This window comes from Rhinopithecus roxellana, chromosome 17 (assembly GCF_007565055.1).
Source record: "Rhinopithecus roxellana isolate Shanxi Qingling chromosome 17, ASM756505v1, whole genome shotgun sequence".
NCBI lineage: Eukaryota > Metazoa > Chordata > Mammalia > Primates > Cercopithecidae > Rhinopithecus > Rhinopithecus roxellana.
The window spans coordinates 60,341,619-60,413,707 of NC_044565.1; positions in this window are offsets into that span (position 1 = coordinate 60,341,619).

Sequence of the window (72,089 nt, forward strand, 5' to 3'; positions counted from 1 at the left end):
ATCCTCTAAAAAATTGCAAAGGACGTTTATAATTAAAAAAAAATAAAAATATTGTTTATCTGAAATTCAAATGTGATTGGACATACTGTATTTTATCTGGCAACCCTAATCATGAATAATTAAAATTTGATATTGCTGTGTTGTTCAGAGGCAATAATTTGATTACTAATTAGGTTCACTGAAATCAATAGATATATTAGTTATTTGTCCTCATTTTTTAGGAGAATTGCATCAATAGAATAAAATATGTATTTTATCTTTTATATTGTGGAAAAATCAGAATATTCATATAGACATAGATATTTGTTATCTGTATGATAATTTCCTATTCATGTTTAGAACATTTGTTTTTATTTAATGCATGATTGAAGACTGAAGCCTAAATATGAAATTCTTTATTTTATTAAACTAGTATACATAATAAACATAGTAGATTAAGTAAGCGTGGGAATTTTATAAATAAAACTATTTCCTGATTATATAAATGATATATGTTTTTTATAGAACATTTAGAAAATACATAATGATATTTTAAAAATAAGCCTATAATGTTTTTTATCTATTTTTTTTTTGTGGAAAACCTTTTAAAAATATGTTGGGATTATGTCATAATATAATTTTGTTGCCATTAGAAATTTATCATTACAACATGTATCCATTTTATTTCATTAAAAGCATTTATGAAACATTTTAATAAAGATGTAATATTCTTTTTCCTTTTTGTTTTGTTTTGTTTTTTCCTGTTTCAATGTTAAAATGAGGATATTGGTACATAATTGTTTGAATCACTGGGTATTTTCTTTGGATTTATTTCTGGAAGTGCAGTTACTTGATCTAAAGATCAAAGTATCTCTAAGACATGAGCTGCTTGTTGCCAGTCTTGTGGAAGCCTATATACTCTATGCTTTATGTTTCCGTCTTCTGGCCAGAGGGACCCCCCTGGTCTTTTTTGCCCTCCCTGCCTCTACTCACTTCTTCCCCTTGGGATAGATGTGACTTATCTGATGGATAAGATTGAAAGCAGGAAGTATGAGTCAATTCCTTCTAAATTCTGTTTCTTTCAGATCTAACTATCCAACAGGAGGCACTTTTGCCGTGTGATTAGATTACCAGGGTAGACTCTGCCTGGCTGCGCATGCCTGCAGTTGTTCATTCTGCTAATGAGGAAGTTGAAAATTGAAGACAATATTAAGGAGCCCATTGTGACTATTCATTTAATTTACACCCTCCTATCTAGTGATTTTAAGTACTACCTCTGACATCTGGTCTTTACCTTTCTGACATTCATGTTTAATTCTTAACTAGTTCCAAACTCAAACTGGGGGGAAAGATGTAATTAATTAGCTCAAGGTAAAACCCCCAGTACAAGCTCACTGACCAAATAACATGAGGAGAGTGAGATTTGGGTACTACCAGCATGACCTTAAGGCATTACAGCTTTTGTTGTGTAGATCTTGCAGGTTTTGACCTTTCATCTTGGCAGTTTGGATGGTGTGTAATGAGGTTGTGCAGCTGGAATTATTAATTAGCATGGGTCATACAAGTTTTGGTAACTATGAATTGTGTGGTCCTCTATGTCTTACTTTGATCTCATTTACAAAGGTATGGTTTGGATGAGATGAAATTCCATCTTGCTAGGAAAGGAGTCTCTCGGTTCCTGCTAAAAGGTCATTTTAAAATCACTGTATAGGCTTTTAAAGAATTTTCTGATAAAAGCCTTTTTCCTCCTCTCTACAGGGGAATTTTTTAGTTTGGACAGCAGGCCAAGAGCAAACACTTCAAAGATAGCTTCGGTCTGTGAGGAGTAGACAGCACCAGAAGACCAGTTTCATCAGCTCACTCTTGCAAGTCTGGAGACAAAACACATTTTTCCTGATTTTTTCACTTCCCAGCTCTTTCCTTCGACTTCTTAGTAGACACCATTTTTATCACTTCTAACTCTGGTGCTCTTAGATTTATAGACAATTCTAATGTCTGAACTGTGAGAAAGAAATTTATGTGTTTCAACTTCATTCACAGGCCACATTGAGGTTTTGGAGGATTCTGAAGCTTAAGGGAAATGACAGAAAATTATGAATATAAAATTAGGCATGAAAGTGAATATTAAGAATGAGAAACAAAGTCCCAACAGATTTTGAGGAACTTGGACATCCAGATCTCTTTTTCTGAAGCCTCTTTATCAATTTACCAGAAGTGCTTACCTTGAAGTACTTCCTGACTGCTATAGGAAATACTCCAAATTTCAAGCTTTTGCTTCTCCTTCCCTCTCACAACACTCTGTTTCTCCAGAGCTCATGATGTCGGGCCCCGATGCTTACACTTAGTTAATCTCCATCAATCTACCTTTGCCTTCTTTGGAGTCTGTCCTTCCAGGCCCCATTAGTTATCTGAGAGAACACCCCCTCTTCTGAAGGGATGGTAACACTCTTGAGGGAGGTGACTCTCCCCACTCAGAAAATTCTGAAATTCCTCATCAAAAGCAGAAGCTTGGTCTAACACAAAACAAAGGCACTCCATTCTGCAGAACTTATTCTGTCGTTATGGGCTGAGTTGTATCGTCTCAAAATTCATATGTGGAAGCTCTAACCCTCAGTACCCCAGAGCAAGACTGTATTTGGGGATAGGGCCTTTAAAAAGGTAATTAATGTTAATTAAGGTCATTAGGGGTGGGCCCTATTCTAATATGACTTCCATCCTTCGAAGAGATTAGGACACAGGCAGACACAGAGGGAAGACCATGTGGAGATACAACAAGAAGAGGGTTTTCTGCAAGCCAAAGGGAGAGGTCTCAGAGGAAACTAACCCTACTGATACCTTGATCTCTAGCTTCCAGCCCCTAGAATTGTGAGAGAATAAATTTCTGTTGTTTAAGACACCCAGTCTGTGACACTTTGTTATGGCAGCCCTAGCAGATCCATGTATTTGGATAGAGGCCAAAGGAGGGTCATTGCCTTATGATACAATTGCATCCTAAATTGAGCAGCTTCTAAGATTACAAGAATGAGGGAAGCAAGGGTTTGTTCTGAGTGTCAGGAGCCCGTGGCCCCTGTGTCGCAAAGAGCCGTTTTGAAGCACTTGGTCAATTCCATGTGAGCAGCTCCCAGTGGCAGCTCCTTGTCCTCAGTCTTGCACTTCGCTGACTTGCATTCCAGTTGGCTGCAAACTCATTATAACCATACCTCCTGCTGACTTTTCAGATCTCAGCCCTGGTAGGGGTAACCACTGACTACAGGCAGTGACTGTTTTCTAACTGTGCCACCTACTGATCCCTTCTCCGTAAATTCATGCTTAATCACCTGCTACTCAGTGAAATGCTGAATTGTTCAAATAAACATTGCTGGGAAAGCTAAGATCAACAATTTAGGCCTGTGTGTTAGCAGCCACCTCCAAAAGAGAGCAGGGAGGCCCAGGCTTCTGGTCTTAGCTCTGCTGTCGCCGTCCCTGGTTATTCACTGCTTCCCCACACCCTTCACCGCCATTCTCCAGTGGGTTCGGCACTTGCTCTTTGAGATTCCCATAAATTAATTCTAGGCTTCATCCTAACCTGCTGCTTCCCACACTATACTGTGAATGTTTATTCAAAAGTGTCCCTCACTAGACTGCTAGTTTCTTTAACTCATGGGCTGTGTCCAATTCATCTCCACATCACTGGGGGCAATCACAGTGCCTGTCACAATGCAGGTGCCAAAAATTGAGCCTCAAGATAGCTCTTTATGTGAAAAAAAATTATGTTTACATAGCATTGACCAAGAGCATATTGTCATAGGCTTTGCCCTGTGTTTTTCCTTTAGGTCATTTCTATTCAACCAACTTGTGTTGAGTACATACCAGGTGCCAGGTGCTGTGTCAGGTTTCAGGGATAAGTTGATGAAACTGACTCAATCACTGATTGCCCCCAGGAACTTCCAGTCTACCAGAAAGAGAAAACAAGCGTCCGCATAACTGTGACACAGTGGGTGCTGTGTCCGTCATAAGAGGAGTAGGAAGAAAGCAAAGCACTATGCCCTGAGAGTCCAAAAGTGAGAAGGTGAGAATGAGGTTTACAAAGGGTGGCAAGAGAAAGGCTTCCTAGAGAATTTGCCATTGGGATGAATGAGTGGGAGATAAGATACATTAGTTTGCCAGGGTTGTCATGACAAAGTACCACAAATTGAGTATCTAAAAAACCAGAAATTTATTGTCTCATTGTTCTGGAGGCTGGAAGCCTGACATTTAGGTGTCAGAAGGGTTAGCTCCTTTGGGGGCTGGGAGGGATAATCTGTTTTATGCCCTTGCCTGGCTTTTGGTGGTTTGCTGGCAGCCTTCAACATTTCTTGGCTTGTAGAAGCATTATCTCAACCTCTGCTTTTATCTTCACTTGGTGTTTTCTCTGTGTGCATTTCTCTGTGTCTAAATTCCCCTTTACATAAGGATAACAGTCATACTGAACTAGAGGCTTACCTTGCTTCAGTACGACCTTATCTTAACTAATAACATCTGCAATTATGTCCCAAATGAGGTCACATTCTGAGGTAGTGGGGGTTAGAACTTCAGTATATGCATTTTGGGAGGGACACAATTCAACCCCTAACAAGTAGGTTTTCAGGAAGCAAGAACTAGAAGAGGAGCATAAGAAGGAAAAGTCTCCAGGAAGCAAGTACTATGTATACTTTCTGCTTTGAATAAGCAAGCTTCTGAATTACTCAGTCTCTGACCATTCTCTTTACTGCCGCTTTCTCAACATTTTACTTATTTAGTTCCCTTTGTCAAGAATGTTGTCCTTTCTCCTTGCCTCCTCCTCCTTATCCCAGAACTACCTGTTAAACCCTATCTGACTGTGACCCTAAGAGGTACACACTGTGACACTAACAGGTACTATTTTCTGTACAATCCAGTTTCTGTGCTTTGAAGAACTCACTCTATTTCTTAGCTGTGCTTCTCCATACGAGACACAATCTCATTAAAACCAAAAGACATATGTACTTCCTAAGCACACACCCTACTATTTTCTGCACTTTACACCATACTTAATGTACCTAAGGCCCCAGAATTTTCCACCCAAAAGGTTCCATGTCTGCTTCTGATATCTGCTTGGAGAGCCTTCCTAGGCCAGGCATTCGGAGGGCACGGACCATGCTGCCAGAAGCCACATTCCTAGAATGTGGTGGTGGGAAGGGAAGAGAGGGAGCTTTCTTTAATTGTGCTGTTCTCCCATCTGTCAGTGGTAGAGAAGTGGTTGCCTGTAAGAACCAGGTTGAGCACCACTTTCATTTTCTCAGAGAAGCCATTCCTGATCCTCTAGTCTCATTCAAATAATGCTAAGATCCTACCGCCTGCCCCACACATCAGCCTTTGTTTCTACTCTCCTGGCCAAGCATTTCCTTGGAACCTCTCTAAAACCACTTAGTACATTTTATCATAGTCATATTTGTGTTTGCTATATTTCCCCTTTATAATAGTTAATTTATGTATCAACTTGACTGGACTAAATAATGCCCAGATAGATGGTAAAATATTATTTCAGGGTGTGTCTGTGAGAGTGTTTCTGGAAGAGATTAGCATTTGAACTGGTTAGACTGAGTAAAGAAGATCCACCCTCACCAAGATGTATATTGGGGATAATTTCTCGAGGGCCTGAATAGACCAAAAAGGGGGAGGAAGGGTGAAATAGTTCTCTCTGCTTAAGCTGGAACACCCATCTTTTGCCTTTGGACATCCCCTTTCCATAAAGTCATGCTTAATCACCTGCTACTCAGTTAAATGCTGAATTGTTCAAATTGTTCAAATTGTGTGTTAGCAGTTAGCACCTCCCTAAGGTCTTTGACTTTGGTCATCAAGCTCTGGTCTTGGGTCTTGGGACTTGGACTGGGATTTATACCATTGGCTTCCCTGGTTCTCAGGCATTTGAGTTTGGACTGGAACTATGCCATGAATTGAGGGACTTCTCGGCCTCCACAATCACATAAGCCAATCCCTCATATAAATCTCTTTCTGTATATCTATAAATGTCCTATTGGTTCCATTTCTCTGGAGAATCCTAACTAATACATAGTCCTCCTTTTCTGTTCCTATACTCACTGTGATCTTTTTTCCCTGAATTAACCTCTAAGCTACTTAGAAGCAGGGACTGTGCATTCTCATCTTTTTATGTAATGCAGCTAAATATGTAGATACTAAGCAAATATTCTTTAAATACATTCAGAGATTCCTGAATGAAATATGATATTTTGTAGACTCTGGAAGGAAGTTAGTGTAGCGGAAACAGCGTGATTTAGAGTTGGACCATTCTGGATTGTGCTCCATCATTTTGTATGAGGTAATGGGGCAGGGTCACTTATGAATTCTTTTAAAACTTAGTTTTTTCCCCTTTATGGAATGACAGCCTCCAGTAGGAATAGCTTAGTTAATCATGCTCCTAGAAAGACAAAGCACAAAATAAGTGTGAGAAGCATCTTGCCAACCTGCTTAAGATTTACCAGAGGAAAATTTACATGTACAAGTATTCAGACCCAGCTCCAAGATCTGAGTTAGGAAACCTAGGGTGGCTCTTATTAATCTGTCCTTTTGTAAATAGCACTAAGTGATTCTGCTATGCAGGCAAATTTGGGAACTGCTGTTCTTTTTTTTTTTTTTCAATTTTTATTTTAAGTTCTAGAGTACACGTGCAGGATGTGCAGGTTTGTTACATGGGTAAATGTGTGCCATGGTGGTTTGCTGCACTGATCATCCCATCACCTAGGTATTAAGCCCAACATCTGTTAGCTATTCTTCCTGATGCTCTCCTTACCCCATTCCCCTCCCACCACAACTGACAGGCCCTAGTGTGTGTTGTGGAACCACTATTCTTGACTATTCTCGTCGATCTTAGAATCTCTCATTAGATAATGGTCATTGAGGATCTCAGGTAGAGACTTATAGTCTTTAATAAACACAAAAGCCTTTAGTCACAGATTGCTTCATGAGGCTTATGTTTTGTGAAACATGCTTTGGAACTGCTATAGGAAATATTCCAAAATTCAGTAAACTTATATTTGATAACTTTTCCACATTTAACTACTAGGCACAATAAAATAGGTAGATTCTTTACTGGGAACCAACCAGCAACAACAGCAAAAAAAAAAAAAAAAAAAAAAAAAAAAGCCAAGTTACATTAAAAAAAATTTATTGTACAACATAGTGATTATAGTTAATAACAATAACAATGTACTCTATTCTTGAAAATTGCTACGAGAGTAGATTTTAAGTGTTCTCACCACAAAACATGATAAATATGTCAAGCAATCCATATGTTAATTAGCTCATTTTAGACATTCCACAATGTATACATATTTCAAAACATGTTATATATGATAAATATATAAAATTTTTATTTAATTTCAAAAATGAATAACACAAAAGTAAAAAATGGAAAAATCCGTAAGTTTCTCACTCATTTGAATTAAGATTTCTGGTTGTCTAGTAGACACAACTACTTGTCTAGCTTGTTGATTCCTTAATTTCAGCAAAATTTCTTGTCCTACTTCTACCCTAGATAATTCCTTCCAAAACAAAGTACAACACACACTAAGGCATAATGATTTCTTTTGGGTCAGTTACATCTCTTCTGATGGGGCTTCCCAAGACTGAAAACTGCATCAGCTTGAATTCCTCCTTCATCTTCAATATCCAAGTAAGCACTCAGATTTAAATAAGAATTTCAATATCCAAATCAGCAATATCCAAGTAAGCACGCTGACAATTATTCCTTCATACATTGTTCAGGCACTGTCCCTTTTCCTCCTTTTCCACGGCTACCCATTCATACCTCTACCATCCACTTGCATTACCTATTATTTGTGAACTAAATTGTGTCCCCCAAATTCATATTTTGAACTTCTAACCCCCAACGTAATTGTATTTTGAGAGAGAGCCCTTAGGGAGGCAATTAAGATTAGATGAAGTTACAAGGGTAGGGCCACAATTCAACAGAACTTGTGTCCTTATAAGGAGGAAGAAACAACACATCGCTCTCTTTCTGCCTGCACTTTTGCACAGAGGAAAGATGATGTGGGAACAAAGCAAGAAAGTGGTCATCTGCTAGCCAAGGAATGAGGCCTCACTGGACACCCACCTGGCTGGCACTGGGATCATGGACTTCTTGCCTCCAAAATTTGAGAAGATAAATTTCTGTGGTTTAAGCCATCCATACTGGTATTTTGTTATGGCAGCACTAGCTAACTAATATACTATTTGTCACTGTGTGCTTGAAGGAAACAGCTCCCCTCTTTCCAGACCATCCTGCACAGGTTTGCACAATCAGCACAGATATTATGTTAGTTTTCTATTACTACATAACAATTTGCCACAAACCTCGTGGCTTAAGTAATGCCCATTGATTATCTCATAGTTTCATGCATCAAGAAAGCAGGCACAGCTTAGCTATGTCCTTTACCCATAGTCTCACAAGGATGTAATCAAGGTGTTGGCAGGAACTACAGTCACATCGGAGGTACAGAGTCCTTTTCCAAGCTCACATAACTATTGGCAGGATTTATTTCATTGCAGCTGCAGAACTTATGGTGGCTCTTTCAAGCTCAAAAGGAATATCTGAAGCTAGTAGTCTCTTTTAAAGAGTTAATTTGATTAGCTCAGGCCCACCTATATACTATTCCTTTTGATTGACTCAAAGTCAACTGGTTAAGGCCCTTAATTACATATGTAAAAATTCTTACCAAACTCAACAGTAGGACGTTATACAGGATGTATACAACAGGGATCTGTTAAGAATCTTGGAGACCACTCTAGATTTTTGCCTACCATAGACATGATTTCCTTGATTACTGTTTAGCACTAAAGGCTATGCACAAAGTATCAATATGAAGTCCCTGCTGAACTCAAGCTTAAAACAGTATACAAATGAAAATACAGCAATGCATGCCTACCTCAAATGCCAGAGGAGTGGTACAAATAGTCAGGGTGGCAGGAGTACTGAGAAGCTCTCTGTAACCAGACTAAGGTTTCTTGGAGAATGTTAATTATTAGCTGGTCCTTTGAAGATGAACTGAATCTAAACTATGAGAAGGATTACCTGTGTTGTCAGTGTATGATAACATTTATTTTACTTCATACTGTCCACTTTTATTTATAACATTTTTATTCAGTTGAATTAAATGTTGCTAAATGGTCCTTTACCATAATTTTTTTTTTTATTGTTTGCCTACAATTTACCCGTCTCTACAATGCAGTCTTCTTAACCTGTTGTTTTATTTGGAAGGTTCCATTTGGAGATTAAACAGCAAGGCAGAGGGATTAGTATATCAAGTTAGCCATTACTCAGTTAGCCATTAATTCATCAAGCAAGCTGGTCACTTTTTCTTTCTGGCTCAAAATGACTTTATTTGTAAGTTGAGGCTTCAAGATGGAGTAATTTATAATGTCCCTTTTGGTCTTACTCTGTTACCTAGAATTTTTGGCATCCCAGGATAAGATAGATTTCCTTTTAAAATGCATTTCTACGGTATTTGCACTTCTACTTCAGAGCCCTCACCTAACTTATAATTACCTGTCAAAAGTTTATCCTCACTAGATTTTAAAGTGTCTGTTGTCATGGCATGTATCTTGTTTACCACTGTATTTTAGCACCTGGCCCAGTGCTTGATATGTAGTGGGTTCTTAATAATTCTTTATTGACTAAATGAACAACAATTGATGACCCTGTCTCACAAATATGCTCCTATTTTCGTATGTTTAGTCAACATTTTAAATAATCAGGCATTGATGAAGTATTTTCAACATTATGTGATTGAGACCAGTTTATAAACCCTACCTATCAGAATATTATAAAAATATTGATTTTGTTTTTTCTCATGGGCTGAGGACAGCTCCTGGGAGCCCAAACTGTAGAGTACACTGAAGCAGGCAGTCTTGGGGCCAAGTGGAGTCTTCAAGTATGCTAATTCAGGATAGTCAGAGGAATCATATTATAAGAAGAATAGTGCTGTAGAGAGAAACCAAGGTTGAATGCTAAAAGGCGGGATAAGTGACAAATTCAGGAGAAAGGCAAGGATAAAAATAGGGAAATGATAGTGAGTTTCATGGACCGATGGAAGGCAGTAGAGAATCAGCTTCAAGGAAGGGATTCAGGAGAGTGGTTTAGAACTGAAAGAGTGAACAACAAGAATGTGCTAGCTCTCCTGTTTTATATCGTACCAGGTGTGCCTGCAGGTAGAAGGGAGACTGGGTTTTGTGATGGGGAGATTTTATGTTCTAACTGGATTCCTGTTTTTTTGTTTTTTGAGACAGAATCTCGCTCTGTCACCCAGACTGGAGTGCAGTGGCATGATCTCAGCTCACTTCAAGCTCCGCCTCCCAGGTTCATGCCATTCTCCTGCCTCAGCCTCCGGAGTAGCTGGGACTACAGGCACCCACCCGCAGGCCCGGCTAATTTTTTGTATTTTTTTAGTACAGACGGGGTTTCACCATGTTAGCCAGGAGGGTCTCAATCTCCTGACCTCGTGATCTGCCCACCTCGGCCTCCCAAAGTGCTGGGATTACAGGCGTGAGCCACCATGTCCAGCCTCTAAGTGGATTCGTTTTATGGATTTATAGGATAATATTCCCTGATATCTACAATGCTCAACTTAAAAAAAGGGCCATAACCAGATAATCCATTTATAATTCTGTTTTATTAAGAAACTAAAACTTTTCCCCATAGATCCAGTGCTAAGTGAAGATTGATTAGATTTCTCAAAATAATTTAAGAGCACTATCTAATATGTGTTTTTCTGAGAATACTATAGAAATACTTATGTTTTCTGAGAAATCAAGCATATTTTATCTTTTCAAAGTGTTTTATAGGAAATAATTATAATATATGTATTAGGCTTACCAGTTTCTTTGTCATAAATAACTTAATATCTTCTGTAATTCACTTAGCACTGATCTGCTTGAAATTATGATTTTTTAAAATTTCTTCATCTTGTGGGAGTAACTGTTAATTTCTATTTTAAGCCTCTATTTACTATTAAAATTAGGACAACTTGTTCAAGTTTTGTAGTTTTTATCTTGAATAAATATTGCTAAACTTTCATTGAACAACTTGGCTTAACTTCAGTTTTGGAAAGTCATCAAAATCTTTCCCTTCCTCTTTTATTTCATCAGATCCAAATTCATTTTTATTTTCCTCCTTTATGTATTATTTCATTAGATATCTCTTTTCCCAGATATCAAGTTAAATATTTTTAACGGTAGCTAATTTTAAATAGCACAAATACTATGCCTTTTTATTCAGGAGCATTGTATATATGTGTAGTGTAAATTTGGTCCCATATTAAATTATGACCATAGTCTTTCAGTTTTAGGACTGTGAAGGAGCTTTCAAAGTTATTCCAGCCACTTTAACTTACAGATAACGAAAAAGAAGTCCAGAAAGTGTGTCCAACATATCATGACAAGTTAAAGCTGAGACATATGCAGAACTCTAATGTCTTAATTCTCTGATCACTGACTTTTTGATATACTACATTACCTTTTGCCTCCAGCATTTGTTTTCTTTAGATTCTAGGCTGGACTTCTTTCCTATGCCCAAAGAAAAATCTTATGTATAATTTTATACAAATATCATTATTTTAAAAATAGTCAACTAAATACCCCAGAGGGCTTAGCAGGCTTGTTAGATGGAAAGGGACATAAGATCATGTGTTCCCTCTCAAACTTTAAACAAGCTAATTTGTAGTAATATTGTTTTATAAGGATAAGCAGATATTAAGAAGGATTAAATAATTAGTCCAAGAATACTGAGACCATTAGCAGCACAGAACTTGTTTCTATAGCTGCCCACCCTGAACACGTGAAGATTTATAACCACACTGTTGAGTTGTTTATGCTCCTAGAAAAAAATATGAGGCTTAGCCATGTTAACGTGTAGTATATGAGAATGATGGAGCTCGAAAATGTAGCATTGTAGGTTTAGGTACTTCCACATGATGGAGGTTACTTAGATTTTAATTATTCATTCAACAGGCATCCACTGAGTTGCTATGGTCAGGCAGATAAGGATGAACGATATGATCCCCATCCTCTAGATGCTCCTAATGTGAGGTGTTAAAGGAAGAGGTGATAGAAAGGAGGCTGGAGGGGAGAATCAAGAAATAACTGATTCCTTTCTGGAATATTTGAAAGAACCAGCAGCATGGGAGTGATTTTTTCTGTTTGTGTTCCCATCCATCTGAGTTTATTGTTCCTGTGCCATTTCTCCCTTCGCTGCCCACTGTCCTTGTAGTTCCCTGATTACTCTCATCCTTGCCAACCTTGTTGTAGTTCTAAAACTATTTATTATAATTGTTCCTTGGAAGAACTTGAGGTACTGTGCTAAGAACCTTTATGTTTTCCAAGGAAAGTACTGTAAAAATTGCACATAAACAAGAGTTATTGTTTTAGACAAGTTCATCCAAGCCAAATCATCCATGCTACCAATTTCTGGCACAGCCCTATCGCTAACCATCCATCTTATTTCTGTTTGAGGCTCACGCGTATTTCTTACCTTATCCTATTTTCTTCTCTCCTCATTTTCTGACATTTTCGGTTCTTGCCAAATATGTTTTGATTAAAGGTTGCATAGGTTTCTACCTGGTCTGTGATGTTGCCTTCTATACAGCTGTGATTCCTGTTGAGTACTAACGCTTTACAGTGGGAGGTTGGTAACAGTATATTTCCTGGTCTTTTTCTGAAAGGTTTTGCTATTAATGCAACTGCTACTCAGACCTGAATAACTGGTTAAAGCATGTGGGTCAATTTGTCCTCAGTGAATGCAATTTTTTTTTTTTTTTTAAATGATGGCAGTGGGGAATATGAGAGAAAGGCTGTGGGCCTTGGAGTTCAGAGCTAAGTAATGGCTACAGTTTCATGTTCTCTCCCTTAGTTCATTGGGGAGTAAGCATAGTAGCCCACTTTTATGTGTGATCTGGATACTCTTCAAAGCTGTTTACATGGATTAACACATTTAGTCTTCATGGTAATACAAGAAGCAGATACTGTATTCCCACTTCACAGATGTGGTGACTGAGGCTTATTGAATTTAAATTAAATGGCTGACTTAGTCACAACTATTAACTGTCACTATAAAGCCTGTTCAGCCTGTCTTTGAGGCTTGAGCTCCAAATCACTGTGTTAAGTTTGGATCTTCCTTCATTTTAATGGAGTTCACCTTTATTATTATTATTTTAAAATAAATTTCATGATTTTCTCCACTCTTTCCATTCAAACCACAGGAGACTTATATAATGCACATTTCAAATGTATATCCTGTTAAAAGGTACCAGGTTACTTCACAAGAAAGAACACCCACTAACTTAATTTTAGACAGAACATTAAGCTATATGACCTCCAGAACTCCTTCCATCTGTGACAGTCTGTGATTTCAGAGAGGGATCTTGCTCTTTAGAGAAGCATTCTAACCAAAGACTACCGAAAGAATGGGACAACTGTTAGCCTGAAGGGCGTAGGTTGTCTTAGGGTCTCAGAGAGTCTCACTGTATTAACAAAGAGAGAACTATGCTCTGATCCTATAGGAACTAATACATTAGCTCCCACTCTATAGACAATGTCAGAAGATCTGTGTCCAGGTCCCTACTGTGCCCCTTATTAGCTGCATAACCTCAGACAAGAAATTTTACCTCTGAGAGCCTGATTTCCTTTTGTGTAAAATTAAAATAAAGCGACGTATCTCAGAACTGATAATGTGTTAGTGAAAAAGCTCGAGTACGATGTTTGCTGCATACCCTAGGTCTTGTGCTCCCCATCTTTAGAGGCAGGCCGCTCAGTTGGCTGCTTTTCTCAACCATGACTTCATATTTCAAGATGATGCTTATTTCTTAAAATTTCATTAATTTGAAAAGTCATGACCATTGCTGCTAAGATATGGTATATATTTTCACAAAGACAAATCTTTCTCAGTCAATGGACAGCTCATAGAATTTCAAAATGGTGAGTAATCTGAGAGGTGACACAATCAAGTCCCATTATTTTTCAGCACAAAGAGGTTAAATGGCTTTCCCAAGATTACACAGAAAATTGTTGGTCAAGTCAAGGCTAGACTTTCTTTTTTCCTAATCCCAGGCCCAGTGTTTTTGCTGCAAGATTCTAATAAACTCAAGATGAGGGTTAAAGTTAGAGGGAAGGCTATTCAAACTACATTATAAAAGAGACATTTTATGTGTACTTTATTGTTTCCACCTAAATAATTGCTTACACATGAAATATTATTGGTAGCGAGGAATTAGACCAAAAAGCAAAACAAAACAAAACAAAAAAGGTTATACCGTCTGGCAAAGCTGGATTAAAGACATTTATTTGCTATATGACCTTGAAACTCCGTAAGTTTCAGTTTCCTTATCAGCAAAATGGGGATAATGATTATAGCTTTCTAGTTGTTAGGAGGATTAAAGGAGATATTATATATAAATCACTTAGTGGAGTGTCTAGTGCATGGTTGTGATATCATAAATGTTAACTTATAGTGGTAAAATAAACTCAATGTGAACAGTTTCAGCCATTACCACAGCTATCCCTTTCAAGGGTGGATTCATCCCAGTAGAACAAAAATGGCTTGTTTTTTAGTGAAAGTTAATAAATTTTAGGACCAAACAGACATACTAAGTTAGGCAAGATGTCCATTGACTACAACACGTCCACACTACTGACTGATTTAGGGAGCTCTCCTGAAGCACTCAGAGGGTACTCAGTAGTGACCCAGTCCTTGAAGTTATAGTGCATGGGACTTTATTGACTATGACCAGAGAAGAGGTATAATTCTTCACCAGAAGGATCTTTATACTATAAAATATGAGTAGATACACTATGTGGTTAGTCTATGTGCTACGAAAGCTTAAAAGAAGGATTAATGTCAAGTAATAGCAATACTCTAAATGGTTGGATAAACCTAAAACTAGAGACAATTCCTATCTGTCAATTCTCCGACTTAAAGGGCTACTGGCTGGGTGTGATGGTTCATGCCTGTAATCTGAGCACTTTAAGAGGTTGCGATGAGAGGATCACTTGAGTCCATGAGTTCAAGACCAGCCTGGGCAACATAATGAAACCCCATCTCTACAAAAAATACAAAAATTAGCTGGGCATGGTGGCATGCACCTGTAGTCCCAGCTACCTGGGAGGCTGAGGTGGAGAATTACCTGAGCCAGGAAAGGTATAGACTGCAATGAGCCCTGACGGTGACACTGCAGTCTAGCCCTGAGACAGAGTAAGACCCTGTCTCAAAAATACATACGTACATACATACATACATATGAAGGGCTCTTATGCTATCAAGACTAGAGATATGCAAGAATGTCTACTGTTATTTTTAAGAAAGCCCATGGCTGAATGAGCTGAATGATACAATTGGGAAGAAAATTGTCTTGTTTTTTTTCTATATTTTACTCGAATAATTCAATGTAGTAGCACATTTTTTTCTTATTAAGACTTTCTTGAATCAGAACACTGAACGAAATATTTAAAATCATCCATTCCTCTTGAATGCTATTATATCTGGCATCTTAGGAATATAGGTTTTGCTATTTCAATGTGAATATTTTCTTAAAGTTGCAAATTTTATACTTCCTCGTATACCAAAAAAAATCTAGTTATCTTCTGAGCTAGATCTTAGGCAAATAACAGCCTCCTGACATCTGTTTGCAAATGCTTTCCTTTTGTTTACTTATACTAACTGTGTTAGTGAGAATTGGCATTATTATTACAAAACAATGGCCTGATTCTTTTAGTCTAGTGATAATGGAATCTAGAAGGAAGGGAAGATACACTGAAGGGAAAGTGGGGTCACTGTAAATTTTGTAAATTAATGTAGTATGGAATTTTGGAATCAGTTCCCAGAGTGTAAGTTGATCAGACACTGTAAGAATACATTATTGAAATATAATAAAGGATAGGTAGAAATTGGCATATATTTGACCATTTGTTCTTCCTATTTTTTGACAATATTTTAAAACAGGTTTTAAATATCATATGCTAATAATAAAATTTTTCAGCTCTGAGTAAAAAAAAAAACAAACTTAGCAAAATTCTAAAAAGAGAGAAAGGAAGAAGGAGGAGGAGGAGGATTGGGAGAGGAGATGAAAAGAGAAAGAGAGAAATGCGTTAAGTGACACTTGGCCAATGTCCAGAGCAGCTACTCTCACTTTAGCTTTTATCCTAAAATCTCAAACTGAGAACAAAGAGTGTTTGACTGCTAACATCTCAGAAATAGGAAGGGATTTGAATCATTGACTCCTGAAGAAGGCATGCCATTCTGGGAGATGTCCCAGACCCTTTAAGAAGGGCCCATGTATCTGTTCATCTGTCAGCACACATTTCCCATGTCTGTCTTTCTGTTCAGAACAATGCTGTCCCTACTCGCCTGTTGTGTCTTAACTGTTTTTATTGCTGTGGAAATATTTCAGAATTTGGAATATTTCCACTTACAATCGTGTCATCTTTAAGAAATTTGAACACTAAGAGTACATGTTATCTCCAGTTATGATGAGTTGATTCATTGCCGGATGCTAGTTAGCCAAAGATAGAAGCAATTTTTATGCAATTAATCATATTTCCTGCAAACTCTATAGTAGTTTTCAAAAAAGGTACATTATATAAAACATTTCATCCTTTACTGTAAGCTTAATGTTTGAAGAGTGTCTCATGCTTCTTGGAGGAAGACGTGGCATATGTTAAAAAAATATAGATCTGTTAGTCCAAGATTTTTACAAAAGAAGTAGATGTTGCATGTGCAACTGAAGGAAAATCACTTGACATTAGTAGAGAGATCTGTTTAAGATTTGAGTACTTTTTGAATTAGAAAATAATCTCTAGTTATGCATTTTTTCTTATATAATAAGTTTGGAGTTAGGGATAATAGACTGTGTCCTGCATGTTGGAATCTGTGAATACTGTGGTTTGAGTGTGCCCCCTACATTTCATGTGCTGGAAACAAAATCCCCAAGGCAACAGTGTTGAAAGATGGAACCTTTAAGAGGTGAGTAGGTCATCAGGAGTCTGCCTTCATGAATAGATTGATGCTGTTATCATGGGAGTGGGTTCCTGATAAAAGGATGACTTTGGCCCCCTTCCTCTTTTGCTCACAGTGTGTGTAAGACACACTACCACCATGGGATGACACAGGAAGAAGGCCCTCACAAGCTATGGTCCTAGATTTCGGTCTTCCAGTCTCCAGAACCATGAGTCAAATACACTTCTATTGTTTATAAATCACCCAATCTGTGGTCTTCTGCTATAGCAACAGCAAAATGAACTAAGACAATGGTCCAGAACACAGCCAGGCTCTGAGTCTGACCAATGAGCCTCATCTTCCGACTGACCTTAGGTCAGTCTTGTACAAGTTAATTTGGCATGATTTAGTTATCTTCTGTGAAGTGGGAAAATGAATTACATTCATTCAGGCACTATTTATGGGGTGTTCACCATGAGTCACAAATGATGTTAGGCATTGAGGATATAAAGATAAATAAGATAAATTCACACCCCTCAGGGAGCACAGATGATAAGTGAAAATAAACAGGCCTCTAATGCATGGGCCCAGCTCAGTCTTTCTTTAGTAGCTGAGTGATGCTGGATGAAGTACTCTGCCCTTTTGAGCCTGCTTCCTCATCTAAATATGGCAGGACACTGACAATACTTCTCTGAGAAAGTTGTCACTAAGGTCCAATAAGAATAGAATAATGTCTTGTAAGTGATAGAGCACTAAACATATCAGAGTTATTTTAGGAAGAAAATATGACATAGTAGAATGGTCACAGGTTGGACTGAACTCAGTTCAAATCTCAGCTCTACCACTTAAAAGTTACATGAAATTGAGTTGTTATGAAGATTAAATATAACAATTCATCCATACACCCATCCATCCATCCGCCATCCATCCATCCATCCATCCATCCATCCATCCATCCATCCACCCACCCACCCATCCATCCATCCATCCATCCATCCATCCATCCATCCAAGTCGTTAAGTAACTACTGTATATAAGGTATTTTTCTAGAAATCATCTCAGAGAATGCTTTCTCCAAAGGGCCATACAGTAAATATTTTAGGCTTTGTGGTCGGCATGCTTTCTGTTGCAACTACTCAACTCTGCTGTGTAGTATGAAAACAGCTCTATAGAAAATTTATAAACAGATAAGTTTGCTATTTCCTGATATAACTTTGTTTACAAAAGCAGGTGGTAGGCTAGATTTGGCCTGTGAACTATAGTTTGTCTACCATGTCTGTTATAAATACTAAACATGGCCCTTAATCTCATGGTGGTTTTATTTTAGTGGACAGGATAGCAAAAGACAAGTAAACAAAAAAGTAGGATAATTGTAGATAGGCTTTCTCTAACAAACTATAAAAATGACTGTTGTCCTCCCGGTACGTGACATAGGGTAGAAGCTTGGTGAATACTTACTGAGCTGATATATGCAGATATATTTGTTACTTATTCTGTAGTCTCTGCAACTATATTTTCTTCATTGTTGAATACACAATTGGTTATCAACAAAAGGCTTTGGGTGAATTTGTAAATTCTCATTTGGAAGTTGTGTGCCTCAACAAGATTCCAAGGCCAAACATACTGCTAAATGCTCCTATCTTGGGGGGCATTTATTATTTTCTGAACTATTGAAGGAATCAGTTGATGTTGATAGATTTCAAAGTGAACTCTGAGTTTGCATCAGTTCTGGGACTCTGTGAATAAGGTAAGGGCTAGCAGTCCCTAGCCTTTGAGAAGTACCCATGATGTCACCTGCAAAGGTTAAAAAAGTCTTAGGAGAAAGGCAAAGATGATTGTCTATTTTTCCAAACTTCTACTGAGGTCACTATATAAGGAAGAACTATCAAACAGATTAAAATTATTTTTCAAACTGTTTGTTTGTAGCAGGGTATGCTTTTGAACCTTCTATTGGTTTGAAAAGCTACAAGAATAAGGTAACCATGGGATCTCAGATTTTATAATTGCCCCATTTTCCAACTTTGCTGGATCTCACGTGACTGCACAATTCACCCCTTCCCTTTTGTTCCTCCTCCTCCCCCTCAGAGGTACATGGGGATGGGGATACATAGGAACAGTCTCAGTTCTCTCCCACCTCACTGAAATCATAGAAAGTGGATAGAGACTGCTTTGATGGATCGCTAGAATTATACAATTGTTTCATTAAGAATACTTAGATATAATTCATTCCAAACTATTCATTTATAGATAAACAATTTCCCAGGGAGGTTGATGATTACATTGGCTTTGGAGTTTGAAAATTGGAAGTTATCAAATGTTTAAAATGGAATTAATTTCAACTTGAAAATAAATGACTAGATTGCTTTTAATTTTTATAAATAACAATATTTTTAGGATTCAAACACAATCACACATTATATAAACCTATATATATATATATGTATATATGTAGCCTAACTATGCCTGGCACGTTTAACTCTCCCTATCTCCCTATGTGGTGTGTGCTATTAGTATTCCCATTTTGCAGATGATGTAACTGAAGAAGAAAGGTTATGAAACTTCCCTGAGAACAGAAAATAATAAATCTGTGAAACTGGGTTTGAACCCAGGTATTCTGCTTCTAGAGGAAGACCCACATTATAATTTTTTAAACATGTATCCACTAATGATTTCTTCTTCATTTATTTTATTATATATTTTTTATTTTTCCATAAGTTTTTGGGGGTACAGGTGGTATTTGGTTACAAGAGTAAGTTCTTTAGTGGTGATTTGTGAGATTTTGGTGCACCCATCACCCAAGCGGTATACACTGTACCATATCTGTAGTCTTTTATCCCTTGCCCCCCTCCAGTTGTTCCCCACAAGTTCCCCAAATCCATTGTATCATTCTCATGCCTTTGCATCCTCATAGCTTAGCTCCCACATATCAGTGTGAACATATGGTGTTTGGTTTTCCATTCCTGAGTTACTTTACTTAGAATAATAGTCTCCAGTCTCATACAGATCACTGCAAATGCTGTTAATTCATTCCTTTTTATGGCTGCATAGTATAATTTGAAAAGCTATTTTTTTCTCCTTCAGGTCTCACGACAACATAGTGAAACAACAACTGGACCTTAGTAGGATTGATATTTAAATACAGAATTGCTGAACTGTAAATGCAAAATCTGAATGTTGGTCTCTTTTGGGCGATAATAATGTACAGCTGTAAAATATACAGCAAGATTTTTCTAGGCAACTCCTATAATTCTGGAACAGCTAGAACAGCCCCACTGATACCTGATTTATAGTTCATGGGAATAAGTTTTGAAGGCTGCGATTTGGCCGCCTGCATCTAAATCTGTGTGATAATGAGTCACATCGTGGATGCAATTCAGAGGTATTTGGAGAATTCATCTGTGAATTCTTGGCTGAGAGTATTTCCAGAAGAGTACCAGGGAAAACTACCTGTTTCCCTCTACTTGGCTGATATCAGTACTTCTGAGATTAAGAAATTGTGAAAAATCTAAGGATTACAAGGTAAGTAAACAATGTGTGGACACAGTACAGTCCAAATTTGCATGATTACTATGATTTTTTTTTTTTCTAGAAAGAAGTAGAGTTACAGAATTGAATAAACTGAGAGCAAATCTAAAGTCCTACCATAATCTTTGAAGGCCTCCTGATCTCACTCTGACTAGATTTTGACCTCTTTTTGGCCTCTCTCCCCAGTCCCTATCCCCACTTTCTAACTGCACAGGCTCCCTGCTCTTATTCTTCTGCTCAGACTTTGGCCATCTTTCCCTCTGCCCTGTGGTCTCTGCCCCAGCAGGTCCACATGACTCACCCCCCACACTTCTTTCAGCTCTCTGCTCAAGTGTCACCCAATTAGAGCAGCCTTCCCTGACCACCATCCATTGGACTGGCACCCCACCCTAAGTCCCTCATTGTGCTTTTTGGTGCTTCATAGCCCTGTTATCATCTAACATTTATCTTGTGCCTTATTGTCTATTTCTGCCACTAGAGAGCAAGCTTAATGAGAACAGGGGCATTCTTTTTGTTGTTCACTGATGTTCAGTCTCCATACTAGAAAAGTGCCCAGGGACCTAGTAAATATCTGTTGAATGAATGAGTCAATGGTGAAAGGAGAGCAATGTGAATGCATAGTAGTTCCTTTTAGACTTGTTGAGGCTCTGTTGAGAACCTAAGAGTGACTACTGGGTGGCCACAGCTGTCTTCACCAATCTCATGAAGTCACACTCCTTGCTGACCATACTGTGCCAGAGAGCTTGGCATGCTATTGTTCTTCTGAGTGGAGGCCTTTGGGTTGTTTGTCTTACTTCTAATTGCTCAAGGGAAATGAGCCTTTGAAAGACCTGGTGGCATCGTATTTATCAGGGTGCTTTGGAGTTCATACTCATTTATTCATTGATTTACCAAACATTTATGGAGCACTTACTGTGCTTCACATGCTTAAGGGTCAGAAATGAATGTCTTGGGTTCCCTGCTTCCAAGGAATTGTCTAAGGTCTATCAAAGAGGCAAGTGAAGAGAAAGTCACAATTCACAAGTCCTGTGAGGACAGGAAGCTGTGGAGCCTGCAGGAGATGTACCCAACCCAGCCTACAGGGTGTAGTGTGAAAGAACAGGCTTCCCAATAAGATGAAAAAACGTTGAAGGAAACTAAAGATTCTTTAGGTGGAGGTGGTGGAAATCTTTACAGAAAGAGAAAACAGGGTATAAAACATCCAAGAGCTGAGAGAACTTGGCACAACTAAAACTGAAGTAGACTATTCTGCCTAGGCAATAAAGTACTCCAGGTAGGAGAAAGAAGAGATGAAACTGGAGAAATAGTGCTTAATGCTGCAAGGAAAAATTAAGCTTATCAAAAGCGAATTCCAGAACTGTATATATCTAGGCTCTAGGTGGGTTTTCCAAGGAATCTCCGAGGGAACTGATATGGTTTTGCTGTGTCTCCACCCAAATCTCATCTTGAATTATAGCTCCCATAATCCCAGTGTGTCATGGGAGGGACCCAGTGGGAGGTAATTGAATCACAGGGTGGGTTTTTCCCATGCTGTTCTTGTGATAGTGAATAAGTCTCATGAGATCTGATGGTTTAATAAAGGGCAGTTCCCCTGCACATACACACTCTCTTGTGAAAAAGGATGTTTTCCATGTGAAGAAGGATGTTTTCTTCCCCTTCTGCCATAAGTTTCCTGAGGCCTACCCAGCTGTGCTGAAGTGTAAGTCAATTAAACCTCTTTCTGTTATAAATTACCCAATCTTGGGTATGTCTTTATTAGCAGTATAAGAACAGACTAATACAGTAAATTGGTACTGGGTAGTGGGGTACTGCTATAAAGATACCCAGAAATATGGAAGTGACTTTGGACTAGGTAACAGGCAGAGGTTGGAACAGTTTGGAGGACTCAAAAGAAGATAGAAAATTTGAGAAAGTTTGGAACTTCCTAGATATTTGGAGGACTCAGAAGACAAAAACATATGGGAAAGTTTGGAACTTCCTAGAGACTTGTTGAATGGCTTTGACCAAAATGTTAATAGTGATATGGAAAAATGAAGTCCAGGCTCAGGTGCTCTCAGATGAAGATGAGGAACTTGTTGGGAAATGGAGCAAAGGCAGCTCGTGTTATGCTTTAGCAAAGAGGCTGGAGGCATTTTACCTTGCTGTAGAGATCTGTGGAACTTTGAACTTGAGAGAGATGATTTGGGGTTATGTGGCAGAAAAAAATTCTAAGTGGCAAAGCATTCAAGAGGAAGCAGAGCATAAAAGTTTTGAAAATGTTCAGCTTGACAATGCAATAGTAAAGAAAAACCCATTTTCTGGTGAGAAATTCAAGCTGGCTGCAGAAATTTGCATAAGTAATGAGGAGCCAAATGTTAATCACCAAGACAATGGGGAAAATCTCCAGGGCGTGTCAGAGATCTTTAGGCAGCTCCTCCCATCACAGGTTCAGAGGCCTAGGAGGAAAAAATGGTTCCCTGGGCCAGGGCCAGGGAACATGTAGTATTTGATTTTCTTTTCCTATGTTAGTTTGCTAAGAATAATGGCCTGCAGGTTGAACCATGTCCCTGCAAAGGACATGATCTCATTTCACTTTATGGCTGCATAGTATTCCATGGTGTATATGTGTCACATTTTATTTATCCAGGCTACCATTGATGAGCATTTAGGTTGATTTCATGCATTTGCTATTGTGAGTAGTCCTGCGATGAACATACACATGCATGTATCTTTATAATAGAATGATTTCTATTTCTTTGGGTATATATCCATTAATGGGATTGCTGGGTCAAATGGTAGTTCTGTTTTTAGGTCTTTGAGGAATTGCTACACCATCTTCCACAATGATTAAACTAGTTTAAACTCCCACCAACAGTCTAAAAGTGTTCCTTTTTCTCCACAACCTTGCCAGCATCTGTTGTTTTCTGACTTTTTAATTAATAGCTGTTCTGACTGGTGTGAGATGGTATCTCATTGTGGTTTTGATTTTCATTTCTCTAACCATCAGTGATGTTGGGCTTTTTTTTTTAAATATGTTTTTGGGCCACATATATGTCTTCTTTTGAGAAATGTCTATTCATGTCCTTTTGCCCACTTTTTAATGTTTTTTTTTTTTTTTTTTTTTTTGTAAATTTAATTTTCTTATAGATGCTGGATATTAGACCTTCGTTTGTGCATAGTTTGTGGAAAATTTCTCCCGTTCTGTAGGTTGTCTGTTTATTCACTTGATGGTTTCTTTTGCTGTGCAGAAGCTCTTTAATTTAATTAGATCCCATTTGTCAATTTTGCTTTTGTTGCAATTGCTTTGGGCATCTTCGTTATGAAATCATTGTCTGTAACTATGTCCTGATTGATATTGCCCAGGTTTTTTTCTAGGCTTTTTATAGTTTTTGGTTTTACATTTAAGTCTTTAATCCATCTTGAGTTGATTTTTGTATATGGTGTAAGAAAGGAGTCCAGTTTCAATTTTCTAATTATGGCTAGCCAGTTCTACCAGCAACATTTGTTAAATAGGGAATCCTTTCCCCATTGCTTGTTTTTGTCAGGTTTGTTAAAGATCAGATGGTTGTAGGTGCATGATCTTACCTCTGGGTTCTCTATTCTTTTTCAGTGGTCGATGTGTCTGTTCTTGTACCAGTACCATGCCATTTTAGTTACTGTAGCCCTGTAGTATAGTTTGAAGTTGGGTAGCAGGATGTCTCCACCTTTGTTTTTTTTTTTTTTTTTGCTTAAGATTGCCTTGGTTATTCAAGCTCTTTTTTGGTTCCATGTGAATTTTAAAATAGTTTTTTCTAATTCTCTGTAAAGAGTGTCAACGGCAGTTTAATGGGAATAGCATAAAATCGTTAAATTGTTCTGGGCAGTGTGGCCATTTTAATGATAATTGATTCTTCCTATCCATGAGCATGGAATGTTTTTCCATTTGTTTGTGCCATCTCTGACTTCTTCTTCTTTTTTTTTTTTTTTTTTTTGAGATGGAGTCTTGCACTGTCACTGGGCTGGAGTACAATGACATGATCTCGGCTCACTGCAACCTCTGCCTTCCAGGTTCAAGCAATTCTCCTGCCTTAACCTCCCAAGTAGCTGGGATTACAGGTGCCTGCCACCATGTGCAGCTAATTTTTTTTTTTATTTTTTTTTTTATTTTTAGTAGAGACAGGGTTTCACTATGTCGGTCAAGCTGGTCTCGAACTCCTGACCTCGTGATCCACCCACCTTGGCCTCCCAAAGTGCTGGGATTACAGGCATGAGCCACCACACCTGGCCCTAAGTCACTTCTGATTTCTTTGAGAAGTGGTTTGCAGTTCTTTGTGAAGAGGTCCTTCACTTCCCTTGTTAGCTGTATTCCAAAGTATTTTATTCTCTTTGTGGCAATTGTGAATGAGAATTCATTTGTGATTTGGCCCTGGGCTTGCCTGTTGTTGGTGTATAGGAATGCTAGTGATTTTTGCACATTGATTTTGTATCGTGAGACTTGGCTGAACTTGCTGATCAGCTTAAGAAGCTTTTGGGCTGAGACAGTGGGGTTTTCTATGTATAGGATCATGTCATATGCAAACAAAGGTAGTTTGACTTTTTCTCCTCCTGTATGAACACCCTTTATTTCTTTCTCTTGTCTGAATGTCCTGGCCAGAACTTCCAATACTGTGTTGAATAGGAGTGGTGAGAAAGGGCAACCTTGTCTTCTGCTGATTTTCAAGGGGAATGCTTCCAACTTTTGCCCCTTCAGTATGATATTGGCTGTGGGTTTGTCATATATGGCTCTTATTATTTTGAGGAATGTTTATAATATCTAGTTTATTGAGAGTTTTTAACATAAAGGGAGGCTGAATTTTAACAAAGGCCTTTTCTGCATCTATTGAGATAATCATGTGTTTTTTATCTCTAGTTCTGTTTATGTGATGAATCACATTTATTGATTTGTTTATGTTGAACCAGCCTTGCATCCCAGGGATGAAGCCTATTCGATTGTGGTCATAACCTTTTTGATATGCTGCTGGATTTGGTTTGCCAGTATTTTGTTGAGGATTTTTGCATCAATGTTCATCAAAGACATTGGCATGAAGTTTTCTTTTTGTTGTTGTTGTATCTCTGCCCAGTTTTGTTATCAGCATGATGCTGGCCTCATAGAATGAGGTAGAGAAGAGTCCCTTCTTTTCATTTTTTGGGAATAGTTTCAGTAGAAATGGTACCAGCTCTTCTTTGTACCTCTGGTAGAATTCAACTGTGAATCTGTATGGTCTTTGGCATTTGTTTTTGTGTGTGTTTTGTTTTGTTTTGTTTTGGTTGGTAGGCTATTTATTATTGCATCAATTTCAGAACTTGTTATTGGTCTATTCAGGGATTCAATTTCTTCCTGGTCCAATATTGGGAGGGTGTATGTGTCCAGAAGCATAGAGGTGTTTACAGTATTCTCTGATGGTTGTTTGCATTTCTTTGGGGTCAGTGGTAATATCCCCCTTATCATTTCTGGTTGTGTTTATTTGAACATTTTCTCTTCTTCTTTATTTGTGTAGCTAGAAGTCTATCTATCTTATTAATTTTTTCAATAAACCAGCTCCTGTGTTCATTGACTTTTGAATGGTTTTGTTTGTGTCCCTATCTCCTTCAGTTCAGCTCTGATATTGGTTATTTCTTGTCTTATGCTAGCTTTGGGGTTTGTTTGCTCTTGGTTGTCTAGTTCTTTCAGTTGTGTTGTTAGGTCATTAACTTGATATCTTTTTAGTTTTTTGATATAGGCATTTAGTGCTATAAATTTGCCTCTTAACACTGTTTTAGCTGCATCCCAGAGATTCTGGCACATTGTATTTTGTTCTCATTGGGTTCAAAGAACCTCTTGATTGCTGCCTTAATTTCATTATTTGCATTGGGTTACAACATGCTTGTTTAGCTCAGTGTATATGATGGTTAATATTGAGTGTCAACTTGATTTGATTGAAGGATACAAAATATCATTCCTGGGTATGTCTGTCAGGGGTTGCCAAAGAAGATTAACATTTCAGTCAGTGGACTGGGAAAGGCACACCCACCCTCAATCTGGGTGGGCACAATCTAATCAGCTGCCAGCATGGCCAGAATAAAAAGCAGGCAGAAGAACTTGGAAAGACTAGACTGGCTGAGTGTTCTGGCCTCCATCTTTTTCCCATGCTGGATGCTTCCTGCCCTTGAACATCAGACTCCAAGTTCTTCAGTTTCTGGACTCTTGGATCTTCAGCCACAGACTGAAGGTTTCACTGTAGGCTCTGCTACTTTTGAGGTTTGGGGACTTAGACCGGCTTCCTTATTCATCAGCTTGCAGATGGCCTACCATGGGATCTAACCTTTTGATCGTGTGAGTCAATACTCCTTAATATACTCCCCTTTATATATACATCTTTCCTATTAGTTCTGTCCCCCTAGAGAACCCTAATACAGTGAAGTTCATTTTTCTCTGCAATCTGAAGCCTGCTTCTGTCATTTCAGCCATCTCAGCCTGAGCTCAGTTCTGTACTCTTGCTGGAGAGGTGTTGCAATCATTTGGAGGAAAAGGGGCACTCTGGCTTTTTGAATTTTCAGTGTTTTTGGCTGATTCTTTCTCATCTTTGTTAACTTATATGCCTTCAATCTTTGAGGTTGCTGGCCTTAGGATGGGGTTTTTGTGTTTTTGTTGTTTGTTTCTCTTTTAACAGTCTGGCCACTCTTTCATAGGGCAGCTGTGGTTTGCTGGGGGTCCACTCCAGACCCCAGTCATCTTGGCTTTTCCTGTACCTGGAGGTATCACCACTAAAGGCTGAAAAGTAACAAAGATAACAGCCTGCCCCTTCCTCTGGAATCTCCATCCCAGGGAATTACTGACCTGTTGCCAGCTTGAATGAACCTGTATAAGATGGCTGGAATCCCTGGTTGCAGGGTTTCACCCAGTCAGGAGGAATGGGATCAGGGAGCTGCTTAAAGAAGCAGTCTGTACAGCTGCTCTGCTGACACTCCACACCACAGCTCTGTGTGTCAGACCCAAGGCTCACAAGGGGATCTCCTGATCTATGAGTTGCAAAGATCCTGTGGGAGAAGCATGGTTTCCCAGGGGTCGCACATTCACTCACCACTTCCCTTGTCTGGGGGTGGGGGTTCCCTTGGCTCTTTGTTGCTCCTGGGTAGGCCATTGCCCCACCCAGCTTTTTTTCATTTTCTGTAGTTCGAGTTATTTCTCTCATCATCCCAATGCAAGTACCTAGATATTTCAGTGAAGGTGCTGCATTCACTCGCCCCTTTCATTCCTCTCCATGAGTGCCACAGACTGCAGCTCTTTTAATTGGCTATCTTGGCCCCTTCCTGGGCCAAGATGGCCAATTAGAAACAGCTGCAGCTCTAGTTATGAGGTTTCAGTGCTGTGTAGTGTTCCATGGTATGATCGTCACACAATTTTATTTTTTTCTTTCCATGTTGATGGAAAAGATATGGAAAAGAAAATGTAGAAAATTTTAAAATTTCTCTTTATGAGTATATGAACAACAATTGACATGAAATAACAATTGACATAATTGTTGTTGGAGCCTTTTAAGACCTTCTCTCAGATATTGACAGAACAAGTTGAAATAGAACAAGTTGAACTAGATAGAACAAGTTAAAAGATAACTTCTGGGGATATAAGGAATATTGATGGAGGAGACTTAAGTAATGGATTCTTAATGGCTACATGTGGCCTGGCATAAGGATCAGAATACTGAGGACCCCCAGTCACAGAATGTCTCTACCTACCCATTAAGCTTTACCTTTGGGTATTCATGGGAAGCAGAGACATAGCAGGCTGAAGGCTAAGGGGATGTCAGAAGAGCTAAAGAAGATCACTCTGAGGCCCAACCTTCATTCCACATGTGCACAGAAGCAGCCTATAGAAGGCTGGGGTTCAAGTAGGAGAGCAGTGAGATTCATCCAGATCACATAGAGCTTTGGCTGAGTACAAAACAGAGACTTACAGAAAACTGTGGGTGGGGCAGGAGACCTGAGAGGCATCCTTCTTCACTTCAGCAGACCTTTGTAGAAAGTGTTTCAGAGGTCCACTGAAGGCCGGGGAAGGGAATCAGGGGAGAAGGGATATACTGAGGCCCCAAACCCCAGACCAGGAGCCCAGAATTCAAAGAGAACTCAGTGACTTAGAGGGTTGGCCACTAGGCTATAAAATAGGAAGAGACCATCCTGGTTTAGAAATCTGCACACTGGGCTGTAAAGCTTAAAGGGTCCTTCAGAGTCTGACCATGCTCAGATTCTAAGCCACATTGAGCTAAAAACCCTAATCCTGTGCTCAAATCACTTGAAGCCAGTCAAAACTATCTAACCAGATCTGCAATAAAACCCAGGCAGATCAACTACAGTTTAGATTGGTTTAGCCTTATTCCTGCCTCCTGCCACACGTGCAAACACACTGTGGAGGGACACACTGCATATGTGAGACCAAAAGCAGGAATAAGTGTTGGCTTCTCATCAGAAGCAATGCAGGCCAGAACACAATGGAATATCTTTAAAATACTGACAGGAAAAAAAGTGTATTCACAATCATATAAGATTATATCATAGGACATGACATATTAGCAAATTATCCTTCAAAATGAAGCAACATAATGGCCTTTACAGATAGACAAATGCTAATGGGTTTCCTGCAGACCTGCGCTATAGAAAACTGAAGGAAATTCTTCATGCTGAAGTGAAATGATACTTCATAAACACCTGAATCTGCAAGAAGGAATACAGAGGCAAAACTTTTCAAAAAACTGTTAAAAACTGATCTTTGTGTGAGACACAAAAGAACGAACCATTCATTTAAATGAATCATTTAAACAAACTTTAAATATTAAGACACAGATTGAAAGAATTAGAATGGAAAAGATATAACATGCAAATGATAAACATAAGAAGGCTGGTGAAACTATACTGTTAATTAAAAAATGGGTCTCAAGAATAGGAGAGTAACTAGAGATAGAGAAGCTTCATTTTCTCTTTATGAATAAATGGTTAATACACGAAACAAGAATTGACAGAACTAATTACAGCTGGAAAATTTTAAGACCTTCTCTCAGAGATTGATAGAACAAATTGAAATAAAAATCAGTAAGAATATAGGGGATTTGAACAATATTATCAACCAATGTGACCATAATTGACAATTATAAAACACCACATCCAACATTTAAATAGGTATTCTGTTCTAAAGTTGATATAAAACATTCATCATATGCAGGGTCACAAAACAAATCACAATACATTTCAAGGAACTGAAATCATACAGAATATGTTTCTGGCCACAATACTAATAAATTAGAATCAGTAACCATGAGATATCAGAAAAGTCCCAAAACAACTCAAAAAGAAAGAAAAAAAAAGGGGGGGAAGGAAGGAAGGAAGGCAAGAGGGGAAGAAGAGAGGAAAAGAAGTTAGAAGACTTATTCCATCTAATTGTACTGTGAAGCTACAGAGTAATCAAGAGATGGTATGGTATCAGCATAAGTACCAAAACTATATCAAATAAAACAGAAGTATACCCACACATCCATAATCAGCTGATATTTTTTTTACAAAGGTGCCAATTTAATTAAAAGGAAGAAATTAAAGTATTTTTGTAAATGGTCCTAGAAAAACTGACTAGTCACATAAAAATCCCCTGAATTTCAATCCTTGCCTTATACCATAGGATAACAAAAAATAATTCAAGATAAATTGTAATTTTATAGTGAAATTTAAAACTGTTCAACTTTCTAATTAAGACACAGAAGGATAATTGGGCAACCTTAGGATTACGTGGGTAGGTAACTAACAATTTTTTTAAAAACACAAAAAGCCTGAAACATAAAAGAAAAAATAAATTGTACTCTATCAAAATGAAAATTTTCTGTTAATCAGAAGATTCAAAAAACAATAAATAAGCAAGCAACTAAACTGGGAGAAAATACTTGCAATAAATATATTTGACACAGAACTTGTATATAAATTATACAAAGAACTCCTACAAATAATTAAAAGACAAACAACCCAATGAAAAAAGAACAGACATTTAGAAAAAGAAGACCCACAAATGGCCAATGGGCATATAAATAAGTACAAATGGAAATGAAAACCACAAGGAGTTATTTTCATCTACTAGAATAGCCTCAAAAAAAATTAAATATTGATAAGAATGTGACATCCTTGGAACTCTCATTCATTGCTGATAGGAGGAAAAGTGATTCTACCACTTAGTTAATCAGGCAATTTCTCATAATCCTAAACACACATTTACTATGTGAAGCAGCATTCTATTTTTCTTTTTTTAAATATTTAATAAAGAGAAATAAAAATATATGTCCACAAAAGACTTGTCAAAAATCTTTAAGCAGCCTTAATCATAAAAGCTTCCAACTGGAAGCATTGTGGCCTTTAATATGGTAGAATAATACCCAGCCCATAAAAGGGAGCAAACTACTGTTACACACAACAACCATGTATGAATCACAAAAGTACTATGTTGTATGAAGTAAATTAGACACAAAAGGATACACAACTGTAGGATACATTTACATGAAATCCCCAAACAAGCAAAACAAATCTACGGTGATAAAAATTATGCCTCTGGGCTGGGTGCGGTGGCTCATGCCTGTAATCCCAGCATTTGGGAGGCCGAGGCGGGTGGATCACCTTAGTTCAGGAGTTCGAGACCAGACTGGCCAACATGGGGAAACCCCTTCTCTAGCAAACATGCAAAAAAAGAAAAAAAAGAAATAGCCAGGTGATGTGGCAGGCGCCTGTAATCCCAGCTACTCGGAAGGCTGAGGCAGGAGAATCACTTGAACCTGGGAGGTGGAGGTTACGGTGAGCCGAGATTGTGCCATTGCACTCCAGGCCTGTGGGCAACGAGAGTAAAACTCTGTCCAAAAAAAAATTAAGCCTCTGAGAAATAGAGGGAGTTGACTGGAAAGACAATACAGAAGTTCTCTGGGCTGGTGGAAATATTTTATATCTTGTGTTGGATTTTAATTACATGGATATATATTACACAACTGTCAAAACTCATCAGACTAAACACTTAAATTCTGTATGTTTTATTATATTTTTGTTATACATAAATTATACCTCAATAAAATTTTAATAAATTAAAACAAAACAGTGGAATGGAGTCACTCAGGCCTGTGAGGAGGCTGTTGCAATAATTCAGGCAAAAGGTAAAGATTTCCTGGACTAAAGCAGTGGACATCAAGTGGGAGAAGAAGGAAGCAGGAAGCAGGAATTTATTCTCAAAGGGCTCTCTCTAAAGTCTGGGATTCCTCAGACTACAGTCAATCTGTGTCATATGAGGACCTGTGATGGAAGAGCAGAAGCCGAAAACTAATCTTGGAATTTGCTAGATTTGTTCTGGCCCCTTTTTGCTTACAGGAGATTTCGATGATTGTGTGAAGTGAGGTATTGCTGGATCCTTTCTCAGGTCCATCCATAGACTGCATAGACTCAACAGCCTATACTCTTGTCTTCCCTTAAGTGCATGGTACAAGCTGTCTTAAGGTCTGAGCCTCACCTTCTTCATATGTAAAATGGGGGTAATAATAGTGTATTTGTAATAATATTGTTATGATAATTAAGTGAGCTAACACAGTAAAGCACTCAGTATAATAATTTATTATTCCAGGTAGTTGTTCACTGTTTTTCCTGCTATCTTTTTGTGTATTCCTATTTTGACACTCTTATTCAGTACCTTTTAGCACTTTGGACTCTATTTTGTAACAATGTTTACGTATCCTATGAGGGCTGGGGTTTCTCCTAATGAGTACAGGTCATTAAAAGTTTTGTGTGCTGAGACAGCGTACTGAGTACTTAAAAGTTTGCTTGTTGAAAGCACAGATAAAGGAAATTCCCAATCAAGTTTTGGTGAAAGACAGCGACAGACTGGGGTCCAAGCATCTCTCTGCTCTATTTGTTCTCTCTTCCCAGCCATCATCCATGGAAAGTCAAGATTAGCCTCCTGGATGGATTTGTGAGAAGTAGAGCCTCTCCTCCACACCAGAGAAGCCACTGTGTACCGGCTTGCCCTATTAGCATACCACGTGCCCAGGAGTGAACAGGCAATGGTGGGACCACAGACAGATTAACCCATCAACTAAGGTAAGGCAACTGAGCTGGGAAAACCAGAGGTGTGTTTAATTTCCTGGTTACTTTTATAGTGATTGAAACAAAAACTATTTATTTATTTATTATTTAAGAGACAGGGTCTCATTCTGTCACCCAGGCTGGAGTACAGTGGCACAATCATAGCTGCCTGCAACTTTGAACTCCTAGGGCTCAAGCAGTCCTCCTGCCTCAGCCCCCCAAGTAGCTAGGACTACAAATGGGTGCCACCATGTCTAGCTAATTTCAAAAAACCATTAAAAACATAAAATAAAATGATGTGCTTGGGAATGTGAAGAGTGTGTGTGGGTTGAAAAATGAATATTTCTTCCAGTGAACAGCAATTTAATAAAACTGAAAATTCAGACATTTTCTTGCTAGTATGGTTGATAGCTGTCTGGTTCATCCAGATGATTGGTTACAGACTGCTTGAAGTGAGAATCCCAAATGAGGTATAAGCAGTGAGCGAATTTTTGCAGAGTGGTGCTGAGTGTCTAAGAGTGCAGTGCTGATGAGGCATCATGGGCTTAGTCACCAGCTGAGGTCCTCGGTACCTCAGGTGGTGCAGTCCCAGGACCCAGGGGTTCAACATAAAGCAAAAAGCACTTTGAATGGGTTGGGGCAGGTGCTGGTAATGAAAGAGAGTGCCTCTCTTCATTGTATCATGAGTTCTATGACAAGACTTCCACCAACCGTGTAAGATTGATATGAATATTAAATGAGATAATACAATATGCTCAGCTGGAAGGAAAGATAAGGGCTTCTCTGTATTATGTATCTGTTCTTTTGTAAAGTCTGGTCACCATAATACAGGGAAATCCTTACCTTCTTTTCTGGTTGAACATCTCATATGTTAGTTAATCCTCATATCAATTTCACGCAGTGATATTATTTCTAGGACACAAAGAGAAACTGAGGCACAGTATTTCAGTAAGTTGGCCAAAGTCATACAAGCACTCTGTGAAAGAGCTGACGTTTGTGTAAGTTCTGTCTAATGCCAACAGTGATACCTTTCACTCTGTGATAGCCATGCTGTGATACCTTCCATTCCTTTGCACTTTCCTGTCTTCCAGTTTAGCTCTTGGCTGCTTTGCTCATGCTGTAACCTGCTCCCCATGCCTAAAAGGCCCTTTCACTTCCTCTTCTCTCAACATGTTCTCAACAAGAAAACATGCCAGCTTAGAGGGATAATCTCTCCTAGTACCATTGTACTACCTGCTTTCCACATACCAGTGACTCCCCATAATCTTTGGGGAGGACATTTAATTTTTGAACATTCACTGCCCTTTAATTTTGACTTCAGGTTGCACTTTTTAGTGTTCTTTTCCAATGGACTGCCTCATAACCTGTGCAACATCAGCATCCAATCACTGTAAAGTACGCAAATGTCCTCATGTTTTTTCTGGTCTATATCTATAGTGGCCCTGATGTTGGTTTAATTCCCAGAGGGTCTTTTACAACCCCTTTTAGGAAGCCTTCATTGACAGCCTCAGGCTAGATTTATGCTCTTTCTTTATGTTCCCCTAACACTGCATATTTTACTCTGTCAAAGGATTTTTTGATTCTCTAGTGAATTTTTCAATTTACTCATCTAATTTTCCAGTTATATTGCAAAAAATGAAAGCAGGAGCTATAACCAACTCAGTTTGTTACCCACAGTGCTTAGCATAGGAGCAGGCTAATAATAGGAATGTAGTAAATGCTTAAAAATAATGTGACTTGAGCCAGGCGCAGTGGCTCACGCCTGTAATCCCAGCACTTTGGGAGGCCGAGGTGGGCGGATCATGAGGTCAGGAGATCGAGACTATCCTGGCTAATACAGTGAAACCCCGTCTCTACTAAAAATACAAAAAATTAGCTGGGCCTGGTGGCGGGTGCCTGTAGTCCCAGCTACTCGGGAGGCTGAGGCAGGAGAATGGTGTGAACCCAGGAGGCGGAGGTTGCAGTGAGCTGAGATCGCACAACTGCACTTCAGCCTGGGCAAGACTCTGTCTCAAAAAAAAAAAAAAAAAAAAAAAAAAAAAAGTGACTTGAATATACTTGAATGTACTAATTTATTTAACAAAATGTAGAGAGACCTATGATGTGCAAAGCCCTATGTTAGACTTTTAAGAATGCTGAAACCAAAAATATAGTCACTGCTCTTAAGTGGCTCACAGATAGCAGAGAACCTGACATTTGAACGGATATTTGGGGCGATGTCCCATGGGTTAATGTAAGAGAATGTTTGCTATTGTGGAACTCAGAGGAAAATGCCTAGGAAATGAAGAAAGCTTTTTTCTCTTTAGTTTAGAGGACATTCCATTCCATAGTCCTGAAGAGCCTCTTTTGCGCTTAGATGGAAATTAACAGGTATTTGATACCAGGAGATAACCTGGTGTTTGATATTATTAGTTCTTGCGCTAATCTTAAGTACAAGTCTTGGTATATGATCTTGGGCAAATTATTTACTCTTTCTGTGCCACAGATTCCTCATTTGTAAAACAGGAGTAATACACTGCCAGGACCATCAGGTCCATCAAGCAGGGCAGGGACTGCGAGTTATGCTGCCGGCCTTTCTTTCTCTGGGTCTTCAGTTGGAATGTGGCTGGCCTATGCTGATTTTGTGCTTAAATTCTGTATTTATTATAAGAAGAATCTTTTTTTAAGCTGTACATTTATAAAAACTGATCATATACTGTGTATACAAAAATCTCAAGATGGTAGAGACATGTATGAATGTACTAAGTAGTACTAAGTATTCCACTGTGCTTGTTGGTAATGTAGGTTTTATTACAAAATTCACACTAGGTACTTACAAATGTAGCCTGCTTCTTTCCAACTATAAAAACAGTGTCACTACTTTCTAGTTCAGTCTCTGCAGACCCTTCTCAACCCTTTTCCTATAGGTAATTTTCTTCTGCATCCTTCCTCCTACCTCCTACATAAAAAAAGAAATCAGTGAACCCAAAATAAATATGGATAATAAATGTATATGCCTACCACATAGGATTGTTGTAAGGTTGAAATGTGGATGTCTTGATATCTTAGGATGATCTTGCATTCAATAAATGCTAGCATTATCAGTCTTTTCATTACAATTATTATTGTTGTCCTCAGCAAACCAGCCAACTCCATAATTCTGGGATAGGCCTTTTCAATGACATGAAAATACAGAGTAGCAGCTCCAGCCCTATATTTATGTTCACGCTTGTGCCATAGAGATTTGTGAGGGGGACACATAAAGTGAGAAAGAGATATGGATTCTGTTTGGATTCATTGGGAGAACATGCATTTTTTAAGAGCTGGAAACTTAGAACATAAAAAAGAAAGATATCCTAGAATTTGTTGCTCAAGGTTCTGAAAAGACTTCTTAAATTTTGAGAGCTGGAAAGAGGAGGAAACGTTTATTCTTTGCAACCTAATAGCAGGAGAACTGTCATGCTACAATTCACCTTTCTCAACCAGATGAGAAAAACAGGCTCGAATGCTTTCCAATGCCTGGAATGTTTAGTGAGAGATGTGAAACTGGTAGAGTCCCCTGGTCCCTGTTTGTAGCCTCATTATGCTTTCTCCTGGAATGTTCTGAATTCCTCTTGCACTCACAGAGATTGGTGGATACTGCCTTGGCTCATCACAGCCAGTTCCAGCACACATCTCCCTCTGGGACTTTTCACCAGCTCCTGAATAAATGGCACATCCCAGCTGCAACCTCTTCTTCCATTCTCCCCTGACTCCACATTCAAGTCTTGAAAATTACATTTTCTACTCTTCAGTCAACTCCCAAATGTAGACTTCCTCTACCTTTTGCTTTATATCTCCCAAGGTTGCGAATGTATTTCATTCCAGCACTGAAGCAATTTAAAATAACTAGCATATCTTGCCTGGAGAGAGAGGGCTCTTGGTAGCAATCTCCCTGTGGTCTATCCTACTATTTCTAGTTTATTCTTGATTTAGAGTCTGTCACTGTGAATGGGGACCCATTGTTCTCAGGAAGAAACCTGATATTCTCAAGTAGCCCTCGACACCTTGACTGGCTGCCTCCCTTTTTTTTCTCTGTTCTCGCCCACAGCCTCTGAGGACTAACTTCACACATTTCCCCCATGCTACTTGGCCTAAGACTTGCTTTGCTCCTCCATGCTGGCCTCCTCCAGCACCCTCCTGGTAACCTCAAGATGTAAAATGCTATAGTATCTCTGGCTTAGACTCCTTATCTGGCCCCAGATTCTTTCCTTCTCCCTCTAAGACATTGAAGAAGAAGAAGTAATGTTCATTTATAATACCTAACTTCTCTAACTTTTCCTTCCAGTCTCCTTCAGATGACATTTTCGCTCATGCTGCCTTAAAAATGAAATGTCCTTTTCTCAATTGCCCTAGGAGATGTGGCATTTTCCCAGAATTAGTTGGGATTAGATCCTTAGGTTGTTGCATTGGATGAGAAATAGTTTTAACAAAGTTGGTGATGGGTTGTATATCAAAACAGAGAGAAGTGGGAGGCACTCGCTGCTTTGGAGACAGCATCCTCCTTCCACAATGGAATTTTTGGCAAGATCTTCAAGTTCTTGAGTTTCTTTTCTCTTTCCTTCTCAGAACCGCAGGAAAGAGTAATTTTATATTATTTAGGCTTCTCACCACCACCACTTTATTGTCCTACATGCTTTGTAACATGCTGTAGATGAAATCTGAATATCACAAAAGGCTTCAGATTCAGGAAAATGTGTTCAATGACTATTCTATTTCCTCTCACCCAGATATTAAACCATGTTATTAATAGTATCTTCGATTGGGTGTGCTTTAATGTATTTCCGGAACACTTTCAGGCACATTTTTATTTGACTTCAAAAGTTGGTTTACCTACTTTCTGTCCAGGGGTTGTCTTCTGATCGAGTGGCGACAATGTGGTCAGGGGGACATATACCTTCACCTACCAATGTGAAAAATCAAAACCAACAGACACTAAAGACTTAGGTACACAATTATTTTTGGACCACGTACTATGAATATGAACCCAAGTAGACCTAGTTCCTTCCTTAATGAACTTGTATTCTGTGCTGTCCTCAGAATACTTGGGACCCACTTCTGTTGAGTTTATAGAAATGTGTGTGTATGCAAGGCTGGATTTTTATAAAATTTCTCACATACAAAATGATTTTTATAAAATGTCTCACTTATGCTTCTTCCTTTTATAATAATACAAGCCACATACTTTATAAGTATTTTATGAACAATTTTTGAAACCAAATATAAATGTGATCATTTTATAGTAAAGTTCACATCCAGGTTATGAGGAATTAAGAGACTCTTGACAGATAGTCTGGATGTTGGGATGTGGGTATATATGAATATATATAAATAAATACATCTACATGTATAAATTTATATAAATTCGCACATACATGTAGACCTATTTCAGGGTAAACATGGTAAGTAATACATTTTGTTTGGCTATTTTACTCTCTTTGTAGATAAATATGTAAGTTTTGCTTATCCTAGTAAAGGAGTACTTCCTAAACAGGATTCTGTTCATTGCAGTGACAGGGACTAGTGATTCTAAGTTGGAGAACTGGTGTGTCTACTGTCATCACTTACCACAAAGACCTTGGTGTAGGATATGCTCCTGGGAGAAGGCTCATAGGGAGAGAGATTTTTGTGATGGAGTAATCCAGATGTTTGAGCAGCTATATTAGCAGAGTTGTTTGGGCAATTTTACACAATAATATTTTGTGATCAAGTTTTGGTATGTGAAATGGCCATTGTTTCTCAAAGTTCTTTTACTCAGAAACAGAACATGAATTCATAGAGGGTCACAATTTAATTGAGAAAATGAAATATATCCTTCTGAGATGTTACACTAAAACACAAATGGCTTTTGCTCCATCCCAGACATTCATGTGAAACAAAGCATTCTGCTAAAGAAGAAACCCATAATTATGGGGCTTTTTAAAATAGGACACACTTTGATTGTGATCCAAGGAAGAACTGATAGTGAGAGATTAAAACATTTCCAGGGAAATTTATAACTTCCTGCATTTTTAAGGTTACTTTATGTCTTAATGGGCAGGCATAATTTATATTTGCCATGGCAGAAAGACGCATGGCCAGAGATTTTCTCTGCTACTCAGAATCTTGGTTGATTTAAGAGAGGAGATGCTATCTCATGCAGTACCAAATGGAGCCAAGACTTGTACACTTCACACAGCAACCAAGCCTGTCTATATATGTTGACACGTTTTATAGGCAGTACTTTTCTGAGCTGTTTTTCAAGATCAGAATAAAAATACAAATAATAATAATAAGATTAAAAAAAGGATAGGAAAAGAGGAGCAGGAGAATAAAGTGAAATTGCTACTGTGCCAGAAATGCTAAGATTAGCATCAGCAATTAATAATCCTAGGGCTTCTGTAATTCTAGAGTGTGTGTTAACTAGAGTCAGCTCAGCAAATGTTTATGGAGACCATGTGCCAAGCATTGTGCTAGACATTGAAAGATTAGAAAGGTGAATCAGACTCACCCCTTTATGATGTAGTTGGGAGACTCTCCTATGGGAATTATTGCCAAGAAAAAAAAAGACATTAAATGTGACAGAGAAGCACAAAGAAAAATACTATAGGGACAAAACTCAGAGATTATGCTAGATTTAGAGACTGGGAAAGCCACATGGAGGAAGAGAGACATACAAAGGATTTTACAGGAAGTGTGAATTCTGGTGAATGGATATGGAAAAAAAGACATTTAGCAAAATATGGCATTCACAATTTGTGAAGATGGGAGTATATATAGCGGTGGAGAATGAAGAAGTCTGAGTACATGGAATAAAGGATGCTTTATGGGGACTGTGGCAAGGAAAGTCTGAGTCATCACTAGTAGAATCTGTTCTCATTATTAGTAGCACTAGAGTGAGGTTTGCTCTAGTGTGGACTTAGAATAGGTCATACACTAAAGCTTGATGTAGGTGGGCACTGGTTTGAATCCCACCTCCTGCTTTGTTCCAGTTCTCCAAGCTGCTATCCTATGGTTCATTCTGGCATGAGCTCCTCTATATGCTGCAGTAGATTTTAGGGAAACTGAAATGACCTGTCAAAGAGAAGGACCCCCTGACGGTGAAAAGGCCAGGCAACACGCTAAGCTAAATAGGATGCATGGCTTTTTACTTCAGTTCTGTTCCAAAGGGACCGTCCTTGGACTATGCTTATCTTCCCCTTCCTTGGAGGCTCCAGATCATTTTCCTTTAGTTTCTAGACATAAGTTCCCCTTAATCATGGGCTTTAGGGATTTGGGCTTGATCCTGAGAAGTGCTATGAAGTTGTGGACAAAGACTCTGGCTCTGTGTGAGTTCTGCTTACTGGCTATAGCCTAGAAGGATGCTGTGCTATGTATATAAATCAGCATTGTACCCTGGTACCCATTAAAATAGTTGGACTGAGAATCAATGGCTTGGGATTTTGTCTTGGTTTGACTAAAACTGCGCTTTATTACCTTGGGCCAGTTACTTAACCTATTTGACCTCTAGTTTTGTCTTTTGTAAAATTATTTGGTTCTACTTGATCTCCAAGTTTTCATCCAGCTCTAGTTTTTATTGTTGCTCTACAAAGAAATTTGGATTGTATGGCTTTTAAAACATGAATAATCCAAGAGTGGCTGAAGTTTCACATTTCATATTGACTTTTGCATTAAATTTACTTTTAGGTGATATACTTCAAATTTGATATGAAATGGCAAACATATTAAGTCATTCTTTCCTTGCAAGTATAATTCTAATGTAAGTCATTAATCCTGCCAAGGAGGGAAAAAAGTCAAATATTTTTGTAAACAAACAGCTGATGGGAATGCTAAGTTTATTTAAGTTTTGAAAATCTTTGTAGAGCAAGTAGTATCCTGTAGTGATTAAATCAAACAGCTATATTAGGAATTCCTTACCAAAATCAGGTATTTACAGTAAATTTTGCTGTGGAATGTTGGCTGGTTTCTGTACAGTTCTGAGGCTATTTTGCTTCATCTTGAAAGTAGCAGGGTATTAAAATACAGTACCATGAACATTTTACCCTGAAGCTTAGCTGCCTTTTATTTTAGGGAGGAAAAGGTAAAAACTTTGGAATATAGTTGTGTAATGTAGCATAATGCAGTATAAAGAGGAATGCCCACATGTTTAATGCCCCACAAATGGAACTTCAGAAAACCACAGTAGCTTTTAAATGGTGCATTGCAAGAATAAAAACATGATCCAACCCTGAAAGCATTCCTGCTGGGTGGCTAGATGTTACTGCCTTTTAGGCCTGACTTTTCTCAGGGGTAAATCAGACCTTGTACAGCCTTTTATAGAGTGAGGCTTAGATTGTTCCATTATGCTTAGGAAAATATGAAAAACGAGCTAAGTGTTTCAGCAAATTTTTAAGCTAATTGAATCAGTAAGGCAGAAGCCAAGAGTGGGAGAATTTCTAATTCTGGTCCTTTGCTTTGGGCAGTGATATTGGAAGCTAATGCATAAAGTATGAGTTATAAATGCCTGTTTACTTGTGTGCCTTCCTGACTAAACTGAGTTGCTTGAAGAAAGGGACCTTGGTTTATATAAATGCATATTTCTGTCTGTGGTGACTAGTACATAAATGGGACATAATGGGTCACCAGTGATTATTTGTAGAATAAAATGGAAAAAAGAATTCAATAGAAAAAAATCTTTAGAGCAGAGTAAAATAACAAAAGCAATACATGAATGAGAAGAAGAATGAGCAAACATTTCCAGGATAAATAGTGGGAATTACTAGTTTTGTGAAATGAAGAATTCCTTGGTGCTTGTTAGCTTTCCTTAATGTTCTGTTTAAAATGCATCCATATTTATTGGACCCTTATTTTTGCAATGGGATGAAATCTTGTAAAATTGGGGTTTTTACCTTTCAACAAAGATAGAAGCTGATTCTAGGAATGAAATACAGATTATCCAAAGCGTCATTCTTTGGGGAGCAGTGTGTATAGGATGGGGTTGTCTCCTAGGACCTTTAGATGCTTCAATTTGGCCCATTATACAAATACAACTTGTTACTACCCTTTTATTGACTGTCCTTAAATTGACATTTTCATACTCATTTTCTGCCAATCCATCCTGCGGAAAAGCAGCTTGATGTAGTAAAGGGAGAGAATATAAGAGCCCTGGAAATCATTATATTTGGCATTCTGGAGTACAGGGTAGGTTCATAGATCAGAATATATTTGTGTGTGTGTGTGCGTGCGCTCGTGTGCATGCCGTTGTCTATTTGACTGACTTAATACTACAAATTAAGGCTGGAAATGCCCAAAGTGAAAGAAAATTAAGGAAAAGGCATTTTATTATCTGCTTTCTGATATTGATTTACAACATCAAAGCAAAGACACAGAGATTGGTGAGATATTTAGCAATCAATTTTCTATCTCTGTTTTTAAGTTTGTTGTTGGTTTGTAACTGGCGTCTTAAAAATTGGTGTGTGGTGGCTGGGCGCAGTGGCTCACACCTGTGAGCCCAGCACTTTGGGAGGCCGAGGCAGGTGTATCACGAGGTCAGAAGCTTGAGACCAGCCTGGCCAACATAGTGAAACCCCGTCTCTACTAAAAATACAAAAAATTAGCCAGGCAGGCACGTGTAATCCCAGCCACTCGGGAGGCTGAGGCAGGAGAATGGCTTGAACCCGGGAGTCGGTGGTTGCAGTGAGCTGAGATTGCGCCATTGCACTCCAGCCTGGGCAACAGAGAAAGGCTCCTTCTCTAAATTAATTAATTAATTAATTAATTGGTGTGTGGTTTAAATGCAGATTTTATACTTTAAATTGAGACCATCATCTCAGTTTTGAAGTAGGAAATTCCTAAGATTACTTTGTAAAAAATGAGGTCACTCAAATGGTAGACAATTAATCCCAAGGCTTTAATTGTCATCTAAAAACATAAAGAATAAAGTGTGCCATTTCCTTTTTTATCTTTTTCTTTTGGCTTTGTTTTAGAGAAAATAAGTTTCTTACCAATTCTGCAGACATAGTGCTAGCTTATATCTTAAGAGCGGATGCTATCAGTTTTAGTACATACCCTGAAGTTCAACTATCTACATTGAGTAGGAGAGGGGAGCTTTCCTGGCATTAAACCCAAATAGAATCTTAGTAAAATTTATAATACATCTACTTCATTATTGTGTTATATAAATGGTCTTAATCCTAGAAATGGCTATTAATGTGGTGTCTTCTGTATATTTTGATACCATAAACATAGAATGTGACACAAAATTGGACAAATGGAATTCATTCACTTGAATGTGTTCCTGTGGTTGCTTTTTTCTCCCCTGGCTATTCTAGAGGTTAAACCTAAGGAAATGTCTCTAATTTTGATGTTCAATAGGTGCAATCTAAATATGTTTCTTGTTAGTAGCGATTATATGGAAATAAATTTTTTTAAATAGTTATTTTTGAGATTAGAATTCTTGAGCTTCAGGCACATTTGAAATTATTACTTAAAGGTGGAAAAAGTTACTTTGTAGATTTTAAAGCTGCCAATGTCCCTGATTTAAAAAAATGAACTTATTCTGGGTCACCCAAAGGAATTAAAACATTTCTTTTAACAATAGTTATGTATTGAATACTACAAGAAATGGGCTGGGCTTGACTGCCTTCAACAGGTGCATAATCTGTTCTCTTCTTAAACCATCTCTCTATCCAAATGTTGTGTTAAGGGCTTTAGATATCATTCTTCTGGGCCATAACATCCTGTTTATATGTCCATCCCCAAATTAATGTTCTTCTATTAATTAGAACAAAATATTGAACTATGTGTTTGTCTTCCCAACCAGGCCCTGAGATCTTCAAAGTCAAGAGCAGTGTTTTGTTCAATCTTATGTTACAAGAAAAAAGAAAAAAAAAAAAAAAACATGGATCTTGACACTAAATACTTTAAAAGAATCCCATACTTTGGGCCATTAGATTATTTCCTCTGTCTCCCATTTTGCCTTATATAACATTGCAACAAATATTTTTTCATATGAAGCTTGGTTTGCTTTGTCAAATTTTCTCAAATGTTCTTTGTATAATAATAATAAACATTTACATTTATATTTCATGTTTTAATTATATTGCTAAGTACTTCACTTGTGTTACATTAATTAATCCTCATACTAACCTCTAAACTAATTACTATTTTCTTTTTACAAGTGAATAACCTGGTATTTGGAGAAATTAACAGTTCATCCAAGGCCACACGGTCAGTAAGCAAATCCAAAACTATCTGAGCCCAAAGCCTGTGTCATTATACATTATGCTATATTTACTTATTTTCAGGTAGTGGAATTAATAAGTCAAAATTAAGAATAATAAAACTATTAGTTTTATTAATGAATATGATAAATATATAAGATTCTTGAAAAACTGAATGCTCTACAGGAAAGGGAACATGATGTTTTGCAGCAGGTGTCAAAGGTTTGCATGGGGAGCTTCCTTAGCACTTGACATGTGTGCCTTCTTATGTGGTCCTAAGGAGAGTTCTGTACATGTGCCGATCTGGAAGAACAATGCAGCAATTCAGCACTATAGATCATTCTGGCCTCCAACAGAAAGTAGATCAGAGAAAAAGGTGTTCTCTGTTAAGTGACACCAAGAACACCTAATGATCCAAGAACATCTCACTTTTGTGGCATTGAAGCCAGGATGTCAGCTTGGTCCATGCATTGATAGGCCTGGCGTGTTTGTGCCTTTTCTTAAACAGTGGGGGCTGCTGCTTTATGCTAGCAAAAGACATAACTTTGCAACACAAATATCAATGTATCGCAAGTCAGAGAGCAAGGAAAGAACGATTGGCCCAAGGAAGCTAGGTGACCAGTGTATACCTTCCAGAATTAATCCCCATGTGACCTATATCTGGCTCTGTCTGAGGAGGACGGGCCAAAAGATTCACTTACTCAGTGCTTTTTCACATTTGCCCAAATCTCCTAATAAATGTAGCATACATAATATAGCATAAAGTGTCCTTAGTATGGTATATTGGAATGAGGGGACAAAGACCTGTGTTAGCATCGTGGAGTAGCTTGTGTGTTCCTAAGTAAAATTTATCTTCTGCACAGAGGCTTCAGTTTCTTCGTTTATAAAATGAGGAGGCAGGGATAAGATAATCTGTTAAATTTCTTTCCCACTTTTGAGTTGTAATCATGGAAAGTTCTATAGTAACATTTAACACTAAGAGTTCTATAAATAACATTTGGTTCTGATTTAGACTGAAAGTGTGTTCAAATTCTTGCTCTACAACTTACTAGCAGTGTGACTTTGCCCATGTTACTGAACTTTTATGAATCTCAGATTCTATTTCTGTAAAATGGAGCTAATAATACCTTTTTAATTTTTTTGTGGAAAGACAGCTCAATGCCTAGCACAAAGTCATTCTATGAGAAATGAAGACATGGTAATGATGATGATGCCATCAATGATTCTGTTTACCACAGGTTTTCATAAAAAGTCACATCAGATGTTCAATGTCCCTGTGCTGTATAGTGTATGTATTAGTTTCCCAGGGCTGTTATTATAAAGCACCGTAAACTGAGTAGCATAAGCTATCAGAAATTTATTCTCACAATTTTAGAGGATAGAAGTCTTAAATCTAGGTGTTGGCCAGGCTGGCTCCTTCTGAAGGTTCTTGGGTAGAATCTGGGCTACTCCTTTCTCCTAGCTTCTAGTAGCTGCTGGAAATCCTTGGCATTTCTTGACTTGCAGTTACATCCCTCACACTCTGCTTCTGTCTTCCATATCCATCTTCCCTCTCTGTGTGTATCAGAGTCCCCATGTCTTCCTAGGATCTTCTTATAAGTACAATAGTCATTGATTGAGGGCCCACCCTAATCTAGCATCACCTCATTTTAACTTGAATACATTGTCAAAGACAACTATTTCCAAGTAAGTTCACATTCTAAGTTAGTAGCAGTTAACACTTCAATGTATCTTTTTGGGGAACACAATTCTACACAAACTAGTCTATGGGGAACTGTACAAATATAAAGCAGTGAAGTTATGATTTCTGATAGTGATGATCACAGGTTATGCAAAATCAGAATACAAACTAGTGACTTAACTGGATTACCTTGATCTCTCTATATGCCCATTGCTTACAGAAATCAAGTCAGGGAGGATTTTGGTTACACTCAATGTCATAGATCACTAAAGTCATCTGAGTTTTCCAATTTTGGGGAATAGTCTGTGTTCCTAAATTACTTTTGATTTCCCCCAAAATTTGTGTCTCGGCTGTCTTTGGAAATAGTGACTGCTGAAGACAGTGAAATTGTCCTTGAACTAAAAAATGACCCATTTTCAAAATGACTGCTGATTTTGTGTCTGTCAGGCTCTGAGTCAGATGATTTATTCTTATTCAGTGGCTTGTCTCTGGTGTGACTCCTCCTGATAGCTCAGAACTGCTCCACCTGCTCCTCGGCCCCACTGACAAGAGCCAGGTCCTAATGCTGCATGACAAATTGCAGCAGCAAACTCATTTACTTCTGAACCACTGAGCAAGAATCCCTTGATTTTAAACCCATCAGCATCACGCCTTCAATTGCCATTTCCTTAGCAAGTGTGAATTTGAGGGGCATAGTTCTCAAAGCCCTCAAGATGTACGGTTTCCACAAGGATGCCAAAGTAATATGACATTTAGGAAGGGCTCTAAGCTAAGAAAAACATATTTCCTAGGAATCTCCAAGTATCTCCTTCCCCAAACACATGAATTTATGATCCCATGTGTGAGTTGCTGGGCCAGCAGATGATGATAGCTGACAAGCTATCCTCGATTTATTTTCTCTTGTGTCCAATACACTCGGAAAATAATATTTTGTTGTTCACTAAATTGGAACCTCAGGTCTATCAATGAATGTCTGAGCTTACCAAATGTCTACTGTTTTACTGTCTTCTTCTCCCATAAACATATCTGAAATGTTGTCTGCAGAAGTAACTTTCAGGATCAGCATTGTTCCAAGGTCAGGGCATGGCACTGAAGCTGCCTTGTTTCCATTGAGGATGGATATGATTCTGGCCATTCCCCTCTATTCTTTTATGAAATCCTGGGATTATTCAGCCATTTCTAGGATCTTAAATCTATATTTCTATCCATCATCTATCTATTGACCTGCTTATCTATCATCTATCTGCAATATTATGTTATTTCTTTGAATATATAAAATATTAAAATTTTGAATGGACAAATCTGAAAGACTAGAAATATAAATGGTGGTGGATTTATATCCAGAAATAATAAACATCTTTTTCTTCTTGAGCTTCAGTTTCCCCAATTTCCTTTTGTTCTCATTATTCTTGAACTTTTGCATTCAATTAAGCCTTGGATACCCTACTAAATTTTAATCTTCTTGATGTTTTACTTATTTTCTCCATCATGGTATATTTTTCCAGATTCCAGCTCTTTTTGCCTTTCTGTTTTCATTCCTCTCTCCTTCTCTCCTGTCCTCCATCCTTGTCTTCTTTTCTCCCTTCCTTTTCTACCTCTTTTATAATTCAAAAATAATGAAAAGTGTATAATGAAAGAAATAGAAGAAGGATAAGAGGAGGAGAAGGATGAGGAGAAGGAGGAGGGGGAATAGAGGAGAGAAGTGGAGAGAGACAGAGAGAGAGAGAGAGAGAGAGAGAGAGAGAGAGAGAGAGAGAGAGAGAGAGAGAGAGAGAAAGAAAGAAAGAAAAAGGAAAAAGACATACGGGAAAGGAAAAAGAAGCATAAAGTGGTAAGATGAGAAGATGGGAACAGGGAAGAAGAAAATACCTAAAACTACAAGGCCTAATATTAGTGGGCAATAGATTTAGCACTGAATGCTTGTCCAGTGAACACTAAAAGGGAAATATGACTAGTTGAAAAATATACATTGTTGCTAACAAAGAATCATACCATTTGCTTAACAAAATGGAAAAATATTAGTTTGAAACTACAGTAAGATAAATATTTCTTAATTGAATATCAATCCCTAAACTGGCTTTTAACAACCAAAAGTTTAGATATAATAACTTCAATTCAATGGGAAGTGAAGCCAACCACTTCACTGAAGCACTGACCGCCCAGTTCAAAGCTACATCTCCAAGCTCTGCTGCAGGAAGGCTCGGTAATAAGAACACAGAATCTAGAGTTCCAAGACCTAGGCTTACCTGTTTTTATCACTCACATGTTCTGTGTCCTCAGGCAAGCCTTCTTGTCTCTTTGTTTCTCAAGGGAATAATGAAAAAAAAACTCATATACATACAAGTGTTATCATTAGTTATTAATTATTGTCATCCCAAATTGTTATGTTCCAAATACATTTTAAGTCTCAGATAATACCGTTTTTCAGTCTATTGTAACATTGTTAAAATATTTGATTCCATCAAGTTAATTGAATATATTGCATATTACATGGAAAAACTTTAAGTGCTTTTTAAAAAATGTTCAAGGGCTTTTATTTTCTGGTTTTCAGGTCAAATTTTCGGATCACAGATGTTACAAAAATACATATGGAGGGCATCCACTGCAACAGCTCAATATTCTTTTAGATTACGTTTTAAGAAAAAAAAAAGAGAACAAAAAACTTACAACAACACCTGCTATTCAGCAGAATTTGACCTGACCCCTTTCTCCTTTTCTTGTTACTATAAACATCAAGCTCTTTAAGTGAGAGCTGTTTAAAGGACTGAGGGTTGTGAGTGTTCCTTCCTAGATCCCAGATGCATTGGGAGACGGATGGACTTTTTGATCTTTATTTTATGAGTGTCTGATAAATTGCCTCTGGCACCTGGCAACTGAAATTTCACTATCTGAAAACTAACCCTCATGTCAAACAATGTGACCAGCCTCAGCCTCTCACTTGAGGATCTCTGTAGCTGGGTGGAGGATGCCTTATACTTCCTGGACAGGTCTACCACCATGCTCAGGGATTTACATACTTTTAATTTTAGAGGGAAGGAAGGATTATTAAAGGGCTTTATATGCTATGCAAAAATGTGTTTTTTGAAAGGTTTCATCATAACTCCCATTCTAGGATTTTTGAATAAGTCAAATAGAGACTTCAGCCCACTGTCTGGCCTGAAAAAAAAAAATGCTGGTAACAGGATAAAGATTTGCAACTTTGGGTCATGAGCCTCTCCTCACTAGACTCCATCTGTGTGTTGATATAAGAAGAATGCAGGTGGTCTTTTTCTGGGAACAGCAAAGCTATAAACAAAGTCATCAGCTCAGGCTATTATCACCTTTCTTTTAACATCTTATCCGGGGGCAAGATTAACTCAACCCCAAGGAAGAGCTCTATAGTTTTCTCTGTTTACACAGATTCAAATATGCAGATATTTTAATTGTTTAGAAGAGAGAAAAATAACAAAATGATATAAACCCTCTGATATTGTGCTTCTTCAAAGGGAAAGAAGCCTGAGAGAGCAATGATGAATGAAAATATTAATCATCCCATAACTTCAATGAATATGTCATCATCATGGTGGGAACACAGGTCCCGCGACTTGAGACACCTATGTATGTGCCATATTACCACTTGTCACTCTTTTTTCCTCTTCCTCTGTTTTCTAAACTTGTCTGTTTAGAAATAGTTGTTACACCTAGAAGACAATATGTGTACATTTGCTCTCTTCTCCCAATCTTGGAGGAAATTTTTGTTCATCTTTTACCAAGTTTCCATCCGGGTTGCTGCTTTATGTACTTTTTGAGATCTCTTACAGAGGTCTAATCCTGTTGGCTAGATGGAATTGAGTTTGGACAGGCTAAAGTTTTGTTTCAATTTCTTTCTGTCTCTCAATTTCCTTCCTTCTTTTTGCAGCCAACAAGAGATTTTTAGTTTAGGCTTGGCTGTCTGAAATACAGTAATACTGTTATAAAAACAGCAATACCCTAGGTCAATCATTTACTTACCTAACAGCATTTATTTATTATGTATTGAGCAAGCAAAAATTATTATGCTCAATCCTGAGTTTACAGAAGTAAATTGGATATATATCTTGCCATCAAGGGACTCACAGTCTCATGTGAAAAACAAACATGTACACAAACAAGGAAAAGATAATTTTTGTCATTGCTTTCTTAGAAGTCTATATTTGGAAGAATGAAGCTACAAAGGGGTGAGAGGGGAAATTTACAGGTGACATATGTACTAAGTCTTGAAAATTGAGAAGCTATTCCTCAGTAATAAAACCCAGGCAAAAAGAACCACCAAGCAATGCATGGACTCTTAAAAGGACATGAGAGGTGGAGGAAGCAGGAAGCAGGTTGAAATGAGTGGATCACTGAGCTTGGCCTAGTGTGAGATGGCACATCCACAGAGGGACATCTGGTTCATCAATCCTGGAAGGGTTTGGATGCTGTGGTGAAAATTTACAGGTATAAAAAAAAAGAAAAAATGAAATTCAGAGCTTATGCATCTTAAAAAAAAAGTGACAAAAGGATATTTAATAATACAAGTTAGTTTTGAAGGAAAAATTATTTCATCACTAATATACATCTAGGACATCCATGACTATGATCTGTCATGTGGTGAAAATAGAATTTTAAGGTGAAATTCTAGGAAGAAATCAAGGCTTTGGGTTAATGTCAGCAAACCAGTAATAAATGTGGATCCTAAAGTTTGGGATTCATATTGGTTTTGGCTCTTACACAATAAAACAATAAAACCAAGCAACACAAAGTTGGGGTAGGCATGACGGATAGAGCAGTAGACTGCAGGGCCAGAGACTGGAATCTGCTCCTGGTTCTGTCACCAAAACACTCGATGGATTGAGGCAGTTTCTTGACCATTCTGGGACCTCAGTTTCTTCATTTTGTATTTCCCCTTGGAAACACTTATTATACTTGCCATGATTCATGTGTGTATATTCCACTAGATTCTAAAGTCCAAGAGCACGGGAGACATGTGCTGAAAGTGATTTTTCTTTTCTGCATGTTTTTGGAGCCCTGTCAGCTCAGGCATGTGGATATATTTCCAAGGCTTCAGGCTTCAGGTTTTGCTTTACTTATGACGTCATGTTACAGTTTCCTTCCTTCCTCCCTTCCTTCCTTTCTTCTTTCGTTTCTTTTTTTCTTTTTTGATACTGTGATATCCTCTATAGTACAGAGACTGAAATGTACCATTCTCTTTCCTAGGTGCCTCTGAGAGGGTGAATGGAAGCTGGGCTTTCTCCACGGGGTTCTAAAGAGTTTGGACACATAGATTCAGAGGCATCTTTGGATGATCATACAGGGCTCTTAAACATCTCCCTGTGGAAGAGAGCAGTCCATGCTGCCACCTCCCAGATTCTCATCCTGGGAGACTGGGAGAATACCCTGTGTCATTTCCTGTCCCCCGAGTGCTGCCAATACACATACAGGTATGAACTCTCGTTAAACCTGGGGTCACCTCAGCATTGAAAAAGCCAAACCCTGATTTCCTCTGAATATAACAATTTAATTACTAAAATCAAAATATGAGTGATATTTCCTCATTAATAATTCCTGCCAACCATGTAAAGCCAGACAGAATTTAAAGTACTGAGGTAAATTGACTAAACATACACACAACAATGAGAATGATGCAAACTCATAAAAATGTGCAACTTTGTCTTATGTATCAATAACTGATAAGTATAATACAAACTCTTGGTCTTAAAAAGTTTGGATCTGTAAGCTATATATTGGACCCTCCCAAAACATATGAAAGATTTCAGAATGATAAGAAGTCCACAGTCAGTTGTTTGCACTGGCATTTACAGTGTTGACTAGAAATTGCAATTTAACAGCTACATTTGTGTGTGTTGTGTGTGTGTGTGTGTGTGTGTTTATATAAAAGAAGATTGCTTATAAAAGTAAGTATTGGTTTGGGAAGTAATAAGTTTAAAAATAATAAAATTGTTGCATTCAGCCTTCCCTCTGGCTTTTCTCCTCTGTCTCTGTGGGTTAGAAAAAGTGAAGCTGTCAGGAGTAAGCAGACTCCTATTGTGCTGAGTGGAAATAGCGTGTTGTTTTTTCTTTCTTTTTTTTCATCCTTTCTGTTGTTGATAGTTACACTGGGTTTTGGATCCAGGAATGCTTCAAAAAATATTTGCTGAATGAATGGAATGCCTACAATGTCTGCTGACATGTAAGATCTTTAGCTAGGTGACCTGGGAATGAGGCATTGTAGATTAACTCGTACAATGCATTATATGAAAAATTTGCTTCCTCTTGAAGAAATCAGGCAAGAGAACCTGAGATAACAAAGACAAGGGCTGCCACTCCAACCAACCTCATCTCTCCATCAGTTAGGGGACGGGTAGCATGGGATCATACACAGAGAGGATGTGGTGTACATATGTGTGTATGTGTAAATACATATGTGGTGCGAGTGTAGAAGCGCATGACACATATGTAATGTGCGGAGGCAGCTTACTCTAGGGAGAAAGAAATGGGAATCTGATGCTTTTTGTACTGCCACTTTCCCTCAGAAATCAGAAGTACGAACATCTGTATTGTGTCAGGGAATGCAGACATTTGAACATGTCTGGTTTTGATATTATTAAATGACCAATTTATTAAAGTAATTGAAGGGATGAAAGTGTGGCTCTCCCCACTTTACAGATAAGCTGAGATTGAAGTGTGAGATGGTATAGTCTAGCCAGGTTAGAACTGGATGACCTGCTGCTGATGAGAGGTAGCTGAAAAATAGTTCTACTTTAATTGTTTTATTGTCTACTTTATATTATCAGTACTTCTGGGAGAGAAGAGTTATAGATAACAAAAGTGACATAACCCATGTGCCTAAGAAGCCCCTGTCAAAAGGCATGAGATGCTTCTTTGGGCATATCACATTTCATTTAGCAAGATTCTCTCTTAGAGTGTCTGAAAAAATATACAGGAAGGTCTCGTATGTACTTTTAACACACGGTCTGTAGAGAGGGGTTTAATCAAAGGTGCAGCAAACAGTACTTAGAAATGAAATAGTACTTAGAAATGAAGAGCTCACCAAAGTTCAGCCTTCCCAGTGTTTAAAGGATCATTTATGACCTCTAGAAGGGCAGATGTTTTCTTACTTTTGGAACTTCTTTAGACAGATGACAGATGTGCTCTTGCAGTAACAGGTTCATTCATGCAGTGCGGTCATTGCAGAAGGACCCCGTCATCAGAGAGGCCTGGGCTAACAAATTTTGGCTTAATCGTTTAACAGCAGAGTGGTGAAAATGGATTTTATCTGTGTCTGAATCTCAGTTTTGTTGCCTGCAAAATGAAAATAATATACCTGTTTTATAGTGTGAGATTAAAGGAGATAATACAAATTTAAAAACGTAATACAATGCCTGGTAAGTGCTCAATAATGATTCACTTTTATAATTTTAATCATACATCATCAAATCTAAGACATCAACAATGATAACTTGACCACTAGATTTAATGATAACATGGCGGGATATGGCTTAAATATGCTATTTTTATTATATCTTTAACCACTAATATACTCTAATCCATATAATAACTATTAATTTCCTCTTTAGGCTCAACATCAATATTTGAGGTGAATCTTGCCAATATGCAGTCTAAACTTCTTCTGAATCAATTCGGCCACTAGAGATTATAGAGAATACCAGGTGACATTCTCCTTTCTTAACTCCTGCTTGTTCTCTTGACACAGCACCTTTACTACTGGCAGTAAAATTTGAGGTTTGTCATAGGAGACCAAGTTACCTTTTTCTTTTTCTTTTTTTAATTTTTGCATCAATTGAATTATCTCCTCCAGGAAGTCCAGTAGTCTCTTTTGAGAGAAGCCAGAACATTGCTGACAAATCTCTGATGCTTGAAAGACAGTACTTTTTGTCTGGGAGGGTGTAGAAGAGCTTGGGAGTTAATTTGTTTACCTGTCTGTCATCCTGTCTTGGTCCTAAACTACTGCTCTGTCCCCACTGTCTTTCCAGCATGAGAAAGCTTAGCTAATTTTGAAAACTATAGAATTTTACTGACATTCGTTGAATTGTCTGACATGTAACAAACAATCTGCTTACATTTTAAGCAAACAAAAAATACTTCTCTTTCAGTGTTGCTTTATAGTATAATCATCAATGTGTGGTTTTTGTTTGTTTGTTTGTTTATTTGTTTTTTTTGAGACAGAGTCCTGCTCTGTCGCCCAGGCTGGAGTGCAGTGGCATGATCTTGGCTCACTTGCAAGCTCCACCTCCCGCGTTCACACTGTTCTCCTGCCTCAGCCTCCTGAGTAGCTGGGACTGCAGGTGCCTGCCACCACAAATGGCTATTTTTTTTTTTTTTTTTACTGTTTAAAATTTATCTATTTATTTATTTTATTATACTTTAAGTTCTAGGGTACATGTGCACAACGTGCAGGTTTGTTACATACGTATACATGTGCCATGTTGGTGTGCTGCACCCATTAACTCATCATTTACATTAGGTATATCTCCTAATGCTATCCCTCCCTGCTCTTCCCTCCCCTCAATAGGACCTGGTGTGTGGTATTCTCCTTCCTGTGTCCAAGTGATCTCATTGTTCGGTTCCCACCTATGAGTGAGAACATGCGATATTTGGTTTTCTGTTCTTGCGATAGTTTGCTGAGAATGATGGTTTCCAGCTGCATCCATGTCCCTACAAAGGACACGAACTCATCATTTTTTATGGCTGCATAGTATTCCATGGTGTATATGTGCCACATTTTCTTAATCCAGTCTGTCACTGATGGACATTTGGGTTGGTTCCAAGTCTTTGTTATTGTGAATAGTACCGCAATGAACATATGTGTGCATGTGTCTTTATAGCAGCCTGCCTTATAATCCTTTGGGTATATCCCCAGTAATGGGATGGCTGGGTCAAATGGTATTTCTAGTTCTAGATCCTTGAGGACAGTTGTGCACATTCCACAATGGTTGCACTAGTTTACAGTCCCACCAACAGTGTAAAAGTGTTCCTATTTCTCCACATCCTCTCCAGCACCTGTTGTTTCCTGATGTTTTCATGATTGCCATTCTAACTGGTGTGAGATGGTATCTCATTGTGGTTTTGATTTGCATTTCTCTGATGGCCAGTGATGATGAGCATTTTTTCATGTGTCTGTTGGCTGTATGAATGTCTTCTTTTGAGAAGTGTCTGTTCATATCCTTTGCCTACTTTTTGATGGGGTTGTTTGTTTTTTTTTTCTTGTAAATTTGATTGAGTTCTTTATAGGTTCTGGATATTAGCCCTCTGTCAGATGAGTAGATTGCAAAAGTTTTCTCCCATTCTGTAGGTTGCCTGTTCACTCTGATGGTAGTTTCTTTTGCTGTGCAGAAGCTCTTTAGTTTAATTAGATCCCATTTGTCAATTTTGGCTTTTATTGCTATTGCTTTTGGTATTTTAGACATGAAGTCCTTGCCTATGCCTATGTCCTGAATGGTATTACCTGTTTGCAGATGACATGATTGTATATTTAGAAAACCCCATTGTCTCAGCCCAAAATCTCCTTAAGCTGATAAGCAACTTCAGCAAAGTCTCAGGATACAAAATCAATGTGCAAAAATCACAAGCATTCTTATACACCAGCAACAGACAAACAGAGAACCAAATCATGAATGAACTCCCATTCACAATAGCTTCAAAGAGAATAAAATACCTAGGAATCCAACTTACAAGGGATGTAAAGGACCTCTTCAAGGAGAACTACAAACCACTGCTCAGTGAAATAAAAGAGGACACAAATGGAAGAACATACCATGCTCATGGATAGGAAGAATCAATATTGTGAAAATGGCCATATTGCCCAAGCTAATTTATAGATTCAATGCCATCCCCATTAAGCTACCGATGACTTTCTTCACAGAATTGGAAAAAACTGCTTTAAAGTTCATATGGAATCAAGAAAGAGCCCGCATTGCCAAGACAATCCTAAGCAAAAAGAACAAAGCTGGAGGCATCATGCTACCTGACTTCATGCTATACTACAAGGCTACAAAAACCAAAACATCATGGTACTGGTACTAAAACAGAGATATAGACCAATGGAACAGAACAGAGCCCTCAGAAATAATCCTACACATCTACAGCCATCTGATCTTTGACAAACCTGAGCAAAACAAGAAATGGGGAAAGGATTCCCTATTTAATAAATGGTGCTGGGAAAATTGGCTAGCCATAAGTAGAAAGCTGAAACTGGATCCTTTCCTTACTCCTTATACGAAAATTAATTCAAGATGGATTAGAGACTTAAATGTTAGACCTAAAGCCATTAATACCCTAGAAGAAAACCTAGGTAAGACCAGCTAATTCTTCTTTGTATTTTTAATAGAGGTGGGGTTTCACCATGTTAGCCAGGATGGTCTCAATATACTGACCTCGTAATCCACCCGCCTCAGCTTCCCAAAGTCCTTGGATTACAGGCCTGAGCCACCGGGCCTGGCCTAACCTTCAAATATTTTAAGTAAAAATTGGTGTTATAAATGTAAGCTTAAATCTGATTATATGTGATGGTATCAGTGAAAATGACTACCTAGAGATGACTTATGATGAACAGATAGATACTTTGTAGATGAGCTATATTCACAGATGAGTAAGCAAGGAAAACTCTCTCACAAACATCACTCTGAGTAACTACTAAGAAGTTGCTTTTGACAATCAGTTTTAAGCTGTGTTTAGTTTTAAAAACAACAAACTATTTTGAAGTGCACAATGCTGTATACAATTATGATAACATCACATTGTACCCTAAAAATGTATGCAATTATAATTTGTCAATTACAAAATAATAATAATTTTTAAAAAGAAAACAAAAAGATCCAACTGCATCTTCTAAATTGAAAAAGTAAAAGAAATATGGTGTTGTTGATGGCATCTCCTAGCTTATTCTAATTCTCATATATAACATTTCCTCAAATGTGTATCCTCCATAAGGAAAATCTACGTGGGTATACACTTGATCCCTGAATAACTCCAGTGTTAGGAACACTGACTCCTCCCTACCAGTTGTCAAAAATCCACACACAACTTTTGACTCCTTAAAATATTAACTAATAACACCCTACTCTTGACTGAAAGCCTTATTAATAACATAAACAGTTGATTAATATGTATATTGTATGTTACATATATTATGTACTATATTCTTACAATAATGTGGGTTAGAGGAAAGAATCTTATTAAGATAATTATAAGGAAGAGCAAATATACTTACTATTCATTAAGTGGAGGTGGAGCATCATGAAGGTTTTCATCCTTGCTGTCATCATGTTGAGTAACTGAGAAGGAGAAGGAAGAGGAGGGGTTGATTTTCTTGTCTCAAGGGTGGCAAAAGAAGAGGTGGAGGAGTTGGAAGCGGAGTCAGGAGGGGCAAGTACACTCTGTGTAACTTTTATTGAAAAAAATCCACTTAGAGTGTACCTGAATGGTTGAAATCCATTTTGTTCAAGGGTCAACTCTGTATATATGTATTTCTTTGTTTGTTTCATTTTATTTTCTTCTATGCTTCTGCAATAGATCACTCTATTTGATTTCTTTTCTGTTACAATACTGGGCTAGCATATCCATGGAGACAGGCCCATTAGCCTCTTTGAGAATTTGAGCTCTAGAAGCAGTGCATCACATTAGTGTACACCCAAGAATGAATGATTCTTTTGCAAGCAGATTGCAGCTTAAATTTCATCTCTTGCCATTTGGTGGTTGTGTGGCGTTGGTCAAATAACTTGATCTCTTGTGAACCTGTTTTCTCGTATGTAAAACTGCTATAGTTTGCATTTTGGGGGATTGTATTTGGCCTATGTGCTCTATGATTAGATTGTTTCTCCAGTTGCTAGCATAGATCTAGGGTAGCATAAATTGTAACTATTTTGCTAACATAGATCTAACATAGCATAAATTGTGACTTTAAGATTATTGCCATAAATTTTTAAAATAATACCATATATGCCTGCTGCTTTGTAGTTTACAAAATGTTTCCTTGAACACTAACTTCAGTTTTGTAACATTACTGTGAGACAGAGTAGTAATAATTTTATTAAATGACAGAAGATTTGATTTAAAAGCACAGCTCCTTACTTTTAGTGCAATCATCTTGTCCTTTCTCCTTACCTCTTTTAGTGCAAAATCGACTATAAGTTTGAGCAATTAAAAGCCTTATTTGATGCAGATCTGGTTTTATATTGTATGGTTTCAGTCTAAGTAATTTTTGAGCAAAGTTAGTTTGGTATCAAATAGGAAACTGCAGATACGTGTTGGTATCATTTAGGCCCAAGAAACATTCAAGGAACTTTACTTGCAGTGAGTTAGGTATTTCAAGAAAGGGTTACTAGGCCTTCACAGTGCAAAGTAGAGGTGAACAGCCTGGGGTGGGAGTTGTGGATAAGAGGAGTGTATTCAGGGTCACCTCACTTAGCCCTGTACATAAGACTAACAGAATAGTACTGATATGGTTTGGCTATGTCCCCACCCAAATCTCACCTTGAATTGTAATAATCCCCACATGTCAAGGGCGGGGCCAGGTTGATTGAATTGAATCATGGGGACAGTTTCCCCTATACTGTTCTTGTGGTAGTGAATAAGTCTCATGAAATCTGATGGTCTTATAAATGAGAGTTCCTCTGCACGATCTCTCTTGCCTGCCACCATGTAAGAGGTGCCTTTCTCCTCCTTTGCCTTCTGCCATGATTGTGAGGCTTCCCCAGCCATGCGGAACCATGAGTCCATTAATCCTCTTTTATTTCTTTGCAAATTACCCAGTCCCAGGTATGTCTTTATTCGCAGCATGAGAACTGACTAATACAAGTATCCTGTGAATTTAAAACCTACTTTTTTTTTTTTTTTTTTTTGAGGCAGAGTCTCACTGTGTCGCCCAGGCTGGAGTGCAGTGGTGCGATGAGTCTCACTGTGTCACCCAGGCTGGAGTGCAGTGGTGCGATCTCGGCTCACTGCAAGCTCCGCCACCTGGGTTGATGCCATTCTCCTGCCTCAGCCTCCCGAGTAGCTGGGACTACAGGCGCCTGCCACCGCGCCCGGCTAATTTTTTGTATTTTTAGTGGAGACGGGGTTTCACTGTGTTAGCCAGGATGGTCTCGATCTCCTGACCTCGTGATCCGCCCGCCTCGGCCTCCCAAAGTGCAGGGATTACAGGCGTGAGCCACCGCGCCCGGCTAAAACCTACTTTTAAACCTCTGTGAGCTAATGTTGCAACTAGATATTTTTTTCCTGTCATCTTCTAACCCTAAACTTTTGGTACTCCATGATCAAAGTGCAATCTCAGGCCTCCAGCCTGAATGAGTCTCAGCCCTGGAATCACTAGTAGATTTTCTATGTGCAAAGTTCAAGCAAAGTGCAGGGTTTTTGGAATCCAGCTTTGGTGCATCCCATCCTGTAACTATGATATATGATAAAAGGAAAAATTGCAGCCAAACTTGATCATGTTCAAAGCAAGGTGCTAGTGAAACGATGGGATGGAAAATAAGTCCTAAAGGATTAATGGCTCATGATAAATGCTTTATTATAAGAGCTTGTGAATGATTAGATAATTCTTACTTCCAAGAGTAGAATTTAAATATTTCTGCCTGGCTCGTTACCAAAGTAAATAAATCACTTATGTATCTAGTTAATAGTCGAATCTTTATGTGCAAAAATAAAACATAGGAAAGGTAATATTTTCTTGTAAATAATCAATGTCTAATTTATTCACCACTTATTTTTTAAATCATATTTACTGCTAGTTGAACCAACTTACTAAGAAAATAAAAACATTTTCAGTAAATTATAAAAGATATTCTATTTGACACCTATCCATTCAACAAAATAAAAATAAAGTGTAGTGAGGAATTTTCTGGCTGCTGTAGTTGTTAGTAGAAATCAAACACTTAATGAAATTGTTTGCTCATTTGCGAAAGTATTTATAACTATTCCAGGATAGTTCTCCCCTCACTAACACCCACGCGATTCCCACTGAGTGGAACACGTGCCTGTTCGAGGGTAGAATCCAAATATGGTGTCCATTTGAGCTAATTTTCTTTCTCAGTGTGCTGAGGTCAGATTCTCTTGGACAAACTTATGAATCCAACTGATATCTTTAATAGCCTGGAAGCTTATATACCTACTGATTTAAGCATGAGGAAAAAATATTGCTAACTTAATCTAAAAGTGTGGTTGAAATGCCTCTTGTATCTGGATCAGTGATTTGGTTTTACTGGCTTTCACTCAACTCTTTCTTATCATTTTCAGATACAACTATTATAAAGAACAACTGCTTTGTTCTGATCATGTTTTCACACATTGCACGTTATCTTCCTCCTAAGACACTTCAGAGCTGTAAAAGGACCTTTGGAAAGCTCGGTGTAAGGCACATCTGGGAGTATCTTTTGTCTTTTGAATCAAGATAATCAAGAAGTATTTCATAATACATACTATAGAGTCTGAAATGAACTAGTAGGTTGTGAAAGTCCTTTGTAAACTCAGAAGTGGTTTTTTAAAAATGTTTTTATTTCAATAGCTGTACAAAGTGCAGCTTTTGTTAAATGGATGAATTGTATAGTGGCAAAGTATAAGGTTTTAGTGTACACATCATCCAAATAGTGTACACTATACTGAACAGGTCATTTTTCATCCCTTACTCTCCATCCACCCACCTGCCTTTTGAGTCTCCAATGTGCATTATACCACTCTGTATGGTTTATGTACCCATAGCTTAGTGCCCACTTACGAGGTAGAACATGCAGTGTTTGGTTTTTGATTTTTGGGTTACTTCACTTAGAATAACGGTCTCCAGTTCCATTCCAGTTGCTACAAGAGACATTATTTCATTCTTTTAATCGCTAGGTAGTATTCCATGGTATGGAATACTCCATTTTCTTTATCCATTCATCGATTAAAGAGCATTTTGGTTGATCCTATATCTTTGCAATTGTGAATTATGCTGTGATAAACATATGCATGTAGCTGTCTTTTATATTTAGTGACTTTTCTTTGGAGTGACTACTCAGTAGTGTGATTGCTGGATCAAATGGTAGATTTGCTTTTAGATTTTTTTAGAAATTTCCATATTGTTTTCCACAGGAGTTGTCCTAATTTACATACTCACCATCAGTGTGTAAGCATTCCTTTTTCACCACAACCATACCAACATATATTGTTTTTGACTTGTTAATAATGGTCATTCTGACTGGGGTAAGGTGATATATCATTGTTGCTTTAGTTTGCATTTCCCTGATGATTAGAGATGTTGAGCACTTTTAAAAATGTTTATTAGCCATTGTATATCTATTCATGTCTTTTGCTCACTTTTTAATGGGATTATTTGTTGTTTTCTTGCTGACTTGTTTGAGTTCCTTGTAGATTCTGGATATTAGTCCTTTGTCAGTAGCATAATTTCCAAGTATTTTCTACCATTCTGTAGGTTGTGTGTGTGTGTGTGTTTTATTTATTTATTTTTTTTCTGTTTGCTTGTTTGTTTGTTTTTGAGACAGTGTCTCACTCTGTTACACAGACAGGAGTGCAGTGGCATGATCTCGGCCTACTGTAACCTCCGCCTCCTGGGTTCAAGCCATTTTCTTGCCTTGGCCTCCTAAGTAGCTAGCTGTGACTACAGGTGTGTGCCACCAGCTCAGCTATTTTTTTTTGTATTTTTAGTAGAGATGGGGTTTCACCGTGTTAGCCGGGATGGTCTTCATCTCCTGACCTCATGATCCACCTGCCTCGGCCTCCCAAAGTGCTGTGATTACAGGCATGAGCCACCATGCCCAGCCCAGGTTATCTGTTTATTCCAAAGATTATTTCTTTTGCTGTGCAGCTTTTTAGCTTAATAAAGTCCCACTTATTTATTTTTGTTTTTGTTAGCATTTGCTTTTGGGATCTTAGTCATAAATTATCTCCTTAGGCCAATGTCCACAAGTTTTACTTAGGTTTCATTCCGGAATTTATATGGTTTAACGTCTTAGATTTAACTATTGAATCCATTTTGCGTTAACTTTTGTATATGGTGAGAGATAGAGATCCAGTTCCATTCTTCTACATGTGGCTATCCAAACTTCCCAGAACCATTAATTGAATAGCATGTACTTTCTCCAATTGATGTTTTTGTATGCTTTGTCAAAGATCAATTGGTTGTATTTGAATTTGTTTCTAGATTCTCTGTTCTGTTCCATTGATCTATATCTCTACTTTTATACCACTACCATGCTGTTTGGGTTATTATAGCCTTGTAGCATAATTTGAAGTTGAGTGATGTGGTGCCTTCAGATTTGTTCTTTTAGCTTAGTGTTGCTTTGGCTATTTGGGCTCTTTTTTGGTTCCCTATAAGTCAAAAAAGATTATTTTTTCTTTTTAGAAATTAGAAATAGCAATCTTAATTGTTAATGATGTTGGTATTTTCATAGGCATTGCATTGAATCTGTAAATTGTTTTGGGTGGTATAAAAAATGGTGTTGGTATTTTCATAGGAATTGCATTGAATCCATAGATTGCTTTGGGTGGTATAGTCATTTTTATGAAATTTATTCTTCCAACCCATAAACATGGAATATATTTCCATCTGTTTGTGTCATTTATGACTTCTTTCAGCAGTTTTTTGTAGTTCTTTTTGTAGAGAGCTTTGACTTCTTTGGATAAGTATATTCCTAAGAATTTTTTTTTTTTTTTAGCTATTATAAAAAGGACTTCGTTTTTAATTTGATGGTTAGCTTGGGCATTGTTGGTGTATAGCAGTGCTACTGACTTGTGTACTTTGGTTTTGTCATCTGAGGCTTTGCTGAATTCATTAATCAGATCTAGGACTCTTTTGGAGGAGTCTTTAGGGTTTTCTAGGTATAAGACCATATTATTGGCAGACAGCAATAGTTTGACTTTTTCTTTTCCAATATGGATGCCATTTTTTTTTTTTTTTTTCTTGCCTGATTGTTCTGGCTAGGACTTCCAGTACTATGTTGAATAGAAGTGGTGAAAGTGGAGATCCTTGTCTTCTTCAAGGATCTTCTCCCAGTTTTCAGGGAGAATGCTTTCAACTTTTCTCCATTCAGCATGATGTTGGCTGTGAGTGTGTCATGTATGGCTTTTATTATTTTTAGGTGTGTTTCTTCTATGCTCAGTTTGTTGAGGGTTTGTATCCTAGAGGAATGCCAGATTTTATCAAAGACTTTTTCTTCATCTATTGAGATGATCATATGTTTTTTGTTTTAAATTCTGTTTATGTGATGAATCACATTTATTGACCTGCATATGTTGAATCATCCCTGGAATAAAACCCAGTTTATAATGCTCAATTTTTTTGTTGTGCTGTTGAATTCAGTTTGCTATTATTTTGTTGAGAATTTTTGTATATATATTCATAAGAGATACTGGTGTGTAATTTTCTTTTTTTGTTATGTTCTTTTCTGGCTTTTGTATCATGGTGATACTGGCCTCATAGAATGAGTTAGGAAGGATTACCTCCTTCTCCATCTTTTAAAATAGTTTTAGTAGAATTAGTACCAATTCCTCTTTGACTGTCTGGAAGAATTTGACTGTGAATCAATCTGCCCCTGGGCTTTTTTTTTTTTTTTTTTTTTTTTTTGGTCAGACTTTTTAAATTTTTTAAATTCCTGAGTCAATCTCACTGCTTGTTATTGGTCTGTTAAGTATTTCTATTTATTTCTGATTCAAGTTAAGGGGGATGTATATTTCCAAGGGTTATCTGTTTTCTCTAGATTTTCTAGTTAGTGTGCAGAGAGGTGTGGTGTTTATAGTAGTCTCAAATTCTCTTTTATATTTCTGTGGCGTCAGTTATAATGTCTCCATTTTAATTTTTAATTGAGCTTATTTGAATCTTCTGTCTTAATTTCCTGGTTAACATAGATAGTTTTGTTTATCTTTTCAGATAACCACCTTTTTGTTTCATTGATTTTGTTTTGTTTTGTTTTTTATTTCAATTTCCTTTGGTTCTGCTCTGATCTTTGTTATTTCTTTTCTTTTACTACCTTTGGGTTTGGTTTGTTCTTATTCCTCTGATTCCTTGAGGTGTGACGTTAGGTTGTCAATTTGTAATCTGTTAGACTTTTTTAATGGAGACATTTAGTGCTATAAACTTTCCTTTTAGCAGTGCTTTGGCTGTATTCAGAGGTTTTGATAACTTTTGTCACTGTTATCATTCATATTATTAATTTCCTCGTTAACCAAGAAATCATTCAGGAGCTTATCATTCAATTTCCATGAATTTGTACAGTTTTGAGGGTTCTTTTTCAAATTTATTTCTAGTTTTATTCCACTGTGGTCTGAGAAGATATGTGATATTATTTTGATTTTTTTAAAATGTATTTGTTCTAGAGTGCAATATAAGTCCAGTGTTTGTTGTCTTTCTGCCTCAATGATCTGTCTAGTGCTGTCAGTAGAGTGTTGATGTCTCCCACCATTATTGTGTTGCTACTTATTTCTTTTCCTAGGTCTGGTGGTAATTGCTTTATAAATCTGGGAGCTCTGGAGTTAGGTGCATATATATTTAGGATTGTTACAACCTCTTGTTAAATTGATCCTTTTATCATTATAAAATGTTCTTCTTTGTTTTGTTTTACTGTTGTTGCTTTAAAGTGTGTTTTATCTGATATAAGAGTAGCTGTTCTTGCTCACTTTGGGTTTCCATTTCTGTGAACTGTCTTTTTCTACCCCTTTACCTAAAGTCTATAAGAATCCTTAGATGTCAAGTGTGTCTCCTAAGGACAGTAGATATTTGATTTGTGGTTTTTTAAATCTATTCTGCGAATCTGTATCTTTTAAGTGGAACATTTAACATTCAATGTTAATATTGAGATGTGAGATACTGTTCCAGTCATCGTCAGTTGTTACCTAGTGACTTTGTTTTCATCATTGTGTTATTGTTTTATAAGCCCTCTGAATTTTATGCTTTTAGGAATTTCTATTCTGGTGTATGTCAGCTTTTTGTTTCAAGATTTAGAAGTCCTTTCAGCATTTCTTGTAGGACTGGTCAAGTATTGACAAATTCCTTCAGTATTTGCTAATATGGGAAAGACATTTTTCTCCTTAATTTATGAAACTTAGTTTTTCTGGAGACAAAATTCTTAACTGACAGTTATTCTGTTTAAGGAGACTAAAGATGTGACCCAAATCCCTTATGGCTTGGAAGGTTTCTGCTGAGAAATCTGCTGTTAGTCTGCTGTTAGGTTTTTCCTTTGTCGGTTGTCTGATGCATTTATCCCATTGCTCTTAGAATTCTTCCCTCCAGATTGATTTTAGATAACCTGATGACTATGCGCCTTGGTGATGTCCTTTTTGCAATAAGTCTCCCACAAGTTATTTGAGCTTCTTGTGTTTTGATGTCTAAATCTCTATCAAGACCAGAGAAGTTTTCCTCAATTACTCACTTAAATAGGTTGCCCAAACATCTGGGTTTTTCTTCTCTCAGGAACAACTATAATTCTTATGTTTGGCAGTTTAACATAATCCCATATTACTTGGATGCTTTGTTAATTTCTTTTAATTATTTTTTCTTTATTTTTGCTTGATTGAGTTAATTCAAAAGCCTTTCCTTTGAGCTCTGAAATTCTTCTACTTGGTTTAGTCCATTGTTTAAACTTTCACTGCATTTTTAAAAAAATTTCGCTAAATGTGTCTTTCATTTCCAGAAATTTTGATTGATTTTTCTTTAAAATGTCATCTGTTTAGAAAACTTTTCATTCATAGTCCCAATTTTTAACAAACTTCTTTATGTTGTTTTTCACCTTTGTCTTGTATCTCCTTGAATAATGTAATAATCAGTCTTTTGAATTCTTTATCTGTGTTTCAAAGCTTTCATCTTGGCTTGAGTCTACTGCTGGAGAGCTAGTGTGATCTTTTGGGGGTGTAATAGATCTTCATTTTTTCATATTGCCAGAATTGTTTTTCTGGTTCCTTCTCATTTGGATACACTATTTCTTCTCATTATAATTGAATTTGTTTTTTATTCAACTGGGTTTAATTTTTTTTTTTTTCTCCTTGAGAATGTGACTTTAATGTTTATAGTTTGTTCTCACCTAAGGTTGGCTTTGAGTGTTTTTATTGTACTGTATGAGTTCTTGGTTATAGAGAACCTTTGTATGATGGCTTTCTCAGATGTTGGTTGTAGTAGCTATGTGCTGGATATGTGAGCAGGTTCACTGTCTCCTGTGGGGCTGGAATGGCAGAGGTCTACTAAAGTTTATCTTCTTCCCTAGTGGAGTGCATTTTAAACGTTTTTTCCCCTAGTATCTTATTTGCTGGGTTGAACAGTTCAAAATTTAGGCCTGTAGGGGGTGCCCACAGGTAAAAACTGACTGTGGCTAAAACAGGTGGGTAAGTGCAATACCCCAGTGATGGGCAGAGGTGGACAGAGGTCTCAGCCTTGACAGAGGCAAATAGGGAAGCTCTCAGTAAAATGCATTGTTCTTTTTAGGGGGAGGTGAGGGAGCCCCAACAGCTCTCTTTCCAGACCAGCAGGAAAGCAATCACCAGTCACACTCCTCAGTTGGTGTTCCAGCTATTCAGTGCGACAGGCACCTCTTTTCATCTACAGAAATGCCGATTTCCACATAGATAGGGATTGTGTGACCTTGAACCTAGAGGACACTACTCCTCTGGGAATGCAGTCACCCTGAAGTGTTCTAGAAAGGCTATCAACAGATGCATCCATGCTGAACTCCTGTGGGAGAAGCCCCAACTCTGTCTGCAGTGGTAGGTGAGGGGAAGAAGAAGTTTCCTCTAAGACCCTTCATGAGCACTGGGGCTACCTGACTGTTGGGGTAGAATTGCAGACTTTCCCCATTGAGTCCAGCACTGCATGTTGGCTTCGGCTGAAAGAAACTTCCCACAAGAGGAAAGTTCAGAGACTGAAGACCTACAGTCTGGTTTCTTCAGTTCCATGCAGTGCTCCCTTAATGTGATGCATTCCTCCTTTTTCTGGGAGTAGCAGTCCATGAGGCCAGACTACTGTGAATCCTGCTGCTACTCCAGGTCTAGCTGCCCACTGGGGATGCCATACTCTAGGCTGGTGCTGGGGAATGTCTGCAAGGGACTCGGTGAGGTGACCTGTCTTCTAGTCTCCCAGAAGCAGGTACAAGCATCACCTCTCATTGGGGGAGGGTGAGGAATGATGTATATATACTCTGAGGTTTTCTTGATTACCGGCAGCCTTAATGTGTTGGCTTTCTCAGACTGCAGCTGTAGTAGTAATGAACTAGGTTCATGGACAAACTGAAGACCTCCTGGTTAGGCAGGGTGACGCAGGCAATGGCAATACCTGAGGTCATGCAAAATGTTTTTTCTTCCTAAGTGCTATGCTATTGTGCCTGAAGATGCTGTAATGGGCTCTGCTGGATGGCTTCGAGCAAGGAGGTGGAGCCTGCAAAGGACCACTGTTTGCAGTGGTGGCAGTGGAATTTATGCTTGCTTTATGTTACCCAGGGGAGGTACTCTGGTGTCTCAGGCAATGGCAGGGGCCATGGAGCTCCCAAACATCCCTGTCCATTATATTATGCTGCCAGAGGTGGTGGAGGGGCAAAGCCAGGTGGGAGCTCGGTCAGGCAAGCCATATCTGGCTCCCCACACATGTGTGCAAGCAGCAGCCCCAGTGGTGTTAACAGGGCAGTTCTCTGGCTGCTGGGTTAATGTTCTAGAGAAAAATGCAGCTGCCTCAGATATACAAAATAATCCTCACAGGGCATGGTGCGTAGCAGGTGGAAGTATGCTCCATTCAGCTCCTACACACTTGTCAAGGCAGGTCTCACACCCATAGTGTTCTGCTAGCAGCAGATAGCTGGGTTCCAGACAGCCTGTACTCATAACTCAAAACTGTCCCAGGCCATAAGCATTCCAGATGAAGGCAGAAACTGTGGCTTTCAGGCCACGCCCCTCCTGGTCTGCCCATGAGGTAGGGGCATCCAGCTCCTGTGTGCGTGACTATAGCCACTTCCCACTTGCCCTTCAGTTATCTGGCCAACAGGGCGCATCCCCACTCAAGACTATATCACAAATCTCAGTTGGAAGCGTCTCTCTTTTTTTTTTTTTTTTTCTTTTTTAGAGTTCTTTTTTTTTTAATTATTATACTTTAAGTTCTAGGGTACATGTGCATAACATGCAGGTTTGTTACATATGTATACTTATGCCATGTTGGTGTGCTGCACCCATCAACTCGTCAGCACCCATCAATTCATCATTTATATCATGTATAACTCCCCAGTGCAATCCCTCCCTCTTCCCCCCTCCCCATGATAGGCCCCAGTGTGTGATGTTCCCCTTCCCGAGTCCAAGTGATCTCATTGTTCAGTTCCCACCTATGAGTGAGAACATGCGGTGTTTGGTTTTCTGTTCTTGTGATAGTTTGCTAAGAATGATGGTTTCCAGCTGCATCCATGTCCCTACAAAGGACGCAAACTCATCCTTTTTTATGGCTGCATAGTATTCCATGGTGTATATGTGCCACATTTTCTTAATCCAGTCTGTCACAGATGGACATTTGGGTTGATTCCAAGTCTTTGCTATTGTGAATAGTGCCGCAATAAACATACGTGTGCATGTGTCTTTGTAGTAGAATAATTTATAATCCTTTGGGTATATACCCAGTAGTGCGATGGCTGGGTCATATGGTACATCTAGTTCTAGATCCTTGAGGAATTGCCATCCTGTTTTCCATAATGGTTGAACTAGTTTACAATCCCACCAACAGTGTAAAAGTGTTCCTATTTCTCCACATCCTCTCCAACACCTGTTGTTTCCTGACTTCTTAATGATTGCCATTCTAACTGGTGTGAGATGGTATCTCATTGTGGTTTTGATTTGCATTTCTCTGATGGCGAGTGATGATGAGCATTTTTTCATGTGTCTGTTGGCTGTATGAATGTCTTCTTTTGAGAAATGTCTGTTCATATCCTTTCCCCACTTTTTGATGGGGTTGTTTGTTTTTTTCTTGTATATTTGTTTGAGTTCTTTTTAGATTCGGGATATTAGCCCTTTGTCAGATGAGTAGGTTGCAAAAATTTTCTCCCATTCTGTAGGTTGCCTGTTCACTCTGATGGTAGTTTCTTTTGCTGTGCAAAAGCTCTTTAGTTTAATTAGATCCCATTTGTCAATTTTGGCTTTTGCTGCTGTTGCTTTTGGTGTTTTAGACATGAAGTCCTTGCCCATGCCTATGTCCTGAATGGTACTACCTAGATTTTCTTCTAGGGTTTTTATGGTATTAGGTCTAACATTTAAGTCTCTAATCCATCTTGAATTAGTCTTCGTATAAGGAGTAAGGAAAGGATCCAGTTTCAGCTTTCTACTTATGGCTAGCCAATTTTCCCAGCACCATTTATTAAATAGGGAATCCTTTCCCCATTTCTTGTTTCTCTCAGGTTTGTCAAAGATCAGATGGCTGTAGATGTGTAGGATTATTTCTGAGGACTCTGTTCTGTTCCATTGGTCTATATCTCTGTTTTGGTACCAGTACCATGCTGTTTTGGTTACTGTAGCCTTGTAGTATAGTTTGAAGTCAGGTAGCGTGACGCCTCCAGCTTTGTCCTTTTGACTTAGGATTGTCTTGGCAATGCGGGCTCTTTTTTGGTTCCATATGAACTTTAAAGTAGTTTTTTCCAATTCTGTGAAGAATTGGTAGCTTGATGGGGATGGCATTGAATCTATAAATAACCTTGGGCAGTATGGCCATTTTCATGATATTGATTCTTCCTATCCATGAGCATGGTATGTTCTTCCATTTGTTTGTGTCCTCTTTGATTTCACTGAGCAGTGGTTTGTAGTTCTCCTTGAAGAGGTCCTTTACATCCCTTGTAAGTTGGATTCCTAGGTATTTTATTCTCTTTGAAGCAATTGTGAATGGAAGTTCATTCCTGATTTGGCTCTCTGCTTGTCTGTTACTGGTGTATAAGAATGCTTGTGATTTTTGCACATTAATTTTGTATCCTGAGACTTTGCTGAAGTTGCTTATCAGCTTAAGGAGATTTTGGGCTGAGACAATGGGGTTTTCTAAATATACAATCATGTCATCTGCAAACAGGGACAATTTGACTTCTTCTTTTCCTAACTGGATACCCTTGATTTCTTTCTCTTGCCTGATTGCCCTAGCCAGAACTTCCAACACTATGTTGAATAGGAGTGGTGAGAGAGGGCATCCCTGTCTTGTGCCAGTTTTCAAAGGGAATTTTTCCAGTTTTTGCCCATTCAGAATGATATTAGCTGTGGGTTTGTCATAAATAGCTCTTATTATTTTGAGGTACGTTCCATCAATACCGAATTTATTGAGCGTTTTTAGTATGAAGGGCTGTTGAATTTTGTCAAAAGCCTTTTCTGCATCTATTGAGATAATCATGTGGTTCTTGTCTTTGGTTCTGTTTATATGCTGGATTACGTTTATTGATTTGCGAATGTTGAACCAGCCTTGCATCCCAGGGATGCAGCCCACCTGATCATGGTGGATAAGCTTTTTGATGTGCTGCTGAATCCGGTTTGCCAGTATTTTATTGAGAATTTTTTGCATCGATGTTCATCAGGGATATTGGTCTAAAATTCTCTTTTTTTGTTGTGTCTCTGCCAGGCTTTGGTATCAGGATGATGTTGGCCTCATCAAATGAGTTAGGGAGGAATCCCTCTTTTTCTATTGATTGGAATAGTTTCAGAAGGAATGGTACCAGCTCCTCCTTGTACCTCTGGTAGAATTCAGCTGTGAATCCATCTGGTCCTGGACTCTTTTTGGTGGGTAGGCTATTAATTGTTGCCTCAATTTCAGAGCCTGCTCTTGGTCTATTCAGGGATTCAACTTCTTCCTGGTTTAGTCTTGGGAGAGTGTAAGTGTCCAGGAAATTATCCATTTCTTCTAGATTTTCTAGTTGATTTGCGTAGAGGCGTTTATAGTATTCTCTGATGGTTGTTTGTATTTCTGTGGGGTCAGTGGTGATATCCCCTTTATCATTTTTTATTGCATCTATTTGATTCCTCTCTCTTTTCTTCTTTATTAGTCTTGTTAGCGGTCTGTCAATTTTGTTGATCTTTTCAAAAAACCAACTCCTGGATTCATTGATTTTTTGGAGGGTTTTTTGTGTCTCTATCTCCTTCAGTTCTGCTCTGATCTTAGTTATTTCTTGCCTTCTGCTAGCTTTTGAATGTGTTTGCTCTTGCCTCTCTAGTTCTTTTAATTGTGATGTTAGAGTGTCAATTTTAGATCTTTCCTGCTTTCTCTTGTGGGCATTTAGTGCTATAAATTTCCCTCTACACACTGCTTTAAATGTGTCCCAGAGATTCTGGTATGTTGTATCTTTGTTCTCATTGGTTTCAAAGAACATCTTTATTTCTGCTTTCATTTTGTTATGTACCCAGTAGTCATTCAGGAGCGGGTTGTTCAGTTTCCATGTAGTTGAGCAGTTTTGATTGAGTTTCTTAGTCCTGAGTTCTAGTTTGATTGCACTGTGGTCTGAGAGACAGTTTCTTATAATTTCTGTTCTTGTACATTTGCTGAGGAGTGCTTTACTTCCAATTATGTGGTCAATTTTGGAATAAGTGCGATGTGGTACTGAGAAGAATGTATATTCTGTTGATTTGGGGTGGAGAGTTCTATAGATGTCTATTAGGTCCGCTTGGTGCAGAGATGAGTTCAATTCCTGGATATCCTTGTTAACTTTCTGTCTCGTTGATCTGTCTAATGTTGACAGTGGAGTGTTGAAGTCTCCCATTATTATTGTATGGGAGTCTAAGTGTCTTTGTAAGTCTCTAAGGACTTGCTTTATGAATCTGGGTGCTCCTGTATTGGGTGCATATATATTTAGGATAGTTAGCTCTTCCTGTTGAATTGATCCCTTTACCATTATGTAATGGCCTTCTTTGTCTCTTTTGATCTTTGATGGTTTAAAGTCTGTTTTATCAGAGACTAGTATTGCAACCCCTGCTTTTTTTTGTTCTCCATTTGCTTGGTAGATCTTCCTCCATCCCTTTATTTTGAGCCTATGTATGTCTCTGCATGTGAGATGGGTCTCCTGAGTACAGCAGACTGATGGGTCTTGACTCTTTATCCAGTTTGCCAGTCTGTGTCTTTTAATTGGAGCATTTAGTCCATTAACATTTAAGGTTAATATTGTTATGTGTGAACTTGATCCTGTCATTATGATATTAACTGGTTATTTTGCTCGTTAGTTGATGCAGTTTCTTCCTAGCCTTGATGGTCTTTACATTTTGGCATGTTTTTGCAATGGCTGGTACCGGTTGTTCCTTTCCATGTTTAGGGCTTCCTTCAGGATCTCTTGTAAGGCAGGCCTGGTGGTGACAAAATCTCTAAGCATTTGCTTATCTGTAAAGGATTTTATTTCTCCTTCACTTATGAAATTTAGTTTGGCTGGATATGAAATTCTGGGTTTAAAATTCTTTTCTTTAAGAACGTTGAATATTGGCCCCCACTCTCTTCTGGCTTGTAGAGTTTCTGCCGAGAGATCTGCTGTTAGTCTGATGGGCTTCCCTTTGTGGGTAACCCGACCTTTCTCTCTGGCTGCCCTTAAGATTTTTTCCTTCATTTCAACTTTGGTGAATCTGGCAATTATGTGTCTTGGAGTTGCTCTTCTGGAGGAGTATCTTTGTGGCGTTCTGTGTATTTCCTGAATTTGAATGTTGGCCTGCCCTACTAGGTTGGGGAAGTTCTCCTGGATGATATCCTGAAGAGTGTTTTCCA